At 39.4% G+C, this 72,089-nt stretch overlaps 2 protein-coding genes and 1 long non-coding RNA gene across 3 annotated transcripts; 1 reads left to right on the top strand and 2 right to left on the bottom strand.

The window, feature by feature from the left end:
- The first annotated feature begins 21,389 nt into the window (after positions 1-21,389).
- On the top strand, positions 21,390-47,624 carry LOC119745776 (rap1 GTPase-activating protein 1-like). The gene is made up of 20 exons (XM_038222378.1): positions 21,390-21,801; positions 22,864-22,939; positions 25,077-25,121; positions 25,423-25,470; positions 28,156-28,227; positions 28,468-28,659; positions 29,790-29,893; positions 30,639-30,717; positions 31,136-31,189; positions 31,692-31,876; positions 32,281-32,410; positions 32,846-33,001; positions 33,418-33,576; positions 34,163-34,444; positions 35,924-36,027; positions 36,765-36,884; positions 37,515-37,608; positions 43,977-44,076; positions 45,268-45,353; positions 46,081-47,624. Exons 1-20 carry the CDS (start codon positions 21,761-21,763, stop codon positions 46,225-46,227), a joined length of 2,274 nt encoding a protein of 757 aa, XP_038078306.1. The 5' UTR covers positions 21,390-21,760; the 3' UTR covers positions 46,228-47,624.
- Positions 38,832-41,495, bottom strand: LOC119745778. Its single transcript, XR_005273655.1, has 3 exons — positions 40,844-41,495; positions 39,998-40,080; positions 38,832-39,438 (listed from the first exon to the last, which is right to left on the bottom strand). It is a non-coding gene; the product is annotated as an uncharacterized LOC119745778 (long non-coding RNA).
- Positions 47,625-59,430: 11,806 nt separating the features above from the next.
- Positions 59,431-69,959, bottom strand: LOC119745483 (mucin-2-like). The gene is made up of 2 exons (XM_038221852.1): positions 68,970-69,959; positions 59,431-63,545 (listed from the first exon to the last, which is right to left on the bottom strand). Exons 1-2 carry the CDS (start codon positions 69,244-69,246, stop codon positions 60,961-60,963), a joined length of 2,862 nt encoding a protein of 953 aa, XP_038077780.1. The 5' UTR covers positions 69,247-69,959; the 3' UTR covers positions 59,431-60,960.
- Between the last annotated feature and the right edge of the window lie 2,130 nt (positions 69,960-72,089).

The raw sequence follows: 72,089 nt of genomic DNA, 5'->3' as shown, positions 1-72,089 counted from the left end.
GTCCTCCCTTTGTTGGATGTGGTAGGAACCTCACGCCCACGTTGTTTACTGTCTTCTTCTCCTCCCGAGCGGCTTGCGACCACGACCACGTTTCTGGTGGTTTCTTCAGCTTGTTTGGAAGTCTGCGGCACATGGCACAGTGGGAGGCTTCTCCTTTTCCCAGCGGAGCACTTTGCGGGAAAATTTGCACACCTATGGGATTGATGGAGCGATATGTCATGACAGAATCCGTTCAAAATAGTTCCATTAAGGCTCATGAGAGACTGTCCAATTACTTGTAATACTGATCAATGTCTAATCGGTCACACAGCCCAAATCTGTGCTAATGGAGTGCCTACAAAAAATATCTGTCATGTGATTCCTTTTTTTTAATTGAACTCGTCTGGTGAAGCGTGCTCCAGATAAGTATATCTGCTCCACTTTAAAAGGATATTTAGACAGTTGAGACGGATAGTACCTGCTTCCTCTTGGATTCAAATAGAAATTAGACTAATGGACAATTTTAAATGTTATCCGATGTCATCCAATCATCCCTTTGAAAGGCCAATCCCTCTTGAAAAAAACTGTTGGCTCGTAAAACAGTCTGAACTCTGAACTGCCTGAACCTTGGTGGCAAGTTTGAACAAATTGAGGCAAGGATTGACCAAAGGTGTAAACCAGCTCGGGCTCATTTTCATAGCTTGGTATCTGCGAGCGTCTCAGTTTGACCAACCCTTCCGTCAGTGGGTTTCTCAATCATCGGATGCCTCCTCAAGTCCTCATCGACTGATAATGAACTGTCTTGTGTGATTATAGACTGCTAACTGATGGGATGTTTTGGAACAATTGCCTTATTAAAGTTGACACCTCTGGCTGATGCAGTGATTGTTCCATGGATGGTATGAACTTGCTGTAAAATAAATTTGACAATTCTGCCGTGCGAACTCCGAATGCAAATATCGGCCGGGATACCAGTTTACCAGCGTCCCGGCTTGGGAGACCCGTGCCTGCTGGATAGTGAAGATCGATGATCTATTAAAGCGTTTACACTGTCTGTGCAAATTTGTGCCCTAAGTGGTCCGGCTTCTGTGCTTTCCGCATAGTAATATCCTGGTGTTTTAATGGATCCTCCACCATCGACGTGACTTGCGACGCGTGGCTTAGAGATTGTCCGGTTTGCATTAAGATTTGTCTCGAGGGTAAGAAGTCGGCTTTCCGAGGAAAAAGAAGAGGGAACCTCATTACTGGGATTTATCCCTTCTGGGAATTGTGCTTTTTTTGTGGAGCAATGTACCGTGGGCTGGAGTGTTTGCGTGATGTGGCTTTAATTTCCATCGATTTTGTGTGACTCGCCAACTCATCGCAGCATTGAAAAGAATATTTCCTTCTGTCGTTCTGCAATATTTATGAGGCAGCTTTACTACTTCACTCTTAGTCTGTATTTTAATCTTTGATCTAACTGAATCAAATTGAAGCTGTGGATTTCAAAAGTTTAAAATAACAAGCCTCGTTTCTGCAGGCAGTTGTTTAATGAAGCATCTGAACTTGTGCCCTCCGAAATAATATTTTGAATAATTTTCCATATGCTGCGCGGTCACCTTCAGACGATCCAAATAACTCGTGCAGTTTTGAATTCGTTGCCGTCTGCCCCCGATAGTTATTTGCCCACAGCTGTGAACATCTCGTTCTAGTCTAGCCTTGCTATCCCAAGACAACACGGTAGTGTTATGATACGAGACTGATCAATATCTGCAAATGAGGACCGTTTCCTGAAATCAATGCATGATGCAATGACTGGTCTCTATTACCGACGTACCTTAGGTTTTCTTTGAATGGTCGACACAGATCGGTTGGCTGAAGTGAGGGCAAATGCAAGAATACTGGACCCTGAATAATTCATGAACGGACTGGTCAAACTTCAAGCTCTGCAAGTGCCCATGTGCTGTCGCTACTCACGATTCAAGTTTGCTCATGAATTATTCATGAGGAGAGTGGACAACAGTTCAGTGCATCGAATCAAAAATCCAATATTCCTATTGGGCACTTTATGGTGCACTTGCTAGATTCTGTAGATAAGAACTCACTAGTCTGATCTTGGCTCACAATTTTGATTGCCAAGTGTAAGAAGTCAATTCAGCATCCAATCAGAGGGACAGATATAAGATGCATATGCATGAGTCAATTACTGGAGTAGCCTATCAGCATGATTGGTACTCGGTTACAAATGAGAGGTCACAGCTCATTGGATAGCCACACAGGTGCAACGCATCTGGGAGAAAGCATCCCATATTGAGGACATCTGTGCTTCATCTCAAGTGTACAGATAGGATATCACGCGGCTCTCTGCATTCGCAGACTCAGTTTGGCATCGGCACGCTCCCAAGTCAGCGGTTCATCAAACATTCTTAATGAGCCGGGATTTCGGTGAGTGCTTTTAGCAGCTGTGGGGGGTTGTGCACTGAGCTGTCGCTGTTTAGCTGGTTGTCTGGCTAGTCGGATACGTTTATATCTGATGTCCCGATGGTCTTTGGAAGACCAGAACGCTTGTGTGTACATCTGTTATATCAAATGGGAAGTCAGTACAGAAACCTCACTGCTATCTGGACTGTTGCGGGGTCTGCTTTGACCATTAACTAATGAATGGAATTTCTTCAAGTTGCTCTCTCAGGCTGCTGAAGATATTTCAAGAGCTGTAGATGTAATCAACAGACATTAAAAAAAGAAACTTGATCGAGTGAACAGATTGCTACGCACAGAGGCTCGAGGCGGCGTATTTGCTTTCGCCACAACACCTCTGATCTGTGACATCTTCAGTTCAAAAAAAAGTAATCACTGATTGAATCTGATGAGCAGATCATCAAACTGACCAGAACTGTGTGTCATCGTTGCCAGTCTGCAGTTGATGAAGTCACTGATGATGATGGTGATGGCAAAGAAAATCTGCTTCACAACTTATTAACATCGAGATTTGTCCGGGGTTGGTTGCAACCTTCTGAAAGTGTTGCTGCGAGTACAAAGTATGGGCAAGTATTAACTTGTGATCAACAAGATTCCAGTGTTACGGCAATTGACGCGCATCTGGCTTTTTGAGAGTTGACGGGCAGATGTACAGTTGATGCAGCTAGGGAGTGAAGGCATCCCAAGTGCCCCTCGGCCCGTTTTGGTAAATCTTTGACTTTGCGTTACCCACGATTCAGTCACGCTTTGATTGTTGTTTGGGAGGAGGATCTTCTGATCTTCATTTGACATTCACCCGGTCACATCTTCATAAATCGTTGCACCGCTTGCATGAACTGCCGGTGTTTGTGGCTCTGGCCGGCCAGTCATCTGTGTAGACTAAGAGGTTGTTCCGTCAGAGGTCTATCAGACCGTGTAGCTTGACGCGGATCGTTAGAGTATTAATCAGCCCGCGGTCAGAATGTTGCAACAGAGAATGCACTTTTAAATGTTTGCATTGATCGCCCATCCAGAGTATAGTACAAATGATGTTAAAGACATTCAAGTTCTGTGTGTTATGTGAAGTTGCACATACTTAACATCTGGAACTGAAATGACTGTTATCTGCGTCGTTCTGTGCTAAAAGTTGTTGAAGTATTTTACCACATTTGACTGCGTGAGATACATGTACCAGATGAGTAAGCTTCAGTACTGTGCATGTCATAAGTATCAGATGCATACTGTTTGACTGTGTGAGTGCTCGTCAGAGGACCTCTCTGAGAATTTTGTAGATCAACAGTCAAAACTTTTCAGATGACAAGATTCTTAAAATGGACAGTATTCCAGCTTGCTGCAATTGAATTTCTGGAGTCTTGCTGACAAATGTTAAAACTTGAACATTTAAAACATTTTGATCGTCAAAACATTTTCCAAAAAAAATAAGTCCAGCTCGCTCCAGTTTACCATCTAGTCATTTGTGGATTGGAATTGTGAGATCTTGAGTCATTTGGAATCTTGACCAAAGTTGAAACTCCTGTCGAAACATTTCTGACGTAAAAAAAAGAACTAAAGACTTTGCCATGGCACACATGAAGAGGTTCAGCCGGCGGTCGTTTAGGAGGTGCTCGGTGGCTTGCAACTCACCTCTGATGGAGCCGAAGACAGAGGCTCAGTTGCCAGTGATCCTTCCGTACCGCCCCAGGAAGAGAGCACTCAGTCTGCCGGACGCATTCAGCCCATGGAGGTGAAGTTTATATATTTTTTTCTCACTTTTGTGTTGTCTTGTTTAGTTTATAAAAAGGACTAAAAGTGTCAAATGGTCTGTATTTTGTGACAATATGCTCATTGTGTACAAAAATATCAATTGGCCATCAAGTGACATACTTTCCTGTCCTCCTTGCAGCATGTTTACAAGTTTCCACCCCACCCTGTATAATGTTGAGCTTCTGGAGCTTGGATTGCATTTTACGTCAACAGACATACTGAAATTTGTATCCTATTGCAGACATTTCTTTGTTCTCGTGTACTAAAGTTTTCGAGTTTGAAAGTACAGTTTCAAAATGCTTAAAATTAATTTCCTTGGTTGAAATTCAGACTTAGAATCCCTTTTCTAAAACTCTACCATTTGCGACAAATCAACATACCTTGGAAATTCCTAGTTTTTGAGTAAAATTCATATATCTATTTCGTGAAAACCTTGTGGAGACGTATTCATCTATAAAAATTGCTCTGTGGAGACGTATACAATCAATTTTGTTCCCTATTGTGTGCATGTCTCTAGAGGGCATGGTGTATCAGATCATCTTACTTGGGATGGGGGGGGGGGGGGGGCATATCAACAGATTTTGTAGTGGATTTTAGGATTTTGCTCCTGAAGAATGTAAATAATTTTTTTTTTCATTTTGGAATTACACAGTAGCGTGTGCTATGGTGTTTCTTATTTCTTCCATGTGCAGTGATAGCTTAAGTATTGACAGATGTAGTACACCCAACCTTACTAAAGGCATGTTTAAATGTATGGATTTGTAAAGTAAATTTAGTTTTGTGAGTAAAGAAACAAAAAAAGGGAATGAGCATTTTGAACTCCTAAATCCTTTGAACTTTTCTCCCGAGTAGTATTGGCTCCGGTGTTATGAGCTTGCAATAACTGATACAGCAACGGGGAGGGATTGATCTGCTAAACGAAAACAGAAGCGGAGAAAAAAAAAATCAATTGACGTCCTTTGACAAATCCATTAGTACTGATGGGGAAGGCAGTAACTGGACGTTAGATTGCTATTCCAGTTACATTCATTTTGGGGACAGTGTAGGGAAAAAACACAGCTGCAGAGTTTTTTTTTTTTCGCTGTTTGCAGACTCGTTGTGACGCCCTTGCTTGTCTTAGATCCCATTTTGTTAGAATTTTGGTTGGTTCACTCGCAGATCAAAAGGTAACTAGGTAGAGGTGGGGTGGGGGCAGAGCTGAAAGTGTTCGTATTGTAGACGACAGGTAACTAATTGTCGGCAACTCATTGTGAGTGAATTGAAAGCTATAAGAAAACCTTTGAGATGATGTTTCGAACAGTTTTATTCCTCAGAAACATTCCTGCCCATCGTTTTTACCTTGGAGATGGCCTGCAAAAAAAAATTGCCGGTAAATTTCCCCCTGTGACGTGGCCTCAAAGATTCAGTGCATTTTCAAAGAAATTATCACTGTTATTTCAAGTTTGCAGAGACATCCATTGTCCATTGAAAGTCAAAGATTAAAGGAAATCTGTGACCTCATCGCCCTGCTCAAAGTTTGAAGAAATTACAGAACCCTTGAAATGCCAAGGGCACGATGTATGTGCAGTGTGTGCTACAGGATTCAAATCTAATCGGAGAGCATTTCCATGGAGTCCGTCCTGTATCAAAACAAGAAGCGTATCAGTTGAAATTTGCTCGAATAATTATCCTTTTGTAATCTGCTGTCTTCCTTTTGAAGAAGGTTCTGTGTAAACAGTACTCGGGGATACGGAGCCGTATGACATTTAGAATTTGGCATTGGCGCTGTGGTTTTTTTGGTATTTTTTTGACAATTTGAAGAGGTCTTGGGTATCTGACATTTGGAGTGAATAGGCCCGTGCTGGAAATGATGATATTTTGCCTGTAAAGCAGATACTAATTCAAGCGGATTGTAATTTGAAGCCTTCGACAAACAGTACACTCCATTATTCTCCTGCTTTTTCCTTTCCTCTTTTGTTTCCTCGAAGTAGTGGGCGATGTTCATCCATTAAGACGAGAGTAAAGTCATCCAAATCAATGTCCCATCAGATTCATTTTACCGTGCATAAATCCATGCTAAATTCCCTTGCAGTATAAGGGCAAATATCTTAAGTCGGGGTATCGTGTGACTTTAGACTTGAGCTATCGCTCTCAAAACAGCACTTATCCCACTGAGGATACAGGATCTTTTGGCAAAACAACAACTTCTTGTCCAAAACTGTTTCGGTTTCCAAAAAAAACCCAACCAAGTGTTGTTGATGTCTCTGTCCAGGCCAGGTCATGGTGCATAATAAAAATATCCGATGTCTGTGAGATCTTTACTTGGACAACGCTATCTTCTTGGTGTCTGATTTTGCTCCCACTCAAACTTACAGGTATCAGCTGTGGAGAGAAGCTTTTAGGCAGATGAGTTGTAAGTTTAAAGGAAAGGGGGGGGGGGTGGTGCTTGGGGTTGGTGTAGTTTTCTCAATCGGAATAAGTGTTGATCTCCGGCAACTGACCGAGAGAAGTTGCAAAACAACTCCTCCCGTCCGTTTCAATTTGCGGGGAATCGCTACTAAAGCGAAGCGAGCCTAATTTGTTTTGCAGGAGCGTGCGTACTCTGAGATGGGTCGGGTCAACCACAAACAGGAAGATAGTTGTATAATGCATGTATTTGACCTGACTGGCTCGAAGCACCTTGTCTACTTGTTTCTGTTGCAGTCTCTTTGTTTCTGAAGTAATTGTGCTTGTTTGTTCAATCATTTTTTTCACAGGTTTTTTTTAACAGGTGTAAAGATAGATATTAAAGTGATTGTTTTTAGAGTAAGCCAAGTGAAAATGGCTATTCGCTAATCCCTGAGTTAGTTTACTAATTCCTATTGGTCCAGAGCCCGTCACGTGGTCGATATTAAACCACCGGTAAAACACCTCTGCGTTCTGCACTATACATCGCGAAGTACGCACCGTATTCTTAATTTCCATATAAGGAGATTTTTAGCATTACGCGTGCGAGGCACATACCATTGACATGGCCAGAGGGTGTTTTGACTTTTTGTCCAAAAGGTATTTATGAATGGGAATAAATATGTGCTTGGCTAGAATTAAACAAACACGTTTTAGGGGCCTGGATGGGGATAATGGCCCAAGCCGAATCCGAATCCAGGCCCCTAGCCAGTTTTAAACGTAATTGTCTAAAACCGGCCAAGCACACTTATTCCCATTTTAAAAGGTTACAGAAATTTTTTTTTTTTAAACTTAAGATAGAAATAAGTTGACTAAAAGTAATTTGTACCAAAAAAACGGAAAAATTGAAAAGAGAAAAAATTAAGAATTTTGTACAAGTTTTGTTTTAGTTCTTTCGCAACTGAGGTATCCAGCCTGATTTACATTTTCGTTGTACTGCACCTTCCTCTAAAATACTAAGGTGTATTCGCTTGAAAAAGATTGCAAACTGATGCAATTTTATCACATAATTGCTGTTTTGAATCGCCTTTCCACAATGTTTGTTTTGTAAGTTGTTTGTTCATACTTTTTATCACTGCTTCTGTATTTTAGTGTGGGGGTAATGAGTGGGTGATACACTGAGGATAGACAACTCAGAATTCTTCGGAGACTCGGAGATCCTGGATGTCTGTCCTGCATCGAATCCCGTGCCAGACACATCCAATCACTCGATTCTTTCATAATTTCCCTTAATCCATCTACCCAATGCTAAGCTTTCCTGTGAATATAGAAATGTTCCGTCGCAGACGTCCACCCACCTGTTCCACCTGTCTGCTTTTTGTACATGGGTCCCATCTTTTGATCCATCAGTTGGGTTTAATGTCCGTCATCGATCATAATTCTCTTTTATGTCTTACCCTTATCTGCCTGTTCCCATCTTGAAAAATTTCCTCTTACTCCCACTCCTTCCTCATCCTGTCTGTGTCCTGTCTTCTTTTTTTTCCAAAAAGTTGTTCACTGCTTTTTTTTCTTCATATTTCCAGTGGCCTCCCATCACTAATTTCCTTGCCGGCACTTGCAAGCGTTCTAGTGCTGCTTGATTTTTGTCAACTTTTTCCCTTGCACTACCTCTTTCTTGAACTTTCTAACCGAATCTACCGATACCTACATGTATAATCTTTCATAGGTCCTAAGATATTTGAACGGATGCTTCCTGTCATATAACTCTCTATGCTCATTCCTGTACTTTCTAGTTGGTAGACCCTCATCTTGAGTGGCTCTTGGCCTTGTGTTTGGATGAAACCTGTTACAAAGAATCTCCCTTTGGCTTGCTGTACAGCAGGGTTTTTTTCCCCGACGTCTTCCTCAATTTCGTCCCTTCTCAGCAAGTCTCATTGTTTTGTCCAGTGGATGGCCATGGTACTAGAGCTCTTTGCAGGTGCATGTGATCTGAAGAAGTCAGTTTTCACTTTCCAGCAGGCTGATAATATTCCTTGGCTTCGGAAAGGTGATTAGGATGTAGAGCCCTTGTTGTATCCAGATGCTCTACCAAAGCCACTGTAAATTAATTTCGGAAGCACTCACAAGTTTTGATAAATCTTCATTGATACTCGGGTAATAGAAAAATTAATCTAAAATTTAAATGCGAGTTGTTCCGAATAATCCAAGATGTATTACCACTGGATGTTTTGCTCTTCCGAATTTTTTGGCGGCTTGTTCTCAAACACAACTTAAGTTCAGGAACAATAACTTTGGTGATTTGTGATCTTTCCGTAAACCTTAAGCTCTGATATCCAAGACATATGGATCATTGGTTGATTACTAGCCGGCGTGAATGTTCCAAAGTCCGGTTGAAATGATAATTGCTTCTGCATCGTCAGGGTTTTACAAAGAATATTTGATTTGCCAGTGAAATGAATGAACTCTGGCTGTACCATGTGTTTTTCCAAGAATTACATCAACACAATAAAGAGGAAACCTAAAATCTCTGCCCAAACTTTCCAGAGATTAGTTGTTAGCCTTGGGTTTATACCACTACAGAATCAGCCTGACACCCCCCCCCCCCCCCCCCAACTTAGCAGAGAATATCAATTTTCTAAATTGAGTGTTTCACTGCAGCAGCTCAATGCAGAACTGAATTTATAGGAAACTTTGATGAATATTTTTCAGAAAAAGGGAGAACTCAGGTTCTCAAGTATTTTCTTAGATACAGATGCCTCATTGATGAGGGGCAATTCGCTTATAATTTGCGTCAGTATAAAATGTTTTCTTAGAAGGGTTTGCAGAGAAGGCCCTTTTGTTGGGTCAAAGAAAAAAATATGAGTCGATCCATATTTTGTAATTTGATGTAATAGCACCAAGACTTCAGAGGGAAAAATATAGATCTTTTATTTCTATCAAAATATTAAGATGATCCAAGTTATGTAAATTGTGTGGTGGGCTGAAATAACATCAGTTGATGGAGCTTTTGTGAAATACAATCAATGTGAAATTTTAATTTCAAACAGCTGGAATTCTTCCTTGTTTACATCATTGTAACTTTTCCCGTTTGCGTCTTTGCTTGAAAGTTCAATTCAAAAAATGGCAATTCACAAATAAAACCAACTCCCCCACATTAATGTTGTTGAACCTGTCTGCTTGTTTGCCTGTATATCCTATGACCTTTCTTGCTGTCCAGTTGGCTACAAACTCCCACGGTAGACTTACCATAAGAGTATATACTTGTTTTGCAAACCATGTTTGTTATTTTTTATATTGAAGGAACAAGAAGATTACCAATTGTTCGGCCGTGTTTCTGATCGGTATCACCGTTAACAATACATTGTCACGTATTCTGTAATGGATCTTTTTTCGATTGCTCTGAAAATTGACAAAATTGCTGTGATTCCCGTGGGTGTGTGTGTGGGAGGGGGGGGGGGTGGGGGAAACACGTCCACTCCTTCATTCCATCTGAAACAATCAGGATTATTGCAAGTGCTGTCCCAAATATGTCACATCTCGACTCCTGGCAAAAATGATGAGAGTGTTGACAGAGCAGGGACTGTAAAGTCCGAATCATATCCCCTCTTCTGCCGCTCACTGCACGTCTGCAAACACTGGGGAGTTGCCTCATCCTCATCGTTCAAGTCACCTTATGTCGTAAAATGGCCCGCAGATCTAAGCGACATAGATACGTGTCCCGGCTCACTATTGAACAATGCTATTTCGCCGATTTCTTCTTGATCAATTTGGGGCAGGTTTGCAAAAACACATTTGATGAAATCGTCTCGGATGGGATGAATCGGGAGTGACTTGCTCACTTGCTCTCTCCAGGCGATTTCTTATATTTCCCCGATTGTTTGAAGTGGGTATTTCTTTGTTGGTGGTTTTCTATGTGAGGGAATTATCAAAGTTGAAAGCTGCTCTTAGAGAGAGAATGCTCATTCTGATAATGGGTTTCAGTTGATAGATTCATGTTTAGCTATAGGTTAGCTTGACAGACTTAAGAGGACTCCAATGGGATTGGCTCTACAATTGATCTTGTGTGTGGTATTGTATAGTCTGAGTATCACTCGTTGTCAATGGAACCGTCTCTGTCTCTGGTCCAACGTCTGATATATCTAAGCATGTAAATTTATGCGACCTGTGCTAGCCAATCGGAATCGAGGTGACGTCATTTCATTAAAATATCACGCGTTGATTGGTCAATTACGGGCATTATTTAAAATATGATGTGATGATCAATCGGAGCCACAGGACATCCGCACATAGCGTAACATATCGTTACAGGCCGCGTGAAGCAACCTATTTTTGCTCAATTCACAAAACCCTGGTACTAAAAGCAGAATCATAAGATGTCGCATCTAGGGTTAATTTATAGATGTCTATGACAATAGGTAACCGAAGACCCGATGAATGGTCAGACGCCCACTGAGTGGTCAGAATCGTGAGGTCAAGACGCAGTCTTGTTTTGCATAATTAATCGCTGAATCTGCTCCCATATCTGTGCAAGGGGATATTCCATAGACCTGGTCTTGTGATGGTCTCGACTACATCACTGTCATTTCATTCATTCCCTGATGAATAAATAAACCATTGAGCGCTTGGGCAGTTTTGGCCAGTACAGGGAGCAATAGGACTAATAGGATGGATGGTAGGACTAATAATGTGTTAAAAAAAGTTCATAAATAAAGTTCATCCGTCTCAAATATGGTCCTGGCAGCTGTTCCTCCTAATTTCATTGCCGTGTGCTCATGTTCCTAATCTTGCTTAGTCTAGAAAACTACTTACTGTGGCTGAACCTTGGCTTATTTTATACCCTGACCTTGCAATTACTGCTTGCTTGGGCACTTAGCAGGGATCTATGGGCTCCGTGCGTGAACAAGAGAGGGCGCTCTGTAACCACTTTTGGAAACCCTGTCGACAGGACACACCGCATGCGCGTACCGTTTCGCGCTTATGGCGCGAAGTACGCACGGCTAATTTTATTTTGATTGTGCACAAAGCCATAGGGTATTACGTGAGCATGAGGCGTTGTCGGCAATGTGTTCGAATGTCTCTCCAAGTCTAAGTGGTCTCCCCCAACTCTCCCTTCCTTACCGTTGAGGGGGTACTTTCGCATGGAGCACTAAACGTTGAATATGTCAGCTGCACTTGTTTTTTTTTAATTAGTAATACTACTGTCTATATGAAGTCAAGAATGTAACAGCTATGGAATTAAACCATTTGTACCTGCACCTCAATATATAACATTGTATAACTGATGCTCGGACTGTTTCTGGGAGTAATGGGCAGGGCGGATTAGGATGGTACAGGGACATATGTTGTCCTGTATGTGGTCGAATAATTAAAGCCAGTCACACCAGTAGGTGGCCCCTCACAGCTGCGTGTACACGTATGTTATTATAATTTATGTTAATTTGGGGTTAAACCATTAACATCTGACAATCTACCTATCAGTCATTGTGACTGATGCGTTTGCAACACGATTACCAGCAATAATATTTTATAGCACCTTAAGCTTATAAACACAGCGATCATGGAAACATTAGCAATTGGGCGGTGAAAACAGACACTGATGCTTATATGTAAAGGCCATCATGCATGTTACTCTTTGTTTTTATTAGTTTGGGATTGTTAATTAAAAGCGGTCTTGATGAAATCTCCAGAGTACGGATGATGGATGGGTGACCAGAGGGTGACCGCACTCTGGATGGTCTTACTAATTTAAAAGGTAGCGTCCATCATTTGCAATTTGTGCATTATGTTCGTTTGAAGCAACAAAAGTGCTCAAAATCTAAAGAAGGGTGCCTGATGATCGAACGACTAACCTGATGAAGTTTCCGCTTAGTGAATGATGCATATTCCGAGAAAACAATATTCTAGAATCTCGATTTTGAATCAAAAGTTGCTGAGTCATGTTTTGAATTGGGCCTGAATTCAGTGTTCGAGACACGTTCTCACTGAGCTGATTGCAGCTACGCGATGTTGCACACTTAACCGATGAATTGAAGCAAACGCGTGTGCGTGTGCGTCGCGTCAACGCTTGTGCGCACTTTGCCGAGTTAAAAACAAACTTAACGGAAATTTCCAATGATGCATCTTTAGACGCATCGTTGGAAATGGCCTTTCTTCATTGATGTTTCAAAATGACAGCTTGCCAGAAAGAATAATTTCACAGGGAGTTTAGTCCCATTACTGTCTTTAAACCAAGTATGCTTTTCAACAATAATTACGTAAGTTACTTTTTGGATAGCGCTGCAAATGATGGACTGTAGCTTTAAGTTGATTAACCGCTACACTCTATGACATCACAGGTGTGGTACACAGGTGTGTTGATATGCTCTGTTTTACTATCACCTGATTCTGACATAGGCTTGTTGAATATGGTTCAGTGGTTAAGGTGTTTGACTCATGTACGATGGTGCGTGGGTTCGAATCCTGCTAAGAACATGGTGTTTGTGCCCTTTGGGCAAGACAGTTGCCTCTCTCCACCCAGGAGTATAAATGGGTACGTACCTGTGATGTTAGAGGCCGAATGTGCGCTGATATCGGCTGCCGCTTGGTCTCGTGGCCTGAACGGGGTAATAATTGTAAAAAGCACTTTAGGATTGTTGATGCGATGGAAATATACAAGCATATATAAGCATTACAATTATTATTTGTATTGTTAAGCTGTGGACTCGTGGAGTTAAAAACACAATGTACATGTACATTACTTGGCATTACTACAGGTTGAGGTATCGATATGCTGCTGGCTCACCATTTTTTATCAAGACCAGGGTATTTTTAACTTCTCAGGAGAAGGAGGAGGGGAACACACTGTGTCTCAATCCTGTTTCCAATTTCTTCAAACCCAGTTTAGATCAAGTCACGAATCATCAAATTTTTCATATCGATACAATACACAGAGAAAGTAAAGTTCTCCAAGGTATACACTATCCTGGTCCATGTCACATTATTGGTCTTCGCAACCTCTCAGCGATCTCTCAAGACATGGCTAGTAACCTTTGCTGGCATCCCCTCAAAGTCTTCAATCATAAAAGCGATTCATAATTGCCTGTCCACGATCCCCGCTTCCTAGATGAAAGGAGAGCATGGTTTACAACAGCTGAGTCAATACGTTTTGTGCACGCTTCGGCTTTTGAAAAGTAGCAATTAAATTACGTAGTGAGAGCTCCGATATGCCAGAACAAAGTTGCCGGACCGTTTTTTTTTAAGAGAAAATCTGGAAAGAAAAAGAACTGAACATTAATTACCGTTAATGGGGAAAGCAGTTGGCTTTGACAAGAGCGCATTACATTAATCTTTATGTCAGGAAGTTGTGGCAGAGTAGCATGGCTTGTTCAAATATGTCAAATCCCAAGCTGTGCGAAGAAAAATATGGGAGAAAAATATGGGGGAAAAACTGTTCAAAAAGCCATTAGGGCTTTGATTGATCACTGGTCAACTGTGGAAAGCCCTCCAGTAAGTTAGCTGCGGTTGGGTGGGGTATCAAAGTCTCCAGGAAATGTTTACCCCGAGAAACAATGCAACTGGATCATGCTTTGATTAGGTCTGAGCATCCGTGGAGGTTGGAGAAAGAAATTACCGCCATGGTGTTTGAAACTCAGACCTAGCTCCAAGACATTTTTACTTGTATTCTAACAATTCAGCTTTCCTGCTCGAAGTTATTTTTCTGTTGTTAAAAATCAGCTCATCCTTTTGATTGATGACTGGGTTTATATTCCTGGTAACGGACCGGAGCCATTGACAAATCTCCCTATTTGATTTCCAATGTGCAATTAATGTTTAACAGCCTGCAACATAAGTTGTGATTCGTTTGATAAGATGAGGTGACATAAAAAAAAAATGCTAAGACAAAGTTTTACAATTGGGAGCTCTAGTATAAATATGTTTTGACGACGATTAAACATCAAATGGAATTGAACAGAAATAAGTCAACAAGATATATTCTAAAAAAATCAACCCAAAGGGACCCGCATCTTTCTGAGTGCTATGAAAGACGACTATTCCACGTCCCTGGACAAAGTACTTTCACAGCAATTGTCATGCAAGTGAAGCCAATTGTGTTTCTCCGTTCGTGCTGAATGCAGGCACAAAGTTGTTATCTACGTTACGATTACGGTACAATTGTTCTGGGCTATATGGGCAGACAGCTGCGTGCATTTCTGCTGGTACGATTCACGTCACTACGGGTCAAGGTGGTTGAAAAGACGTCATTTGCGATATCACGGATAAACAAGGAGGAACAAACAACGCGGTTATTTACCTCCCTAGATTTCATCAACTCAATAAGCTGCGATGTGTTTTTGATACGTGTACAGGAAGTAAAATCTTGAATAAGAGTTGTTATCTTGACACTTGGCTGGGTCTGATGTTGCCGACTGATTCCTCTATTGTGACGAACATGCTGTAAGAATTTTATAACTTGCCTCGTGTTGTATATATGCACACCCCTCCCCAAATTTCACCTTGTTTTTTAAATGCGCTGTGTGGAGAAATAATTGTGAGGCGTTCTGGCAAAATGAGACAGAACTGGGCAGAGGTCAAAGAAAATGAGGATTTGTTGGTATTAGGAAAGAGAATAAAATTCTCCTTACAATACTGTTTGTTGCACTTCATTCACGCATTCCATTGACAAGATATGGCTGTTTAAAGTTTGTATTTATCGGCATGTCAAAAAAGTAAAATACTGAAAAGTCTTAAAATTTTCGAGATTTGTATTTGTGAAAATGAAAGATGCCATTTGTTTTTTCTTTAAAAGCACCTTTATTCCATGATTTTTACACTATTTCTTTAAACCATGTGTAGTAAACATATCAAAGATTACAAATATTAATAAATCTGACAATCAAAAAAAAATTACCTCCATTTGTTTTTTTTTTCATTTTTCTCTGCTATGGCCTATGCCCAGTTCCGTCTCATTTTAGCACAAGCCTCACAATTTTTACTCAGGAGAATGGCGTACTTCAGCTAAAACATCACCTAATATCATAACTTTCAGTTTAAGTCTTGGAAAAGAAGGTCACTTCCTCTATAGTAATATGGGGCTGGATAGCTCAATAGACGGACAGCCCTAGAAAAAGAGGAATGAGATGCAGTAAGATTTGTTTTCAATTTTCTTTGCACAGCCAAGATTTAATTAAACAAAACAAGTTTGGTTTAAGGAGTCTAGGTATATAGTCATCCGAGTCAAATGTGTGATTTAAGGTGGGCTTAAGCTAGTCTTATTCACAATTGACAGTCGGGGAGTCAGTCGGTCAGGTAGTCAGTCAGTCAGCAGTGAGGTAGTCAGAACAGAAAGGACTGTAGGCTGGCCCTCTGGGACCAGCAAAATCACAAAGTATTTTTCTTCGCAATAAATCCGGAGAATGATGACAACAATGGTGTTTTCAAATGAATTCACACGTCACTGACACTGTTATTCAGCCATCCACAAATAAAGAGACTGTGATTGTCCGAGAGGAACTCGTTCATTAACTCATGATGGTCATCCTACATTATCACGAGCTACTAATAACCCCTGACAAAGGGCCACTCATCAATCATTCACGTGAATTATGACGTCACCTCCAAGAGGACTGTCTCTCTACCCTTGTATTACTTCCTGGATTTCTGTGTTTCCTTCCGCCATCCCTCTGTTGCTGGTGTAATGTCCGAGAGAGGAAGTGCCAGTGAATGTGGGAAGATTACTGGGAAAGCTGCTCCTATTGTGGTCGGATACCAGATCAGGGCTTGTTGGGTCGCGTGATCCGTCGTGTTCTAGATTTTTTTAAAGCAGGAACAGATCAAAGGATTGGCCGGTAGGGCGAGCCTGTTTCCTTGTCTGTTAAGATAAACAGATGTAGAAATTCAAAAAAAGTTGAATGCCACTTCCCTTCCCCAGTTACTCCCTATAAGTCTGACTTGTTTTAAGCCAAGATTCTTTCAGCTGTCTCATGCCAAAACAACCATAATTTTACATTTGGCAGATTTTGTTTTGAAACAAAAGAACTTTTCTAGTTGATGATCCTCATCAATTTTGTATATTTTTGCCTCATTAGTGTTTGCTTCTTAACTATTAAGAAAGGCAAATAAAGATATATTCTAAACAAGAAAAGTTATATTTAAAGTTTTTAACACAAGAACTTGTTGAAGAGGAGTATTTTGTGCCAAAAGCAATATTCTCAAAAACTGATCACACCTTGAACTTTGAAATTTCATAGAACTAATAATTTGATATCTTACAAATATAAGATAGGATTGATACTGTCTCGATATCCAGCTTGCTTCCCCTCCCCCTCATTCCTGACCCTTGGAAACCATAAACAAGTTTCAAGGGTCTGACTTAAACATGTAAGCATACCCTAAGACGTGACTGTAGCAGTCAGTACTGAGTTTGTTTTCCCTCAATTCTGTAAAAATAAATGAAGAAATAGCTGCGAGTCCTGCCAATACGTGCTATACGACTCAAGTGCAGCAATCAGTGTGCTATATCACATTGATCAAGTTTGTGATTGCTTGTTGAACCTGCCTCAACAAAACCCATAGAGGACAAGATTAATCACTACTGCAGTGAGGTGTAGGCCTATCATTCGACACTTTTCATCAAGTTGAAGCCTGAGTTATAGACGTTAACAAAAAATCAACTTACAAAAAAACTGAGGGAATCACAAATGACATTCATATACATTTCATGTTGATTCAGAGTACTGATTAAGAGAAAAGTGAATCATTAATACATCTTGTAAATAAAAGGAAAGTCAGAAATATCCCATCAATAATTCAAAATCTTCATTAAAAGCTGTGTAATTGACGTCGTCAGAGAACACTTTTTTTTCTTCAAATTTTATCGAGAAAAGTAAATCTTAATCAGGGATATGTAAAAGTGAGACATTGGGACTGTCATACAAGGCCTAACTTGCCTAGCTTTGAAACTATTAAATTCTGCAAAAACCTGTCAAAAATTACATAACTGATCCTAAGTGCCAAATAATATTCATTCATTTTTTCAAGGGAAGGTTTCTCATTTGTAGACACGGCATGTAAGGCCTTTAAGCTGCCGCTTGGTGTCATTATCTCGAAATGCTTTTCAAATTAAACACTCCAATTTAAATGTAAATTCCTAACTGTGAAAACAAATCAAATATTAATTGATTGTAAAGTGCTTGACAAGGTTATGATTTGGTGATAATTAAGATGAATCCTGTGACATCTGTGACGTATCAATATGATCAATCTATTGCTCTTCATCCCTGTAATATCATCTTTAATGAGTTTATTTACATTCAAGATCTTACATTGCACATTGAATTATTCTTTCAAAGCAATTTATGCAACATTTTCGGATTAATTTTGTTTCTTTCTTGAAGAGAAGGGCATAGGAAAGAGTCCTCATATTGGATTTAAAGGCATCATTTTTATATATCCCAAAAGTAAAACCTACCAAATTATCATCAAAAAACTTACTTGGATTAAAAGATCATACTGTTACTAAATATCCCATGAAAATGTAACATCTGGCTTGCTGTCAGAAGAAATCAAGAAATGTAGGTGATTTCCAACGATCAGTCAATCGGCTGATTAAAAGGTTGTGCATGGTTTTTGAATGTTTTTCTCGAAAAGTGTAATGCACTGAGCTGAAATTTCAACAGGTTAGGTTTTTAACATTATTAGGGGGGAATTTGAGTGGTGTTATTATTGGAATTGAAAAAAAAAATGCATCAAAAGCAAATGATTTTTCATGTATATGCCTTAAATTAGAACGATTTAGATTTTGGCATGTTTTCAAATCAACCATGTTTATCATCCTAGTCTGTGCTTGATTTCATTTCATTTCTGAGAACTAGAAATGATAGCGACAGTGTGAACATCTCCTTTTCCTGTTGTTTTTGGCCGTGGTTGAGTGACCCGTGACATAGTGTCACATCTGCGGATGCACATAAGCAAGTAGTACAGTGGGACGTCGCTATGCTGAACACCGCTATACAGAACATTGTGCTTGGCTCCCGATATTTGTGTACAGAACGTGCCAAACATTGTTGTTGGAAAATACACAGAAGAGCGACAAGTAACTATTATTTCTCCAAAGAAAAGCAGGGAAAAACCAGCTTAAAATCACTATAATATACCAAAAGATCGCTATTACAAACAATTTCTGTGGATCCCACGATGTTCGTTATAGCGGCGTGTAGTGGCATGCAAATATTGATCTTTCTGCCTGTCACTGCATCACACAGGCCACTAGAGGGAGCTACAGAACAAAATAAACCCAGTAAAACCTAGTAAAATCAGATTTGCATTTCAGTCTTTAATTTATGGGCGCAACCATACTCTGCTCCTGAATGACATCATAATGACATCATAACTCCAGCATGCAGTCAAAATTGACTCACAGAATTTCCAACAAATTTCCTTTCAATGCAAAAGTTTCAATTGACTCATACACACAGAGAAAAAAAAGATATGCTCATATATAGGAGTTGACTATACAAATCCCGCTGACTGTAGTTCAAAGGATTAACAGTGGTCATATTCACTTTCATATCCAGCAGAGCGTAGTTATATGTATTATGATTGTCCGGTGAGCCTTGTAGATTTTCAATCGAAAGTTTCCCCGCTGTTATCAAGTTGTCTCTGATGATGACTTCATATTTGCTATTTATTGCTCGGGTGTTGGACAAAAACCAAGGAACTTGACACTCCATTGACGTCAATTGTCTAGTATCAGTCATGGCCATTGGGGCTTGGGTAGGGATACATATGTACTGGATCTGAAACTGTTTGTGATAATGACTTGTCATATTGTGGTTTTGTTGGTTCGTGTTTTGAAAGATCTTATTTTGGGTGCGCCCTGCGGGTGACTAATGCCCCTGCCATGAGATGAAAAGCTTTGCGGTTGATTGTGTATTTGCTTTGCAGATTGTTTAAGTAATTGATGTTTTGAATTGTGTTGTTGATACTGTTATATTGACACTTTTTCTTCACATGCTGTTGGCTGGATCAAAAGTTTCTGAATCAGTCAGCTTTCAATGATGTTCATGAACAGAAGCGGATCCATGGGGGTACACCCCCCTCTCTGTCAATTTTTAATTTTTTTTTCATAGAAATTCATTAAAAATAATGTGAAACACCACCCCCCCCCCTCCTGCTCTGACACCTAAAAAAAATATACTGGTAATAATATCTGCATGTGCACAAAATACGGACAGAGCCAGCTTGGTTAGGGGGTATTTGTACACTATTCTGTAACATAGTGTTAATAGTTGTTGGATTTGATCAGCGCACTCATTGAAAGTATGATATGAGCAACCCCCCCCCCCCCCATTTCCCCCCCCCCACCTACCTATAGATTGTATGTAGGCGAAGTTTCTGGACAAAAAATACTGTCTACCTTTCAGCAATTATTTGCTGATCCCCCCCCCCCCTGCAAAAATTCCTGAATCTGCCCCTGATGATTGTTCTTTGTCGAGAAAATATAGCAAAAATAACCATGAGAGAGGCATGTCAAAGAGGTTTTGAATTAATCAATTATATTAATTTCAGCTAGGCCTATACTTCCGTCTTCCCAACTTTGTCATTGGAATGATATTCTTTGTGTGAAGTGCACAGGTGAAGGTTTCCAGGAGTGTAATAAAATGTTAATCCCTCTTTGCAACAAGGCTGTTTATTTAATCAGCACTTCACTTCCTGTTTACTTTTGTTATTTAGAAGTTTACCTAACAGCTCATCAGCAATTAAATAAACTAGCCTTGGTTTACAGCTGGTGACAAGTACAAGCCTTGACAACAAATCTGGTTGGACAATGTTTGGCCAAAGGATATACAACAGTCCCTCATGGTCAGTTATATTCTAATCTCTCCACTGCCCTCACAAATAAAAGATAAGCTAGAAGTTCTGTTGTAGTTACACTGACAACCAGTTTTATTCCTATAAATAAGCCAATGGAGATAAAAAGTTATGTTTTAGGTAGCAACTTGAGTATCAATCGCAGTCTACTTTAGTTGTGTGGGTTTTTTTGTGAAGGGCCAATATTCAAACAGTGAATTCAAAGTATTCTTTTGAACTTCAAAAGCCCAAAATGATTTTGGATCAGTCTTCTCTGTCTTGTCTGCTTATTTTTTTTTTACCTGTGGAATCACATCTTTCCCCCAGCCTCCTTGGCAGTGAACTTGGTTCTGTGAACTTCTGGCCTTGGAATTTATAACATTGCTGCCAACTTGAGCAAAGATGTTGGGCCCCAAACAAAAGTCAAATGCGAACTGTGGTGTAGAAAAGGCAGTTCAGAGATTTCTGGCACAAGTTCTGTTGCTGGCAAATTCTTTGTGAAACTGTGAACAGTCTTATGATAACCTTGAATTGATGATAACATAATTATATTCAAACAGTTGTGAAAAAGTTGGTTGTTGAACAGTAGAATGGTAGTCAATTACATTCTGGATTATACCCAACAGGCTTTCTGGCACTTTTGCTTGAAAAACAACCATCAATTATAATTTCACACTTTCCATAACTTTGGTGACTTCTAAAGGTACACTTACAGAACAAATAAACAAAAAAGCCCGCATCCCCACAACCTGCAACCCCACAAACTAGGAAGCAGCCCAGCGCAAACAAACAATAAAAAAAAGTCACAAAAAAGTAACATAAACACTGACCGACCAGAAAATGATGTCTCTTCAAACTTCTTTTTCTTCCTGTGTGGCCTTATCACTTTGATTGGCTTATTGTCAGACCTTTATTATGTCATAAGCGAGATAACAGGATTAAGCTTCTAGGACTGCTGACTGTTCCTGAGGTTGATGGGCGCATGGGCTTACCCCATGACTCATCCTGTGTGTGTGATTGTTGTTGCTCTGGTCGTGTGACTGACAAGTCTATGGACCGCCACACTGAATGGCAGGATTGTGGTTTTGAGGACGTCCACATAAAAGGTGACCTATTGAGTGCTTCCATTCAGAACACTGCGCAGCCCAGGAACCATTTAGTCACATCCGTGGAGTACTCATTTTTCTTTTTCACAGTAACCCGGCACTGAAACCGACGGCATCACATGTCATAATTATTTATGAGTCTAAACAAGTGCAGGTCTGGAATGTACGTGCATTCTAAAACCATTAGGAGTAGAGGTCTTTGATTTTGGTGGACGATAAGCTCGGAAAGTGGACTATTGTGATTTGTGTTGGATTGGAATATAGAGCAGAGACTTGTAAGCTCTATGCTTGGAATAATGAAGTTGAAACATGGCCATAAATCAAAGTAAGTCTTCTGTTTTGAATTTAAATTGAAATAACCCATAACTTTTTTTGCTTCCTTTCCATTTTGAACCCTGTTTGTTTTCCCTCTTCATTTTTGAAAAACTGACTATCAATTTTTTCAGTCTTGTCTCACTTTCTTGTTAGTCATTGTTGTTTGTCGTCAATAATCACTTGACTAATTTTTTCCCTACATTTGTCTTCACACCTGTCATTAGACACTGTGGTTGGCAGTATATCAAACAGATTTGTAAACATTTCGCTCATCCAAGTTTATGTTCTTTTCTCTGCTTCTATCCTATTCCTCTTCTGTTCATCAACAGGTAATTTGCCAACCACAAAACACTGATTTTTTAAAGCCACTCTTATCAAGTTTATATTTCTTGAGGTGTCTTGGCTAAAGTCTTCAATTTTATTTCTCTAGCAGAGCTGTTGTAATTAAGTAACTTTTGTACGTACCAACCCAGTCTGCTGTCTTTGCCAAATAGGCCTACATCCTAAGTATTTTTTTATTCTCGCCAGTCATCAACCTTTCAAGACTTAACTCCCTGTCTCACCCCTCTCAGTCTTCGATCTCGAGTTACATATCATGTCTTCTACATGTACCTTTTACGTGCACGTTTGAAAACATCTTGGATTCTCCCCTCCAGGAGCAAGTTCAGGAGCAGAACGTTAAACCTGATATGTACAGAGAAGCTGTTCCGTGTCAGGTTTTGACAAGTTCATGTTGAATGCTCTTGACAGTTTTACCCTGACGCCCAGACTTGCTATATATCTTTGAGCTCCCAATATTCAGCCAGGACAAGTCCGTTGGATTTGGGATGGGATTGAATCCAAAACCTCTTGCTTAAAAACGGCCAAACGTTGTCTTAATATTTTTCTTGATGTTGAACAACAAATTATTCCTTTTCAGGATTGTTACATCTGGATGCGCTGTATCACTGAGCACAGTGTACTCTACAGGGATACGTCTGTTGGATTTGAGCTGGGATTGAACCGAGACCCCCTGATTACAAGTGCCGATCACTGTCTTAATCAAGGATTATTTTGTGTCTTGTCTTTACAGGAGACGGGAGATGGATGGACAGTTATTCTGTGAGGATCATGCTCCCAAAGACAAAGGCAAGGCCGTCAATGGGGAGGTAAGATGAGACTCTTGTTTGCTTTCCTTAGAGGGCTTTCTCAATATTTGTAAATATGACTGGTCATTATTTGCACAGTTCGTCACTTGCGACAATTCTTTAATAAGGGAATAGATATGTGTTTGGCTGGTTTTAAACAAGATGTTTAAGACCGCTTTTGGAGTCTGGACTCTGATAATGACCCGGGCCGAAGGAATGGGTAAACTCCTTTTGGTGTTTATGAATACATTTTATACTCTAATTCAAACAAATGAACTCATTCACAAAATTTGTACTTATTTCATTTCCCTTTTTTGATAATTGTTCTCATTCAGAAACAGAGTAAGAATCAAAGGGTTACCCCTACTATTATTAAGAAGTGTTTCAGTACGTCAAACACATGTTCAAGAAAAAAACACTTTTTAATGGTCAAATCTATTATTTGCATTTCTTTTGTTTTATTTCACATATGCATATATGAACTTCTAAAAATATTCTCATATTAGTTTTAGCAACTCAATTTTTTTTTAAAGTATACTTATAATACTAAATGCAGAACTCAACAAATATATGACTTACTGTACTGTGCATTAAAATTTGGGCAAGATTACCATATGCGAAGTTCACTAATTTTCCTCTGTATTGACTAACAAGCCCCCAGATAGCAATTTCATGTCATCAAAGTCAATTTGAGCAGTGAGAAAATACAAGCATGTTCTTGGAAAACACTTAGAATTTTTCAGTCCACTCTCATAGGGTTTGTACACAGAGTGTTGAGTGAACTTCTTATATGGAAATCTTTCCAAAATTTGTACTCATAATAGTGCTACAATGCTTTTGTTTTACCACACATGTTGTTCATAATTTACCTCAGTTTTTGCTGTCAGAAGTTTGATTACTTAGTTGATTAGGTATACATTTACAGAAGGGAAACATTGTGAAAGGCAAAACCAGATGAGAAACAAAATGGTTGTGCCTAATTTTCATAATTCTCAAAGGGGTTGCGGCGTCCCTTGGAACAGACCAAATATGATGTCACAAACCAAAGCCCGTCACAAACCAAAGCCCATGGGAGTCACTAACCTAATAATGGAGCAATAGGAAATGTGTGGTCTTTATTTGGGGGAAAACGTCAGTGGGGCATCGGGATTTAGCAGCAGTTATAGATAATGCCTTTACTCTCGATTTCTTCAGCCGCACTCAGGATTCACTGGTATAGCTTTATGATAAGGCCAAAAAAAAAGAAAGTCTCCGGTTTCTGGTATGGAGCTTGTCCAAAAAGTGGTGCGGCGACGCTGCTTTTTTTTTTTTTTTACCTGACTTTTTTGCTTCAAATGTCGGCTGATGACTGCAAATGGTGCCCGTCTAAACTTAGTGAAAATATATGGGAGTCCAGAGAGGCCACATAAAGCTTATTCTCGATCATAACCCCATCTAAAAACACGTTAAAATTGTGCAGCAGCAGGATTCCAGTCAAACCAGTGAGTTTGGCGGTTTTGAGACATCTTCTTTCATTGAAAAAAACACTTTTTCATTTTGCCGACGCGCATGGCTACGGCGACACGCGCGCATACCAGAAACCGGAGACTTTTTTTTTTGGGCCTAATACAAGGTGCGCTGGCTTCCTGTAATGTTTGATATCAATCCAAATCTGTTCCAAAGTAGATTTAGTCACAGTCATTGTTGCATACTGTTGGGTTGTCATGTACTCACCCATGACAACACCTTAACTGGCAAAATATCTCTGGATTAAAAAAATAAAAGTGCCACAAATGAATCATCAATTTATATGAGGTTTCTGTCCCTGCAGCCAGTCCCATTTTTAGGGATAGGATGTACGCACAAAGTGCCAAGCCCAATTATCGTGATGCGCTATATAAACATGACAACTAGGACACTTGTCGTCATTTCAGAAATCATTTCTGGTACTGTTGGAACAGTTGCTTTCCTTTTCCAATCGACAATGCGGCACTTGTTGGCTTGCTATCCTATTCATAGGTCCAAGGTAACTGGTTTTTTCTTTTTATTAATTATTGAACTTAGTTTTGTGGATAAATTTCTTCGCCAGAATGGTGCGTTTACTTTGGTAGAGTCGTAAACTGAAGCAAAGATCATTATTTGTTGATGGTTGCTACTTTTATTTGTTCTTGTTTAACAGAGCTCACAAGACCTTGACTTCTTTGAGCTGCTTCAGAAAATACAGGTAGGACGATTGTTTTTAAGGTCAAGTCTGCCTATACCGGTATTTCTTTGTGATCAGAATGTCGATATTTATCTGCTTATTAAGCATGAGAGGCTGTGATAATGTTGTTGTTGTAAGTTGTGGATTGAGAATGCGCGAATCCTGGAAAAAGACAAGATCATCAATAGTTTTGGGTTAAAGTTTGTCTTGCCTGTGGAGAAACAACGTAACAAATCAACGAAGTGTGGATGAAAATATATTGCTTTTTTAAATGGTTTGTGGAAAAAGTTTATGCAATTTCTCTTCTTTTTTTTTTTAACAGAGTGATCGCTTAGATGAGCAAAGATGTTCACTTCCATTGGTACTACAGGTAAGACACTAATTATATTTTACGTGTAATTTTTTATTGTGTAATTTTGTAAAGCATTTTTTGCTGTAAACTGGTCCCAGTACCTTATCGCTTTGTGGGGTTTGAACCAAGGTTGTGACATTGCATGTAATTTTGTAAATGCTTTGCAAATATTTTAAGAACTGTTTAAACTTTAAACGCTTTAGCCATTTCAAAGGCTGACGCTTGCCCATTATGTCTGCAGATAGCCTTGATTGACGTGATAAATCAACAATGATTGACACATTAAGTAGCAGGCAGTCATTGAAAAAGTAAAAACTTCACTACGTGTACCCTGAATGTAATCAAGCACTGCAGTGCTCCTAAGGTTTTGTAAATTATTTAATAGGTTTGAAACCGTCATTTGTGCTACCGGTAGGTATATGTTTGACTCCAAGAAAGATCACGTGAAAGAAGTTCCCTTTTTTATAATTTTGGTTTCATTTAAAAGTTTTAGAAAATTTGTAAATGGATGTAGCATTTTTTTTTGTTTAAATGTTGAAATGTGTAGATGTCACATCCTTAGTTTGAACTCTACGTACTGTAAAATGTCCAAAGGCTCAACGCCAGAATTCAATGGAGCTACTCATTAGCAAAAAAAAAAAAATTCTGAGCAATAACAGGTTTTCAGCCAATACATTGTATATTGCTTGTGGCAGGTTCTCTACTAATTTTTCTTTAAACCACACACAATCGTAACGAGAGGAAAAAGGTAATCACTCAATGCGAGGTGTAATTTCTTGTCATTAAAAACAATGGAGAGCCTCATTTAGTCGTAAGCTGGGGCGGCATGCGGTCGTGATAATTAGATCATGGCTGGAAATAGTCTTTAAGTCTGTATTATCCTGTCTGACAACGAGGATGAGAAAGGATTTGTAAGGGAGTGTGTGGACACTCCCTGCTTCATTTACTGCTTCATTTACCTCTTGCATAGAGAGGAAGAGAGTTTAAAAAGAATTTAAAAAAATAGGAAATGTTGTTACACCTTTTCCTTAAATTTTGACATGAAGAACTTGTAGGATGTGTATGGGGACACTCCCTTCTTGAATTGCTGCTTTTATGCATGAGAGTAACAGAGGAAACAGGTGGGGAAAAAAACATTGTCAGGCCTTTCTTTAAGACCTTTTCACACTAGAGCCTCTCAACCCGGGTTGAACTCAACCCTGGGTGAACCCAGGGCCGCCCCGGGTTGATTTTTTATTTTTCAATCCTGCATTCGACCCCGCCTTGTTTCACACTGGTTCCGTGCCAACCGAGCTTATTCCGCTCAGTTACTACTGTTTTGAACCCCGGCAAGAGTTTATCTCAACCTTGGTTTGGAGCAGGGTTGAGTTCAGCCGGGGGCGAAATCAATCTCAGGGTTGACGCAGGGTTGTCGCAGGGTTGAAATTCTTCAAGTGTGAAACGATGCATGTATTCCACCCTGCATCAAACCCCGCATCAACCTTGAGATTTGTCTAGAGTGGTACAGAATTTTGATGACCAGAAATAAAGTGTAGAAACAAAGTGTAGAAATGAATAAGAAAGCAAGATTCATAGCCCTAAAGACAATTGAAGGGTAACAGAACATTTTTAATCAATAGACTGAAGAAATATGCCTATTTCGTTGTGATTTTAAGAACAGATACATTTTTTATGTTAGTTTGGTTTGACAAATATGTTTTACAAATGTGACCAAAAGGTCTTCTTGTTTAAATCCATCTAATGCATTGTTCAATTCCACATCACTTTTTGCTGTACGTTAGGTTGTAAAAATCCATGTTGATTTTTTTGATATTGAGTTTTGTTTTTGCCATTACAGTGAAATCTCGATATTAAGTCAAACTCTGATATTCTCAAAAGGACTGTTAAGTCAAACAAAGAATCCATTGCCTTCAGTAGTATAACAATGATATACAACCCTGCTTAACTCAGAACCTCTGCTTAGGACAAATTTTGAACCTATTCCCTTGAGGTTGGACTTACCGAGATTTCTGATGTAATTTTATTGATTTGTTTTTTAATCTGGCGCTATCTTTACCTAACATGACCAAATAAGGACATGTTTTTGCAAGAAGGCCTGATTTCTATAAATAAGTCCACACATTTTCTCCCAGTAGAGGGGAATCGATGTATCGCGCTGTTTTTGCCTTGATTGGCAGAGCAGCTGCAGCAACAGGAAACAACTAACAAGAAATAATGCTGTAAAAAGGGTTCTTGGCTGTAAGGATTCACTCACCCTGGGAGCTCTGTACCCTTGTATCTTGTAAATTTCCACCTGCTGAGCTTTTTTTTTGAGTGATTGAATGATCCATAAACCAGACTGCTGTTTCATGTATTAAAATTAAACTAATTAGTTGAGATCTGAGATTTGCTGAGATTTTTTTGAGTTATTGAGTGATCCATAAACCATACCGCTGTTTCATGAATCAAAAATAAACAAATTTGTTAATTTTTTGAGGTCTGAGATCTGCTGAGCTTTTTTTGAGTGATCCATAAATCAGACGGCTTTTACATGAATCAAAAATAAACAAATTTGTTAATTTGTTGAGATCTGAGATGACACTTTGTGTACCTTAACTCTTTAAGAGACTCACAACCACTCCCTGACCCTGCCCTCTGTAAATTTTTTTATAACAGTTAAGAAATTAAATTGTGACCAGATAATTTAAAATATTTTTACCTCAGAGTACTGGCTCCCCAGCGGCTGCCAAAGAAAGACTCAAGACGAGGAGCTCCAACACCTACAGAATAAAAGAGGTAGGAAGATGAGATTGTAAGAATCATTGAGAAAAACGATGTCACACTTAAATGCCATCTAAGGGCTAGAACATGGAAATTTACTGTAAATAGATTCAAACCTACATGTAGGACCTCCTGAACACCATACCAGTGCCTGACCAACTGAGCTATCCAGCCCTGTGGTTTGCAGTCCACCCCTTTAGACCATTATGCTTAGGATTAAGTTTAAATGAATTTCTTGCTACTCATCTTCCACAGCTCCTCAAGAAGAACGGCTCGCATCCCGCCATCCTCCAGCCCCACAATGGCGGCTTCTGGATCGACGGTCTGGACCTTGACCCCTCGGCCGTCGACAATGTCACCTCTGACCTTTGTCCCTTTGCCTCGGACCGGCTGGTGCTGGAATACGACGACACCAGTGAAATGTACAGGAAGCACTTCTTTGGAAAGGTGAGTAGGATTTCAATCATTAAAGGGAATATACATCATTTGCTTTTGCTGTAATTTTCAGAAATGGATGGAATTGGGGGGTTGGAAATATATAGCAAATATAGTTTCACTGACTTTTTTGAGGTTTTGGGTTCGAAAATGCTATAAAAACCAAGAAAAACAATCATTTTCCTGTAGTCTGGTTCCCTGACTCCATTTAAGAAGAAACACAGCAGTTTACATATATTGGGGAATTGTAAGGTCAGGGAACCAGTCTAGCTGGCTTGTACCCGTTCATAGGTGTGTACTCGCTTGCAAACAAGTGCGATGGTCAACTGGGGCCAGTATTTGAAAAAAAGCCAGTTTTATTCAACGCTGATCGGCCGATCAGCGTTGGAAATTGATACAAAAATACCACTTTTCTTGAAAATGACAGCATACCAGGTGCCATGAATTTTTGCAGTATGCTTTACACTGTCATTCACTAACACTCCAGCAAGGTATTTCAAAATGATTTGATAGTTTTATTTTTTGATGTTTGCAAATGTTGTATCCTTTTAAGACCAGAAACACATATTGATCTCAAGATGGGGTCCATCATTTGACTTGTTTTTGTAGTCGATCTCAAGTGGAGGGCCGGGGAGGGGGGGGGGGGGCACAGGGCAAGATGAGCAAAGGAGTGCTCTCCGTACATTCCATGCCACTTAAGTACAAGTTGCTCACTAGTTTGGCAGAGGTGATGTATAATGCAGAAATTTGGACCATTTCAATTTTTTTTTTACAAAACCCTCTAGAGGCAATTAAGCCATCTTCCCGTTGGAATGAATTTGATATCAATGAGGAAAATAAATCTGAATGCATAGTTGGTGGAAAGTGCCGTACCACAAAACTTCAGTGCCCTCAATAAGATGCTGTAGACAGAAGGGGATAGTTTCCAGAGTAAATAATAATCATGTTTAGGTGTTCAATAATCATTTATTATGACAGTGTTGGCATTGATGGTTTGTGATGAAGGAAAGCCTTGTCAATCATCAGTGAAAATTTTGCGAAAGAATCAAAGAAAATAGAAAGACGACAGTAACACAGATGGCAAGAATTAGCATGGTGATAAAAAATAGAGCACAACTTATAGCTTTTTTTTGTCTTTGTAGGAGCATATTAACTACATAGCCATGGATGAAACCATGGGACCAATAGTACTATCCATCAAACAGGAGACGACAAGCGCTGAAGAGCAGATCAGAATATTACTAAGGTAAGAGAAGTCACAAAAACCTGCAAAAGCACCCATGCTCTGCGACTCAGCCATAAGAGTCGTGCCATTTTGCATCAAGAACAAAAGAATATGTGATTTTCTTAGCCTTGCTTTCATTACACCTGAGCGAGTAATGAGTCATGACTATGGTAAAAAAAAGTGTGACAATCCCTGTAGTCTGCGATAAGGTTTTAGATATAATCTCGTGGATAATATGACAGAGAGGTATTACATAACCAGTCAGTAAATTATGTGTTGTGGTGGTCCAGATGTGTTGACACAGGATTTGAAGTAATAGGAATCATACATTCGGAGGTGATAAGGATTTGCATTATCTATCAAGTAACAAAATCTTACTTCTTATGACTCATCAATCTTTAATATTTTTTTTGCAATTGCATCGGAAGAGATAGTTTGTTTATACTGGAGAGCCATTTAACCTATTCATTCCTGTACTGCCCGAAACCGTCCTGCCAACTTCTCCTTGTACCGCCCTAAACTGCCCCAGCACTTTTTTTTGCAGTCATCAGTGAATACATAAAGTTCATGACAAGAACATGTTTATCAGTATTAAATAAGTTATGCTTTCTGACAGACGTCTCCTCCGACCCAAGTTACTGTGTGACTTTGTGGCAAAAGTTGGTTGCATAGGTTCAAAGGTCTTAGATCCAAATTGTACTTCTGTCAAATTTTTCATTGCTTGGTGAGGCTTTTGATGAATGATTTTTATGATATTTATTGTCAGATGTCGGAGTGGTACCACCCACGATCTGCTGCCGTTGTCTACCTTCGGAAACTCTCTTGTGCCGTCCAAACTTGCCAAAGTAAGGATATTACCTCCCAGTTTAGGAATTCTTTATTTATTGATGACCCATGACCCCAATCGAACACCCCCCCCCCCATGACACCCATATATCCCATGTCTATCTGTCTGGACTCATGTTCATAGTCATATTATATGCCTCCCTGTTGTTTCGGCTTATGTTCCTAACACTTAATAATAAAGTGCTTCAGCCAACATAGTAAATCACAAAAGCTTGAGTGACAAGTTTAGATCTAAAGGCTGTGGCCATGCCTGCAACTGAAATAACCATGATAACACTACATTTGGAAGGAAAGACAGATGAAAATTGAACAATACAAAGAATGAAATAGTTGATTGGTTCGTTTCATCTAATTGAAGTGTTGTAAGTTTCTGTCCACATTTGCCAATGGGTGTTTACTTGTTCCTTCTTGTTTCAGGTACTAGATGAAGCTATTACCACAGAAAGATTTCAACCTGTCCTTTTTCCCAAGGTAAAATGACTATAAATCGTTATTATTACATTACTTCGTTATTAAGACATTTACCCATTCCTATTGATCAGGAGTCTGTCACATGGGTGGTTTTAAACGGTTGATAAAATACCAACTGGTTTTTAACATTTTGTTTTTGTGGCACCGCTGCATTCTGCGCCACATCGTGCAGTACGCACCACGCGCACGCCAAATTATAGGAGACTCGATCAGGCCATTATCAGCATCCAGGCCCCAAGCCATTTTTAACGTATTTCTTTAAAACTGGCCAAGCACATATTTATTCCCTTATTTATTTTTGATAATGATGGTACTCATTCAAATTTGTAGGGTATATTTACTTGTCTTTATGTTATCTTCAGAGAATCCAATCCAATACTATCCTGTTCACATTCAACTCATTAAAAAAAAATCAAAATGAAATTCTTGATTACGCCCCCCCAAAACCCCCCAAAAAACGAGTTTATGAAAAATTATTGACAGTTTTTACCTCTTTTTATAGGCCTCAGACCTCATCGTGACCTACGATGAACACATGTGTGTGAAGAACTTCAAATTTGGAGTCATCTACGAGAGATACGGACAGACAACGGAGGAGGAACTCTTTGGAAACGTCAACACTAGCGATGCCTTCAATGAGTTCCTAGAGGTGATAGGCGATAAAATCGAGCTGAAAAACTTCACAGGGTAAGAGCACATTGATGTAATGAAACTCGGCTCAAATAGACAAGACTTGCATAGTCAAGCTTGACCAAAAGTGTCAGTTTAGGAAATTATGTATAAGTGGGGGAGTGGGTTTGCAGGTACACCATGGACAAATCTCTTTTGTGAGGGAATGTTGGCTCTGAAGAGAGCTGGTAGTGAGAGTAAGCTTCAAACAACGCTTAAATTATTTACACTCAGTGACTCGTAAAGTCAAGTCATTAAAAGTTGTTCAGACAAATTGTATGTAATGCTGGAATCTATTTATCTCGTGAATCTTATTGAAATCAAAGTAACAAAGTATGTGACTTCTGTTGACTTGTATTATGCTGCATGATAATTTGAGATTAGAAAATTTAGAGAGGAATATCATTTTCTGACTTGGTTAGATTTCGGGGAGGTCTTGATGTGCAACACGGACAGACTGGTACACATTCCATCTTCACTGAACACCTTGGCAGGGACGTCATGTTTCATGTATCCACGCTACTACCGCACACAGAGGGCGACAAACAACAGGTAAATAAAGACGAGGTGCTGGCTTACTTCTCTCTACAGGAAATCATGAATCTACTGGTTAGGAAGATTGTGCATTGCTCACTGATTTGATGTAGTTTTTTTTACTCTGAAGTGGTCAACTTTTAGGGATTTGGACGTGTGTGTTTCACTTGTAATAAAAATATGAGTTATTCAAACAGTTCATTGTAACAATGGATGACAATTTGTAGAGCGCATCAAAGAAACCTCATTTTTTTTAAAAACAGTTTTAATGTTTAATTGAGATCCGTTTACTAGAAGTGCAATCAAAATAGAATTACTCATTGTTGAATTGCTAGAGTTAGGAATATTTCTATATGATGCAGTATTTTGAGAACTGTCACCCCCTCTAATTACCTACTAATGAGACAATTGGTGATTTTCCATTTCTGATGATGCTCACTTTTCTTGAAACAGTTGCAGCGGAAAAGACACATAGGAAACGACATCGTAGCCATCGTATTCCAGGAGGAGAACACGCCATTTGTCCCTGACATGATCGCTTCCAACTTCCTTCATTCCTTCATCGTGGTGCAAGCTATCGAGCCAAATACTGAGAACACGAGATACAAGGTGGGTGGACTCACGAGTCACTGACCGTGTCTCAGCTTCTCTGACTTTCAGATTAAAGATATGCAAATTCAAATGCCATAATTCCGTGCTATGAGTGGCCTTAATATTGTGAAACAAACGGAAGGGCCGCATTTACTACAGCATGCTATTGGAGTGTTGTCTTATTGAAGGAGAGAACCATACATTTTTTTTAAAAATGTGAAAGATGCAACAAGTAACTTCTAGTGTATGCACTTCAGTTAACTTGAAATTACAAGGTTCTACATTTGAGCATGTCCTTGCATAAGTAAGATTTATATTAATATCAATCTCATATCACTACATATAGAAGAGACAATAATTCAAGTAATTTGGAGACATTAACATATATTTATTCCAAATATGACAGCGTTAATAGTGAGTGTTTGTTTCTCCAGGTTGCGGTGACGGCAAGGGATGATGTTCCATTCTACGGTCCGGCCCTCCCCAGTCCGTCCGTCTTCAAGAAGGGTCCAGAATTCAGAGAGTTCATACTGACTAAACTTCTCAACGGAGAGAACGCCTGCTACAAGGCTGACAAATTCAGCACCATACAGGTGGGAAAAAGTCTTTGATTCTATTTTCTATTACCTTGCATGTCGACAGGCGTAATGAACATTTGCCAATTTCAGATGCTTAACAGTCAGCAGAAAAGTTGGGATAACGGTATCGGAACTATTTTGATAACCTCAAGAGTATTCACACAGTAGACTAGTATAAGGCTTGTTCGAGTTAAAGATGTCTTTCGTTGCATCACGTTTCTTGACTAAGCAACTTTTGCCTTTGAAAACAGCATGCTCTTTGCTGTAGTTAACACTTGCTCTCTTTGTAAAATTGACATTGGCTCTCTTCGGGGAGGGCAGAAATTGTGTGCTTAGCAGCACAACGAAAATAGGCTCTGGCATGTTCAAACTCACCAATTCAAAGCGAGCACATTTCACAGATTAGATGTGCTCATGCTTGCAGTCACATGGAGATCCCTCTTGTTGTCTCAATATTGATGAAGCAACTTTTCTGTAATAACTACTTATAGTCTTTGTAAAAATGGTGTGCTTAGTAGCACTGTGAACCTCAACCCTAGTATCTTTTGAAAGATACAAAACTTTGGATTGGAGGTGAATTTCAGATTTTTTTTCTGTCCAGGAGAGGACAAGAGCTGCCCTGCTGGACTCCCTCTACTCGGAGCTCAACACCAAGAACGAGGAGATCTTCTGCTCCATCACCTGCCTGGATTCCTCCACTAGTCTCAGCATCTTAGCCAAGGGAGACGGCAGCCCCGGAGGCCTCTGGCCTTCCTTCAAGAAGGCCTTCAGAGGACGCAGCCAGTCTGTCGACACCAGCACCAGCCCCATGCATAATAAGCCCAACGGGAACATGACGTTTGCCGCTGATATACCGGAGGAGGGGGAGGCGACTAGTCCAGTAGTAAGTGCAGAACCTTTTATTTGTCTGTAATACAGTCGCTGTTCCTAACAGGTGCCTTCCAATCAAGTGCTCTGCATTCGTTTGCTGTGTTTACTTGTGAGGCTTTCTGGCAAAATGAGACGGAACTGGGCATAGGCCGTAGTGGAGATGATTTTTTTTTGATTTTCAGATTTATTTATTTTCGCAATCTTTAATATGTCTACTATATATAGTAAAAAATATGTGGAATAGAAGAGTTTTAAGGAAAAACAATTGCCGTCTTTTTTTTCCAGGAATACAAAATTTAAAACTTTATTGGTCTTTTTCTCAGTATTTTTCTTTTTTTGACATGTCGATAAATGCAAAGTTTAAACAGCCATAAACTTGTCAACGGAATATCCAATTGAAGAACAACAAACAGTATTGTAAGGAGGATTCTATTCTCTTTCCTAATACCCGCAAACCCTCATTTCTACCGCTGCCCAGTTCTTTCTCATTTGCCAGAACGCCTCAACACTTGACCACTGACCTCTTGATGTTCGATAATGGAGATAATGCAGCCACTCAAATCGGCTGATAATTTCATGTGGGTGCCGAGCACAACCCCAACACATGTTGACCCACAGGTTGCAAGTGTTTTAGCTATCCTTAAAGAAAACTCACTCTGTAAATTATGGGTACTTGAAGAATGGGAGAAGTCTTAAGGGCAATTCCACGGTTACTCACGTTACATTTTCGTAACGTGAGTAACCAATTTTGTGCAGCTTGTTTATCATACATAACTCATTTTTCTGGATGTCATCTTTGGTGCTTAGGTTGGTCTAGGTCTACTCTATCTACCATGGGGATAACAGTTATTAAAACTTTTCAGTAAGGTAATTACAGCCCAAGGAAACTCAAAAGTACATCAAAAATGTAACATGAGTAACCGCGGAATTGCCCTTAAGACAGGAATTACTTGCACCCCAAAAGAGGGTAGAATTCCAGAGTTTGAAGTGGTAGAAATGCAATCTGGGCTATTATTTGTGGCTGGTGATTCTCCCTTGCCAGCCCCTTGCCAACGCCCTACTTTATACACGTACTCCCTTGGGCTAAGACCCCTTTTACAACTCTTAGTGACAAATGGAGTCCAGCCACACGAGGTATCATCCGCTTAGACTTTTTCTCTCCAGGATTCAGGCATTAATAGGGTGGAGTTCCCAGCGGAGACATTTCCTGTCTTCAAGATGGTCTTAAGACAAGCTTATCACCTGCATTACACCACCCAGAGGAATTCAGTGCCGTTGTTTGGGCATATTTACGGCGACAGATGGAGAAGCTCTTGTTTTTACTCTTTCTCTGAAACGCATTAACCTCAAAAAACATTTACAGCACTCGCATAGGAATTGAATCGCATTTCCATTCCCAAAACAAAATAACCACAGAAGGAGTGATGTTCGAAATCCTATTTGCTGTACTTTTTTTTTTGGTTAATCTTTAAAGCCTGTTTTTCTCCTGCAGCAACCGAAGGGAAACAGAAGCCTGAGGCTTAGCACAAGAAGCACGAGTAGTACCCAGAGTTACGGGAGCAGTGTCGGAGACAAGAAAGAGCCGAAGAGAAAAAGGTAGCGATCATCCCTTGATGATGTCACACTCGAGTTCCACTTTAGGAGCACTTGAAACTTTGGTTTCAAGTATCGAGAGAAAAGTAACAAGTTAGTCTAGTTGTGGATCAATTTTGGTTAGGACTTGTTGAGAGACTCTGTTTGATTGGTCTCTTGGTTATTGGTTGGTTCCTAGAGATAACCTGATTGGTTAAATTTAAACATTGATTACATTATGCCATTATAATGGACAAAGTTCGTAACATTTGTGATATGATCAAGCCACATGAGTCGTTTGTCAGGAATTTTCATTTGGAGGTACATGCCAAAATAGGACCACCTCATCACATCACTTCATCACATCTCTTGGTGTTCCGACTTCCATAACTAAAGATGGTACCAGCATGCGGTTTTCACAGCAGTAATGCTGAGATTGTGCTCTTTTCAAATCTGTAATAAAAAAAATTGACTGGGGTCGACAAACGACTCATTTGGCTTGATCGCATCACATTTGTGATATACAGCCAAGGAAGGAATATAAACAAGATATTATTTGGCCAAATCACCATCCAATCACAAGTTGGCTCACAAGTAACAGGATAAACAATTGAAAAAAAAACCTTTGTCGTCACTTTTCAAAGCTTTTGACTTTTGATAACTTGTGATTGATTCAATATCTTCGACTTGAATGTGATTTCTTACTCTCCGAATTGATTGATTTATTTTGAATGAATCTTTTTCTCTGATAACCTCTACAGAGACAGCATGCTCAGTAGGTCCTCTCATTCCTCCGAGAGCATCAATGGCAGTCAAGAATCCCACAAGTCCTCCTCCAATTCCCTCAACAGCTCGCCCGATGTTGCCAACTCGAGAACGAGGTATGCCCCAGCTTGTCTGTTGCCCGTGCAAGAAGTGTCGGTCATTGTTAGTTGGTCACATCCTACATTGGACATTAAACGTTTAAGCATGTGGTTGTATGGATTCAGCACAGAATAAATACAATGTTATACAATGTAATACAATGTAGTACAATGTTTATACAATGTAATACAATGTAGTACAATGTAGTACAGGTGCGATGTGTTACCGTTCAGCACTCCAGACTCAAGAACCATTGAGTTTCAAGAACATTGGTCTGGGAGCCAGATCAGCCAATGTAAAAAATTCCTGGATGTCCGCGCCGAAGTTATATAGGATTTGACTAAAACAAATGCTCTTTCAACTCTATTCAAGAGTGTTTGAAATGAGGTTTACTTTTTTATGCGAAGGTTTGAATGAAATGTGCGGATCCGAAGTTTAAGGATTGTTTCTCTTCTGCAACTGGTTAAGAGATAACACAACAAAGCTTGATGAAACACAGGTCGAACAAAACCTTCCCGAATTTACCAACTTTGTTTTGTCTGAAGACTGAGTGCTGATGGAAGTTGTGCTGTATCCTCAATGCTCACCTCTGAATGTTAGCAGTTTAGTCAACCCTGCCATCCTTATAACTTTTCCTCCCTCTGCAGAATTTACACGTGTCGAGTGTCGCCCAGTAACTCCCTGGACAGCTTCAACAGCGATGATGAGCCTCATGAACATGAAGACTCAGACACTGGAATGGTAAGCCTTGAACTGATATTAAGTACTCTTCTCAAGGAATGTTTAAAACTGTCTGAGAACAATTTTAACATGAAACGTGTTTTGCTGTACATGTTCTCAAAACATTCCCAGCTAACACATTTACGTTGTGACAACGTTGCCAGAAGGTCAGGTTTTCGTCGCTGCAACGTGAGGAAAATGACGTTGCGGCAACGTAAAAATGTCGACTCGCGTGCGCGTTGCTACAACGTTATCACGCAACGTTACAATGACGTTTCCACAACGTAAACGCAACATACATCACAACTTTTTTTGGTCGTGATTGCACATGATTACCACCTTGACGCCACGTTATTTGCGACCAAATTGACACATAACAGCAACTTCTACGCACGTTTCTACAACCTTTTGGCGACATGATTACCACTTGATTAGCACGTTACTGCAACCTAATTGAGGACGTCACTGCAACTTACTGGACACGTTAATGCAACTTATTGTACACGTTAAAGCAACGTATTGGACACGTTTAAGCAACTTTATGGGCACGTTACTGCAACTTAATGGGCACGTTACTGCAACTTTATGAGGACATTGCTGCAACTTTGTGGGCACGTTATTGCAGCTAAATGGGACGTTTCTGCAACTTTAAAGGCACGTTGCTGCAACATGGTGGCCACCTTACTGCAACCTACTGGGCATTTATGGGGAAATGTTTCTGAAAACGATAACAAAACAATTAAACATACATGTAATTCATGTTTCTCTAATTTTATTACAAAGAGTGTTCAGAAACAAGAGCATGTAAAAAAATTACTAAAATGCAATCACTAAAACGGTAAGTGTAATTAATACTCACTGCGATTATTTGGACACATCAATATGCACATATTACTACAGTGTCCATTTCGTGAATGGTATAAAATTAAAGTCTTTTACTTGAATCCACATTACGGAATTCACGCCTTAGTGACTGGGCTGAGCTCTAACGATCGGTTCATACTTCAAGTGAAAGCAAATTTTTAAATGTTGACATCGAAACCATTTGACTCAAAATTGCCCAGAGTTAAATGTGGTTCACTCTTTTTCCCCCAAATTTTTAGCGCTGGCGTTAATGATTGCCGTAACTTCACAAAGTGAATTGCCGTAACTTCACAGAGTATGAACCGACCTTTTAACAAGACAATAACGTTGTTACTGAGCAATTAGAAGATGAAGGGTCTGGTCGCCAATAATTTAGCCAGAGCCGGAATGCAAGGGCTATTATCGGCGACCTAGCCACTCACCGGTTTTACACAGTGCTATACGTAACGTACATTCCAGCAAAAGTATGGTTTCAAATAGTATTTGAACATTAGTATTTTCAACTGTCCGTGATGAGAAATATAGTATAGGAAGGCGACTTTCACATCGAACAAATAAAATAGATCCGACAACTTTTAATCTACTGAATCACATGCTTTTTAAATCTGTCCTCTATCTAGATCCTTCATTTTCTTTCTCTCCCATGGAAGATCTTCAAAAGAAAACTCAAAGGAATTGTTTTGGTTTTTTTGTAGCTACAGAGTCTATGAAAAAGAATAACACTTGAAAGGGACACTTGAATAACGTTTGTTCGTGAAGATATATTTGTATACAGGGAACTCGCAAAAAACCTGCATTTTAAAATATTGACATTTCAACATGATTTTCTTTGAATACCTCCATGCAGATTGACTAATTGCCCAATCTATGTTTTAGAGTAACATTCATTTAATGGAACCTTTAACAGAAGATTATCCAGATGTAGAAAAAAAGTGGATTCCTTGTTCAGCAAGGTTGTCAATATGGCACTTCTCCAAAGACACGAATCTGACAAGAAAATAAGGAAAACAAAAAACAATGTATCAATTCTTTAAACATTATGAACTTTTTAATGCTTGCTGCCTTAGGTTTAAAACACTCACTGCGTGTCACGCTGGCTCACCAGATGTGAAATTTAAAAGTACATGTATATCCAGATAATGTCTGTCTTCTCAATACATGTACTTCAAGCAGAGCTGTGCCTGTGTTTCTACATGTACAATCTTTAACCCACGAGAGACAGGGATAAAATAAATGAGCCTCTTGTTTCAAGTTGACCCTGAAGTCCAGGATATTTCTCAAATTTAAAGGGTAACCAAAAACCCTGGTTGAGAGTTAAAGCGCCAGCCTGTTTTACGCATTTTTATGTAATCTAAACAACTTCATGTTCAAATGTATGTACGTAACGATCAAAATGTTGGTTCTTCCGCAAGTTTATGGTCTTGGTAGTCGGCATTGCATTAGGTCTATGGTGCTCGTTTCAGAAGTGTATTTAAGGTGTTTGTCGCTGATACCTTTTGACCAATCAATTTAGTGACTGCGATGGTTAGTTTCTTAATACACGTACCTTGAATCTTGGCCCTTCTGGATAACCAAGCACAATCGGCTGCCATTTCTAAAAGTTCATGCGAAGTCATGTCATGCAGGCACCTGAATATAATACAGAAAATATTTGATTACCAAAGAGCTCAAGCTTTTTTTAAGTAATTCAAATTTCACACGAAACAATTTCATTAAATGTTAAGAAGAACCGTCCAGTAGCAGTTTTGATATGCGCATAATTATTTTATGCGAATACACACCGGGTACACAGTGTTTATACGTCTGTGAAGGGCAAAACCTAATTTGATTCATAATTATTTTGATTAAAGATCCGTTGCCTACGCTACTTTCGAGTTTCACCCCGAAAGTTTATTTACTTTTTTTCAACTGCTATTTTCCTGCGAAATACAAGTTATTCATTTTTGAAAGACATCTAACGATAAAAATTATAAACTTCATTGCATTTTTTCACAACATTGAAGTTAATACCTGCTAGAAAATTAATCAGCTCTCGCCAGGGAGGTTCACGCAAAATGTGTGGGTTTTTTTTGGTTATTTTTAGAGAGCATTGGGCACGCATCTTTTCTGGCGCATGACTCGACAAGAATGACTTTGTTAAGGCGGACGTGGTAGTATGAAATTTTGAGTTGGAAGGATTTGGATATGCATGCATTGGGTTCACGTTCTTGAATTTTATAGTATAGATAAATTTCATGAATACATAAATTTAATTAATATAGGTGTCTGGTGAACGTCAGGTAATCACTTAACAAATTTCGACCAAGGTGTATTTTCAACACATTTTAAAAGTTAATTTCACCATCTTACAGAGATACATGTATAGAAGGTCAGTGTATGTTGAATTACTTACAGCAACAACCTTGAAGAGATGTATGGGGTGGTTTTCAAAATAATTAGAAACTTCCTCCCTCGAAGACTGCTGAAGTTAAAAGTTTAAACATGCCATATTCTGCAGCCAGTGCACTCACGTATAGCATACCTGTATACTGCCTACCTGGAGAAAGAAACGATGTTTTTAAGGTTGAGAAATATATAAAACTAATCAAGTTTGAACACAGTGTAAATATGATGTCCCCGTGCTCTTCAACCCACATAATGTCTTATTTTCACGAAAAAAATAGTCTACAAATGACCCTTTTTAGAAAAGGCTTTTATAGTTCGCGTATTTTTCATTGATCTTGTAACAGTGCTGACCTGGCCCTGAACCCTACTCCGCACACTTTGGTCAAACTCCCATAAATCACGCCAAACCCTGGGAGCTATACGGCCCGAAAGCCCGGATTGAAACTGTATACACTTGTTATGTACAAGCCAACGAAAGCCAGATGACCGTTTATACGTGTACGGTCGTGGTACGTGAACTTTAGGCCTGACCCTTGAGACTGAAATGCTAATGCGCGTTGCTATTACAACCGTACACTGTGTCTTTGAGCGGGAATTTTATAACGGACTGTTTATGCTCAAATTTGCGCTAGTTTTAGTTGAGAGAAAATCAACTCAGATCTATACATTAAGAGATACCCCAGGTAACAATTTCACGGTTGTTGGCTCGGGTATCATCTCAATACAATATTGTTACATTTTGATTAATTCATCAATTTGAAGAAAAAAAATACAAACATAGGCATATACTATAGTACACAAAACAAAAGTCTTCTCGATATAATGTATACACTTTTGCCATTTTGGCCATTTGCTAAAACAATATCTGTTTTATGTAAAATTATAACTATCGAACAAATAACTTTCCAACCTAAAATGTTGTTAAAAAGGTCTAACATGTCGCACATGAATTCGAGTAAATCTGATCCACATGTATATTATTTCCTTGGAATATTACCAAGATTTTATTATTAAATTGAAAACCAGATGACTTGAACGTTTCTTTCAGTGTATGATCCTCCAAAACTGTTCGCATTGACGAGCCTCCAATCTCAATTGAGGCACATATTTTCACTCTTAATTAATCTACATTTATTCTGATCGAGTCTGAAGAACATTTTCAACATTTATTAAAACTTGAAAACAAAGATGATAGGCATAGGAAAATCTTCATTTTTTTGACAGCGACTTTGTTCGAAAAGTTGTTTTACTTTAATTTGATCCTTTCATCAGATTTTTAGACATTGTGTTCGACACAAGAATGAAGTCAAAATACAGAAAATTTCATTCCTACCTTCTAAGAAATGCTGTAGTGAAAATAACTTGTTTGGCGACCATACTTCACATCAACTGGACGGCGAGTCGGCGACCGTTATAGTGAGCTGCTGCTGCTCGATTGCTGACTCGACTGAGCAGAGCAATTCAAATGAGCTATCACGCGGTCTGGACGTGGAATTTCTGCTGATGCGCATGCGCCATGGTAATATTTTCTTTGAGAACGGGAATCATATTTCTAGTAACGTTGGTGTGTGCAATAAAGTTCATGTATACATTGAGTATTCAACAATGAATATGAGCGGGAAACAGTCGCGCTATGACCACGATCTCATCCATCTTAGACCATTAGAAAAATATCTGGAAACATTATATTCCTACTACGACAAAACAAACATGATGATGTTCGAAATTTCATGAGTTACATTATTAATGCAAGGCGGCACCCAATTGATAATTATTATCAAATAAAACATCATTAATTAAAACATATTATATGTTCACTTCACATTCAGTAGGCTAAATCGTAATCACAATGTTTTTGTCAACACCACAACAGCATGGATCGTAACGCACAGCATAATTGCAACTTAAATTCAGTGTCAAAACACTTTTATAAAACGTTACAGCAACGTGAGCTCTCAACATAGCAGCCATGCTGTGAAAATACCAAACTGCAATGTCACGACAACATGATATTTACAACTTAACAACAACATTATGATGAGACTTTAATGCAACGTCATCATAACGTCATGAACACAGCAACGTGGTGTAAATTGTTATCTACAACGTCATGACAACGTGAGAATAACAACATACCAACAACGTTGTGAAAGTACCCACGTACAATGTTACAACAACGTCATGATTTTTACATCACCGCAACGTTTTGAAATACCAAACTACAACGTCGTGACAATGTGATTTTCACAACTGAAAAAAACGTTATAAAATAACGTAGATGGAACGTTAACTCAACGTCATGATTATAACCTCACAGCAACGTTGTAAACATTCTAAATTACAACGTTCTGACAACGTAACATTGACAACTTAAAAACAACGTCATGAAAACACCTACATTTAACGTAACCACAACGTTATATTTACTACTTTATTACAACGATTGTGAAACGACCACCATACAACGTCAATACAATGTCATATGATGACTTTCGTACAACGTTGTACAAATTACCAATATACAACATTTTTACAACCAACAATTATACAGTCAAACGTTGTGTCAACGTTGCTTGAATGTCATCGTGACACGTTACCAAATGACAACATTTTCACAACTTTGCACAACGTTGTGGCAACGTGATGTGTTAGCTGGGTTACCTTCAAAGCGAGATTGTTATTAAATTTTTGTCTTCCGGACATTCTGATTAAAAAAATTTGAGCTATAGATAGAATTTTTTGTTTGTTTTTTGGAAGCTGCCCCTGATGACAAAGTAAAAAGGCAATCAGGTGTAGAAGCCAAAGGAAGCCAAAAAAAATTGCGAACGAAAAAAGACAAAGGTGGTGTCATCACCATGCCCCACTTCTTTGAGAAACTACGTCTATTTTTACATTCATATGCTACTATGGATCACTTCCAAAATTGTGTACCATTTTTTTTCCAGGAAAAACAAATCACACAAGTACAACCACCTTTAAAATAACCGCTGTGTTTGTGGGAGCACCTGTTGAGAAATGGGTGTCAGATACGTGCCCGTGATAGGAGTCACTGACACCACCGACCTCTGTAATCAACTGGAATGTAACTCTCTAGACATTCGCATTTCTGATATCATTTTTCTGGATCTTTCTCGACCCAGGGGAGTATGTCATCAGGTTGTATATCTAGCAGTAAAGCAAGCCCTCTCAATCCTTGCCTGTGCCCGGAGGGGAAATGCACGACAGCATTGGAAATCGAAAGTGAGTGCTTCGTAGTTGTTCTCAAAATGCTTCCCGTTGGCAACATTCAATTGATCTTTTTGCCATTTCACAATCCTGATTGTATCAACAGTGGCTGAATGGAATCTGAACACACAATCTGAACAAATTTGAGAAAATACTGAAAACATTATAGTAACAGAGAAATACCATAGCTCAAGATTGCGGGTACGTCGTGTAAAGTGCAGCATTGTGGATTTGCAAACTGCTGTCAATTTGAACTGTCCCCGATGCAAAGCCTGTAAAGACAGTTATATAATTATAACAACATTAAGCTTCCCTAGTCAAACTATTTGTAAGGCATTCTGGCAAAATGAGACGGAATTGGGCACAGGCAATAGTGGAGAAAAATGCCAAAATATGAACGGGAGTGATTGTTTTCAATTTTCAGATTTATTGATATTTATAAGGCCAAAAAAAAAAGTCTCCGGTTTCTGGTATGCGCGCGCGTCGCCGTAGCCATGCACGTCGGCAAAATGAAAAAGTTTTTTTTTTAATGAAAGATGATGTCTCAAAACCGCCAAACTCACTGGTTTTACTGGAATCCTGCTGCTGCACAATTTTAACGTGTTTTTAGATTGGGTTATGGTCGAGAATAAGCTTTATGTGGCCTCTCTGGACTCCCATATATTTGCACTGAGTTTAGTCGGGCACCATTGGCAGTCATCAGCCGACATTTGAAGCAAAAAAATCAGGTAAAAAAAAAAAAAAGCCGCGTCGCCGCACCACTTTTTGGGCAAGCTCCATACCAGAAACTGGAGACTTTTTTTTTTGGCCTAACCTTTGATATGTCTAACACACTTTAAAGAAACCGTATAAAAATCATGGAATAAAAGTGTTTCTAAGGAAAACCATTTGCCATATTTCATTTGGACGACTACAATACTTGAAACTTTAAAGGCCTTTTTCTCATTATTTTATTTTTTGACATGTTGTTAAGTGCAAACTTTAACAAATTTATTCTTATTTGTAGTATCCGCAAACCCTCATTTCGACCTCTGCCCACTTGTGTCTCATTTTGACAGAATGCCTCACATTTATTCTCATTAACTCAGACAGTAAGTGACTCAAGGAGTCAGAGTGCAACACGCTGGCCCTGTGGGTGTGACAAAAAGACTTACTTCTTCTTTTGAACTTCGAAATTTTAAGGAATCTTTTTTTTTTGTCCTGCAGCAAATTTGTCTCAGCAGTTGGAAATGATGAGGTCAGAGATCAACAAATTAAAAGCGGAGAAACTTGATCTTATCAGAACAAATGTGGTAAGTACAGGCGTGAGATTTTTCAGACTTATCTGAAATCTAACCTTCTGAATCTGACAGAAAGACCTTATCAGAAAGAAAAAAAAAACACCTTTTGCCCAATTTTAGACCTCTTTAAAAAATTGACAGCGATGATGTCATCCCTATAAGTACTTGTGTACGTATTTTCCACACAAAAGTAAGTTTTTGACATTCTTCTTGTGAGGTTAAACAGGGCAATTTCTATTTCAAATTTGTGAGAATGTCGCTGTCATTATTACTTATTGCTGTCAATCAAAAGAAGATTGATGGCATCTCAGAGCTTGTCTAGATAAGGAGCTTCAAAGTTACCTTTCACCAGTATAAATGTAAATTTGTACAACTGGTCGAAAAGGTGTTTTGTTTTATTTATTTATTTATTTAATTCTTATTTTAATGGGAAGCCCATTCAGTGGCATCCACTGGTCTCCCATGGGGCCCAGTAAAGAGAAGACAATGTGAAGAAATTACCATTTTAGCTGTGGGAGGAAAACCCCAGAAGAATATTCTGAGGAAAACCCACGGAATCAGGTAGGGACTGAAAACCCAATCCACCTAATACCCAGGCAGGATTCGAACCTGGGTCACAGCGGTGGAAGGCGAGGAAAGTGCCGCTACCTCAACCTGACTCCCCTTGTGGAAAATGGGTGTTGTCACTGGATGAAATCACTTGAGACATCTTCCCAATATTCCTCCTGTGCCTGTACAGAGCTGGCAGCACGACATCAAGAAGCTCAAGGAGAAGGAGATCCGCCACATGCAGGATCTCTCAGCCGCACAGAGGGAAATCAGTAAGCTTCGGGAGGTCAAAGACATCCAGCAGACTGGATACATCGAAGCCTTGTCCAGCGTCTAAAGCCAACCGGTGCCAATTGTAACGGGGCCTGCTGGAACAGAAATCGGCTAAGCAAAAGATGTGTGGGTGATCACCAGACTCTGACTCGTTTTCGTCTGAATCGTGCTCTGCACATTAATTTGTGAAGCAATGGTTTTGGCTTAGCAAGTCCAGCCGACGACCGCGTAAATCACTTGGAATGAGTTTCAAGAAGCTTGGAAAGTCGTCAGGCACAGAAATGACTAAGCTTCAAATAATTACCAGCCATAATCTCATGCAATGTACAATGTATTGCTTCTTGGCACATAACCTTGCTTGGTGTTCCGTTTAGCTGTGCCATGATATTGAGCCCTGCTTGGAACACCGGGTGCACCACACTGATCATCTGCGTCAAATTCCACCTGCGCACACGCACTTGTTCTGTAATTCTGGGGACCACACCTGACGAGCGATAGTTATTGTGGGGACCAGAGACGCTTTAGGGACTGCAGATAGTCCCCACAACACGGTCCTAAGTTCCTGAACAGTAAGAATCTTCCCCACAATTAATGCAGTCACGGCTGGAACAGCTGTGCCAGTACTGTCCCTGGATTTTTTCCTGAGATTTGTACCTGGGATTCCCGGCAGACGTTGGGACCTCACGCTTCCACAAGATCCTGTTTCATCATGAACAGTTACCGATTAGTCAACCGATGGAGCTGAACTAGCGTGGTTCTCTAAGAGCTGAATTGCGTTTACAGAAATGTTGGGGTTAGCGGACTGGAACTTGAAACTACTTGCCAAAACCTTTATGGGTGTAAAACTGTTTGACAATCAGAGTACTGACAAAGAGAAGATGTTATTTAAGAATTAACTAAGAAAATAATGAAGTCCCTGTGAGTGTGATTAAATATAAAGTGGGTTATTGCTTAAACAATGATCAATGCAATGCAAGCACAATTCTATTGTTTTGTACATCCACAAGGAAACACTTGGAAACTTGATTGTGCAACCGGTAACCATAATTTGTTGAAAATAGCGTTGCTTGTATGATGAATGCTTGTCAGTACATTTAAGTAATGTAGGTCTAAATGTTAAAACAAAGAACAGACTGTGGTCACTGGAGCACCTATTTTGTTTGCTTTTGATGATGTGTTGATGTGAACTATTCTATACTAAGCTAAACTGCGAAGGTATAACTTACCTGGGTTCCAAACCTTAGCTATGTCTTGGGCTTCATCTTCAGAATATTTTGGGTCCCTTTCTTGGAGAAATTCGGCTCAATGCAGGGTTATTTTCTTCTTCAAAAACAACACGTCTTGTAAAATCAGGCTGAACTTTACCATTTGCCCATTCTAACTGGATAAATGAAGGCCTCAAACAAATTCTGGAACCAGAGATACAGCCGAAGCTAATTTTGTCAACCCCCCCCCCCTCGCCCCCCCCCCTCGGCCTGTATGTACCCTACCTCTTGGAAGAGGACAGAATTGTATTGAGTTCACATCACAGGGAGAGGAGGCCATCATTTTCTGAAGGGGGACATTAAATGGATTTTTTTTACGATAATATGCTCATTTTTGGCTTCCCCCAATTTTTTTTTTTGGGGGGGGGGGAGCACATTGCCCCTCCCCTTCCTTAGAGAGGGGAACAAGGGTCATGACCTGCAGTCTGATCATAACCAGCATTCTTTTGCAACAGTTAACACACTCAATGATAGTAGGTTTTAAGCATCTAACCAATCCATAACAAGAAAGAGGGAAAAAATGGGCAAATATTCCCTGGTGGTTATCACCTTTGTGGTCAGAAAGTCAAATACAGGGTGACGTGCACCAAACACTGCAAGTCGAACCAACCCGATGAGTGATATATTTTGATGATCTCATCACTACATGTGTGTGTTTACCACTTCTTGAAAGGCCAAAACTATACTGTCACTTTTATTTCTTCTGTTGATGTAAATTATATCCATACTCTTCCCGTTGTGTAAATAAGTCTGACTCTGCCAGGCCTGTATAAAAGAAAGAATTAGCAGCAGTGATACAATCATGCGCTCAAAGTTTGTATAAAATACCTGTATTTATTGTGATAAAGATTTCTGTAAAATAGATCAGAGTACTAGTTTTAGTTTTAAGTTATTGACTAAAATTGTTTTTTAAGTTGCTGAAGAGCTCCCTACCTATCTATCTCTGTGGCGTTAAACAGAAAGAAGAAATTGGAAGCATGCGCTCAACACTAAAATGATTGGTGATCAATTACACAAGGTTTAGCAAGAGAACATGTAAAGTTGTGGCTTAGCAGGAAAAATCGTGTTTAGCCCATTGATGAGCTAAGCAAAAAGACAGCGGGAACCAGTCACAGGCACTGTACACAGCATGACAATTGGCTGGTATCCCTTTTCTGCTAAGTCAATACTTTCTGTGATCTGCAAATTTCTGTGTTTAGCCTCTCCATGGGGACCATGATTTCTGCTCACCAACAGTTTCCGCTTAGCATTATTGGGTACTTACTGCTAGGCTAGTCCCTGAAAACACAACAGGAATTGTTTTTTTTTAAAGACTGAAATAGTTCTGTGTCCTTGTTCATTTCAAACCCAAGACATCTAATGTGGACTGCTTCACACAAGTGCAAAAAATTGTGAAAATAATGGCTGTTTAAATTCATGTAAAAGCATACACCCCGAGTTTACAACTAATTACTGTACATTTTTTATGATGATTATGATATATTTTATTTGGAAATTCTCTGACTACCTTGTAATGCTGGACAACTCCGTTCTGTCTTCTGTGAAGCTTTCTTTTAGAAGGTGGTGAGTGTTTATAACCAGGCTTTAAAACTTGAAATTATGGTGGAATGACTGTTAATACTGTGTTGTATTTAAGAACTTGTCCGCTTGAAGAAAGTCAAATGTACTAAAATGGGAATCATGACAATGGTAACCATCACTGTTAAAGATGATGTTTGGTTTTCACCTCAATTCAGAGTAAAAATGCAGTCTTGAATTTAGCATGTTGTTCTTGACTAGGAAGATGACTTAATGACCCGTCATTTTCCAAAGTTGATATCGAGTCGGTCGCAAGAAGAGGGGGATCATTGACAAAGACAAGGGACAATAATGTCTCGTGTCATAGGTCATCTCAGTCGAACACCTTTATAACAAGGTCCTTTGGTCTTGACAAATCACCTTTTATAACAGGTACCTTGTAATATATCAGTAATGGAAAACAAAGAAAACAAAGACTTGGGACCTAACATTTTCCTTGCTATTAGGATGTTGTATTAACAGTGCTCTTCTTATCAGGGTTCGACTGCATACCCCTTGCCCGGCGAGGGCAGTTTGTTATTTAAATTCGATGACATTGACATTGCAAGTTGTCCACTCATACCAATCACAAAGAAGCAATGACCTTCCCTTGGATGTGACATCGATGCAAAAAGTCTGTTGATTTCAAGAGGTCACATTTTTTTCGAGACTTATTGACTTCTGAGTAACATGATCATACACAGCTTGGTCGTTATGTGACATCGTGCCAGCACATTGTAAATTCACCAAGTCGTTCAATAGCCCATAATTTTAATCAAGATTCCATCATTAAGAGAAGTGAATATAAGACAAGAGTTTAAAATCAAAATGTAGATTTGTCCTGAAACAGTATTTAAAGTACATAATGCTACAATGCAAAATGTGAATGCATAAGTACGTAGAGTAAATTAAAATTTGCATGCGTAAATTGGTACGCAAGTCTTGAAGTACGTTTGATATATTACTGTAAACCAGGGTTTATTAATTGTATTTAATTTTCTTTTTCAGAAACGAAATTGGATTGTAAATATTTCTTGAAAATATCAAAAGGTGGTGAGATGTGTGTGTAAATACAAATTGTACAAAATAAGTTGCTTGAAGGGATTGTTGTTATAGAATATACCGCAAATTTATCTTTTTAATGAATGAAGTTTTCTGGGGGAATGAATTAAACAAAATAGCAGGGACTATCTACTCTCCAGTTAAAAAAAAAATCTCTCGCAGTGTAAAAAGCCTCCTCAAATTTGTTAACGCCATAGGATTGCTTAGCATGAATTGGTTGAGCTGAGAAGTGATCTTAGCAAATACTGAATAATTTATCAGCAGAGTTAATTGTAGCGAAGTCTGCTACAAGTCAATCACAAGCAAAGAGGACGAGTAAAGGGGAGGATTACACTGGAATGCCTTGAGTTCATTTAATCAGTTGTTCACTTGACTTTGTGATTGATTTGTGACGTACTTGTGAGGAATTTGACTCCGTTTAACAGGTAGATTGTTTTGCAGTGTTCGTTGCTTCTGGTCGGTTCACTGTGCAGTACTTGTAATGGACCGATTCATATCGGTCCCTTAATCATTACTCTAGGAAATTGTCAATTATTGAAATTGCGTCATATGGCACAGACATCACATTACTTTGGCTTTTACTGAGCGACATTGGAAACTATCCCATTTGTCCAAATATCACAGTAAAAAAGAAAAATCGGATATGGATGAAATTGCTCTGAAATTCGGTTGAACAGTAGCCTTGTGTGATATTAATGTGACGTGTACTGTAAATGAGGCATGATCTGTAGTGCAAAGAGGCACTTACTGGGAACACCGCAATAATGCAATGGAGCTCCTGCATTTACATGAATTTTTTTTATCTTGACTACATTGTAATTTAATCTTGACCGGTTTTTAGGTTACACCCCTTTCGATATCTCCTCTGAGTTATAATCCTATTTTTTTAATTATCGATTAATTTGTTAGTGGGTTTTTTTATCCTTTCATAGACCGATTTGTCTTGCCTTGGGGTGGTTTGGTTTATTTTCATGCCATTTTATGATTTCTGGTAATTTTAATTTCTATTTTAAAACAGTTTTCGAATTGCTGTCTCTTGTTAAGGTATTGGTTTTTTTTTCTAAATGAAAAATTTAAAATAATGCTTATTATAAATCCTTGCTTAATACGGTGAACTGAGGCTAAGCTGCATTGCTGGTGATGATCAATAAATAAATGATGCGAAAATAAAAATGGTGTTTAAGACTTATTTTTTTAGCGACATTTTGTCTGTAATAAATGCATTATTTTTTTTTTATTGTTGGTAAAACTTCAATGATTTTTGCGAAAACCTTCAAAATTATGGGTTTTGAGTATTGATTGATGCTCCTCTTGCATCCAAAGGAATTTGTGCGCTATTTGGAGATGAGTGATTTTTGGCCGAATTTGAGTAAAAATGCAATGCTAACCTCTTGCAATTTTATCAATTTTGGCAAAAAAAAATAAAAATCCTGAAATCATGCAGGAATGATGCCTAAAGGGCCCTAAAACACATTCCGACTCGATTTGGGGACAGATGTGTCATCAAAAGAAAACTTGCGCAAAAAATATGGGAAAATTTCAGTCAAAAAAACCAACTTTTTCTCTCAATAAATCGATGATTTTTGCAAAAACTTCCAAATTATGGGTTTTGAGTATTGATTGATGCTCCTCTTGCATCCGTTGGAATTTGTGCGCTATTTGGAGAAAAGTGTTTTTTTGGCCGAATTTGAGTAAAAATGCAAGGCTAACCCCTTGCAATTTTATCAATTTTGTCCAAAAAATGAAAATCCTTAAAACATGCAGTGATGATGCCTAAAGGGCCCTACAACACATTCCGAATCGATTTTGGGGCAGATGTGACATCAAAAGAAATCTTGCGAAAAAAATATGGGAAAATTTCAGTCCAAAAAATGAATTTTTTTGGTCAATAAATCGATGATTTTGGAGAAAATCGTCAGAATTATGGGTTTTTGAGTAGTGATTGATGCTCCTCTTGCATCCGTTGGAATTTGTGCGCTATTTGGAGAAAAGTGTTTTTTTGGCCGAATTTGAGTAAAAATGCAAGGCTAACCCCTTGCAATTTTATCAATTTTGGCCAAAAAATGAAAATCCTTAAAACATGCAGGGATGATGCCTAAAGGGCCCTACAACACATTCCAACTCGATTTGGGGACAGATGTGCCATCAAAATAAATCTTGCGCAAAAAAAATATGGGAAAATTTCATTCAAAAATATGATTTTTTTTCTCAATAAATCGATGATTTTGGCGAAAATCGTCGAAAGTATGGGTTTTTGAGTAGTGATTGACGATCCCCTTGCATCCAAAGGAATTTGTGCGCTATTTGGAGAAAAGTCAATTTTTAGCCGAATTTGAGTAAAAATGCAAAGCTAACCCCTTGCAATGTTATCAATTTTGGCCAAAAAATGAAAATCCTTTGAACATTTTTTGCGAAAATCGTCGAAATTATGGGTTTTTGAGTAGTGATTGATGATCCCCTTGCATCCGAAGGAATTTGTGCGCTATTTGGAGAAAAGTCAATTTTTGGCCGAATTTGAGTAAAAATGCAAGGCTAACCCCTTGCAATTTTATCAATTTTGACCAAAAAATGAAAATCCTTAAAACATGCGGGGATGATGCCTAAAGGGCCCTACAACACATTCCGATTCGATTTGGGGACAGATTTGCCATCAAAAGAAATCTTGCGCAAAAAATATGGGAAAATTTTAGTCAAAAATATGATTTTTTTTCTCAATAAATAGATGATTTTGGCGAAAATCGTCAAAATTATGGGTTTTTGAGTAGTGATTGATGCTCCTCTTGCATCCGTTGGAATTTGTGCGCTATTTGGAGAAAAGTCAATTTTTGGCCGAATTTGAGTAAAGATGCAAGGCTAACCCCTTGCAATTAAATCAATTTTGACCAAAAAATGAAAATCCTGAAATCATGCAGGAATGATGCCTAAAGGGCCCTAGAGCACGTTCCGACTCGATTTGGGGACAGATGTGTCATCAAAAGAAAACTTGCGCAAAAAATATGGGAAAATTTCAGTCAAAAAATACGACTTTTTCTCTCTCAATAAATCCATGATTTTTGCGAAAACTTCCAAATTATGGGTTTTGAGTATTGATTGATGCTCCTCTTGCATCCGTTGGAATTTGTGCGCTATTTGGAGACAAGTCAATTTTTGGCGGAATTTTAGTAAAAATGCAAGGCTAACCCCTTGCAATGTTATCAATTTTGGCCAAAAAATGAAAATCCTTTGAACATTTTTTGCGAAAATCGTCGAAATTATGGGTTTTTGAGTTGTGATTGATGCTCCACTTGCATCCAAAGGAATTTGTGCGCTATTTGGAGAAAAGTCAATTTTTGGCCGAATTTGAGTAAAAATGTAATGCTAACCTCTTGCAATTTTATCAATTTTGGCAAAAAAAAATAAAAATCCTGAAATCATGCAGGAATGATGCCTAAAGGGCCCTAAAACACATTCCGACTCGATTTGGGGACAGATGTGTCATCAAAAGAAAACTTGCGCAAAAAATATGGGAAAATTTCAGTCAAAAAAACCAACTTTTTCTCTCAATAAATCGATGATTTTTGCAAAAACTTCCAAATTATGGGTTTTGAGTATTGATTGATGCTCCTCTTGCATCCGTTGGAATTTGTGCGCTATTTGGAGAAAAGTGTTTTTTTGGCCGAATTTTAGTAAAAATGCAAGGCTATACCCCTTGCAATTTTATCAATTTTGGCCAAAAAATGAAAATCCTTAAAACATGCAGGGATGATGCCTAAAGGGCCCTAAAACACATTCCAACTCGATTTGGGGACAGATGTGCCATCAAAATAAATCTTGCGCAAAAAAATATGGGAAAATTTCATTCAAAAATATGATTTTTTTTCTCAATAAATCGATGATTTTGGCGAAAATCGTCGAAAGTATGGGTTTTTGAGTAGTGATTGACGATCCCCTTGCATCCAAAGGAATTTGTGCGCTATTTGGAGAAAAGTCAATTTTTAGCCGAATTTGAGTAAAAATGCAAAGCTAACCCCTTGCAATGTTATCAATTTTGGCCAAAAAATGAAAATCCTTTGAACATTTTTTGCGAAAATCGTCGAAATTATGGGTTTTTGAGTAGTGATTGATGATCCCCTTGCATCCGAAGGAATTTGTGCGCTATTTGGAGAAAAGTCAATTTTTGGCCGAATTTGAGTAAAAATGCAAGGCTAACCCCTTGCAATTTTATCAATTTTGACCAAAAAATGAAAATCCTTAAAACATGCGGGGATGATGCCTAAAGGGCCCTACAACACATTCCGATTCGATTTGGGGACAGATTTGCCATCAAAAGAAATCTTGCGCAAAAAATATGGGAAAATTTCAGTCAAAAATATGATTTTTTTTCTCAATAAATAGATGATTTTGGCGAAAATCGTCAAAATTATGGGTTTTTGAGTAGTGATTGATGCTCCTCTTGCATCCAAAGGAATTTGTGCGTTATTTGGAGAAAAGTAAATTTTTGGCCGAATTTGAGTAAAAATGCAAGGCTAACCCCTTGCAATTAAATCAATTTTGACCAAAAAATGAAAATCCTGAAATCATGCAGGAATGATGCCTAAAGGGCCCTTAAACACATTCCGACTCGATTTGGGGACAGATGTGTCATCAAAAGAAAACTTGCGCAAAAAATATGGGAAAATTTCAGTCAAAAAATACGACTTTTTCTCTCTCAATAAATCGATGATTTTTGCGAAAACTTCCAAATTATGGGTTTTGAGTATTGATTGATGCTCCTCTTGCATCCGTTGGAATTTGTGCGCTATTTGGAGAAAAGTGTTTTTTTGGCCGAATTTGAGTAAAAATGCAAGGCTAACCCCTTGCAATTTGATCAATTTTGGCCAAAAAATGAAAATCCTTTGAACATTTTTTGCGAAAATCGTCGAAATTATGGGTTTTTGAGTAGTGATTGATGATCCCCTTGCATCCGTTGGAATTTGTGCGCTATTTGGAGAAAAGTCAATTTTTGGCCGAATTTGAGTAAAAATGCAAGGCTAACCCCTTGCAATGTTATCAATTTTGGCCAAAAAATGAAAATCCTTTGAACATTTTTTGCGAAAATCGTCGAAATTATGGGTTTTTGAGTAGTGATTGATGATCCCCTTGCATCCGTTGGAATTTGTGCGCTATTTGGAGAAAAGTCAATTTTTGGCCGAATTTGAGTAAAAATGCAAGGCAAACCCCTTGCAATTTTATCAATTTTGACCAAAAAATGAAAATCCTTAAAACATGCGGGGATGATGCCTAAAGGGCCCTACAACACATTCCGATTCGATTTGGGGACAGATTTGCCATCAAAATAAATCTTGCGCAAAAAATATGGGAAAATTTCAGTCAAAAATATGATTTTTTTTCTCAATAAATAGATGATTTTGGCGAAAATCGTCAAAATTATGGGTTTTTGAGTAGTGATTGATGATCCCCTTGCATCCGAAGGAATTTGTGCGCTATTTGGAGAAAAGTCAATTTTTAGCCGAATTTGAGTAAAAATGCAAGGCTAACCCCTTGCAATGTTATCAATTTTGGCCAAAAAATGAAAATCCTTTGAACATTTTTTGCGAAAATCGTCGAAATTATGGGTTTTTGAGTAGTGATTGATGCTCCTCTTGCATCCAAAGGAATTTGTGCGCTATTTGGAGAAAAGTCAATTTTTGGCCGAATTTGAGTAAAAATGCAAGGCTAGCCTCTTGCAATTTTATCAATTTTGGTAAAAAAAATGAAAATCCTTAAAACATGCAGGGATGAGCCCTAAAGGGCCGTACAACACATTCCGAATCGATTTTGGGGCAGATGTGTCATCAAAAGAAAACTTGCGAAAAAAAATATGGGAAAATTTGTGCGCTATTTGGAGAAAATTGAATTTTTTGCTCGAAAATGAGTAAAATTGCAAGGCTAACCTCTTGCAATGTTATATATTTTGGCAAAAAAAGGAAAATTCTTGAAAAGTGCAGGGAAGACGCCCAAAGGGCCCTAAAACACATTCCCAATCTAGCAATTTGATTTAATTTTTTTCTCGCTAACAGACGCAGAAATTTGTTTATTCATTATGTATATGTAAAATCGGAGAAAAATCAGCACAAAATAACAAAACAAACAATTGTAAGGGGTTAACCTTGCAATTTGATTTAAAATTTGGGTCTTTTTTGTGTTTTCTCCAAATAACTCAGAAATTCGTTTCCAAGTAAGTCAGTAACTTTAATTCCGATTCTGCGATATTCACACATTTGTGTTATAAATCGGAGAAAAATCAGCAAAACATAGCAACAACAAAAATTGTGAGTGATTAACCTTGCCTTGTTATTTTATAATTATTTTTTTTTTCTCCAAAAAAGAAATTTGTCTCAAAGTAATTAATGCAGTAACTTTTCCAGATTTTGCGATATTCATATAGGTCTATGTGTGTCACTGTATGTGACACTCCTTTATGTTTTTTAAGCATTTGCATTTTTAAAGACGTCACGATGCCGTAACATATTCTTTTTCCAAATTTTGTGCGTATGTATATGACCTATCAAACCTATAACAAAAAAATACGAATTTAGCATTTTTTTGTTTGGAAAGAATAAAAAAAATTATTATCACTCACCCCCAAGATGGCCGCAGTGCAAACGATCTGAATGACTCCGGTGTGAACTGTCAATAGGACTCTTAGGAGGAATTTGAACACGAAGGAGTTGAGTTTAGGCCGAAAAAAATTATTCGGTCTCTGGTCCAAAGACCAAAGTTCCGGAATTGACGCGGCCACGCGGCTTTTTTTTTTTTCTTCAAGCTTGGATTGTACAGACAAGGTGGGGTACTACTTTGCTTTTTTGGTGTCCTCATGTACATTGGTGTCCTCCATAATTTGCCTTGGTGCTTTCGATCATTTGCCTTGGTGCAATTTCCCATTCCTTGGTGCTCTTTGGTAAAAAAAAATTGAGGAGGTGCAGAAATAGAGGGCGCTGTTGGAGCTAACGCGGAACATTTTGGAAAAAAAAGATCGACGCGCATGATTAAAATCGACGCGCGCGCTGACCAGAGACCGACTTATTTTTTTTTTGGCCTTACCTTGCATTTTAATTACAATTCGGTCAAACTCCAAAATAAAATACAATCTCACTTGTTTATATAATCACATGCTTGTCATCTGTATTTGGTGTGAAAACTTCATCCCAATTATCTTCACCTCGGCTTAATTAAGACTTGTGATCTCTGCTCATATCAATCACTAGCACAACATTCTTCAAGATTACAAACATCTCAAGTCTTGTTTACAAAATATTGCATTTTTAAAATGCCTAACGGGCTATTCATAGCTAACATTCAATGGAAAATTGAACAGCTTAAAGTGTGTACATTGAGCCAACAACTTCAATAATTGTGTTTTTTAAGTCACTTGACCTTTTTTTGTTGGGGTGGAGGTGGAGTGGGGGGGGGGAGGTTGCCACCAACAGGATATCAGAATTACCGTGAATTGTACTTCGTGTCCATGGCAACATTACAGAGGGATGATGGGTTGCATATAAGGTTTGCATATTAGGGGACACCTTGAACAACTCACGAATAAGGCTGCTATATTTCGTGAAGTTAAACTTGGTATGACGGTATTAAAAAATATGTCATGCTCGTATATTGAATTATGAAACACGGACACATTTCGTGTTTACAGCATTTCGACTTTCGATGGACACTTTGGTTAAATAAAATCTACAGTTTGAAAAAAAAAAAACAGTTTGGAAAAAAAGTCCTGACAACTAAAATCAGCATGATTATTTCTTCAGATCTGAAAGCTAGATTTGAAAAGAAAATTGATTTCGCAATTATTATTAGAGTGACAAGGTTTTATACGCCAATTAGATTTCATGCCTGACGAGCACCCATCACATTTTCTCATGCTTTACCATAGCTTGTCTTGTTATAATATCACCAGTCCACCCCTGGAGAGAGAATGGAGTTCCCCTTTTTCCCCCCACTCATAATAAATCTGTCAATGCCAAGGCTACGATTACACCTTTAACGCGACGACAGCCCGCATCGCGGCAGTAATAATACGGGTACCTCTTAACAAGATGACCCAAGGACCGACGCGGGACAGACCGGGGTTTTCCCCTGTAAGAACCCCGGTGATAACAAAAATAATCCAAACCACTCTCGTTGACAGCAAGAACAGGTTGATTCTTATGGAAGGTCAAAGCTACCAAGAAAAATAAGACATAAATACATCTCCCACCAGCTGCGCAAAGTACAACTTCATCAATGTTTCATAATTTTCTGCAGAGTTGATGTACAGTACTTATTTTTTTCTCAGTTCACACTCTACGAACATTACAATTATTTGGATTTTTTTTAGTATTTCGGGTAAAAACTCTCTAAACTTTTCCCACCCCATAAACAAATTCCTGAATTATAGTAATTTTTACACGAGTACTTTTAATTACCAAAAGTGGTACCTTAGGAGGCAGTCTCATAGGTTGTGCACATAAATGTTCATATCACCTAAGCTCCATTTTATCCTACCCATGGGCGTCGCCAGGATTTTTTCTAGAGGGGGGCAACATTTTCTTTTGCCAAAAAGTGCTTGTATTTCTCAACACATTCTCGATTTATCAGTTTTAGAGGGGGGCAGGGACATTTTGCCCCCCCCCCCCCAACTCATTAAATTTACACCACTTTGTCTTCGCGCCTCTTTTTTTTTTTTTTTTTTTCTTCCTTTTTCTTCCTTTTTTTTTTTCTTCTTTTTTTGCTTTTCCAGGGGGGGGGGGGGCAAGTGCCCCCCCTTGCCCCCCCCCTCGCGACGCCCATGATCCTACCCCACAAATGTTGGTACATTTATGATCTGTAACACGGTACCCTCTGGAGACATGTGCACAATAGGGAACAAAAGATTGTATCCGTATCCACAGGGCAATTTCCTGTAGATCAATACGTCTCCACAAGGTCATCACGAAAAAGATATATGGATTTAACTCAAAAACTTGGAATTTCCAAGGTTTGTTGATCCGTCGCAAATTGAAGTATTTTATGTAAGGGATATTAAGCCCAAATTTCAGCCCAGGAAATCCATTCTGCTGAAAATATGAGCATTTTGAAAGTTCCCTTTCAAACTCAAAAACTTTAGTGCATGAGAACAAAGAAATGACTCCACGAGGATACACATTTCAGTACGGGTGTTTTGGACCACGATCTAGCCTATTTGCGACTGTAATTGTGCCACTAAATATGAGTTGTATCATAGGGAGACGTCTCCTTAAAATGTCTCCTTAATCTATCTTGTTTCCCTAAGGTATTATGTCTCCTTAAGGGTATATTTAAAGGAAACTACATGTAATGCTTATTACAATAGACACATGGACCAAAAAGCAAAACAAAACAATGAGAGAAATCAAAGATTCAAGATGATCCTTTTCATAATATGATTATTAAAAACAACTTCAGTTTTGCGTGTATGCTAATTGACACGGAGTGAGAAGTTACAACGCATTTTAACTGTGTACATTTTAAAACATCCCCTAATTACCATTTAACAGTGTGTATAAGTTTACATATCAAGATACACATTGCGAAAAAGAACTGAAAATCAAACATGAAAGTCTTCATAACATTCAATGCAATTATGCAACACTATTTTAAGACGTAGCACTTCACGTTAAATAGGCAGAAATAGTTTTCAATGTACAATCGTCAACCTTTCCCCGTATAAACGAGCATTTAAAACAAAACCCAAAATAGCAGAAAAATATATACAAAACCAAATAAAACAAAAGATGTCTAGGTCTATTTAGAATGATCGATTTCTAAATGAATAAAGGTTTTGCTGGAGAATACATGTACAAGATTCAATTGAGGAACATCTTAAACTGTCAGTAAAAACAGAGTTTTGAGAAAGTCGTTAAAGTTTAACGATCTAATATTTCAACATTTACAATTTATTCATTAAAATTTATAGCCTGCAGATAGTGAGTGAAAATTGTACATCAGTGTATTCATCAAGTTGGTGATGTATTCAGGTGAAAATATCAACAACAAAATTTGGTATACGCATTCATTTTTTATAAGCAGGCAACTAACTTTCTAAACTAATATAAATATCACTGAGTCTGAGTGAAAAGAAACATCCTGTGTTAAAATTGTCTAATGTCATTATCCCTTTAATTTCGAAGAAAGGTGAAAAGTTTTGATTGAAACACCTTGAGAAAAGAATCATTTCGGAGGAAACCCAGATAAATACTCGATCCATTCGATCCAAATAGTCTTCTACTCGAACACAGCGAATTTGAAGTCTTTGGAAATAAAAAAATAATTACTTCCAATTTTATATTTTGTAGGGAAAACGGGTACAAGTGCATGCATGTCAAACCGTAAAACTCAACCACATGTACACATCAAAAATGATTCTTTATGGCAAAAACTTAGAAATCTGGCAACTTAGTTATATACATTGAGAAATACATAAACCGATGGACGGATTCAATAAATACAATTTTACACAGGTTTCGAATAAGTCATCATAACAGTACACAATCATAATTTGTACAATATTTTCGTTAATGGCCGAGTACAATACAGTGAATAAAATACAAAAGTCACTTATGCATTCCTCTTAGTGCAAGATTCGTTTAGCCAAAGAAGTTTCGCTTAGTATAGCGTGCACTTGATCTAAAAATGTATTAAAAATATTCAAGGAAACAACTAAACAACTTGGCCTATGTTCCATTTCACCTATGTGCTATCTTGGCAACGTCTTAAGTTTTGCTTATGTGATATTAAACAGGGAACACATGCATTCTATGCAAAAATAACATCTGAAGCAAAAGCCAACGACTAAATTTGTTTTTGCTGGTTAGGATTTTTCCCCCCAAGTTATTCTTTTTTATGTGGTTTCAAAATTCCTTACTAAAAGCAGCTCAATGGCTTCCTGTCTAAACAGGGCTTAACGGTATTTCGTAGAAACCACCGTTCACAATGCCGTTCTTCATCTGACCCCTTTGCCTTTCATGCTGTTCCCTGGTCGGCAAGGCGTCCGTTCCCAGAGTCCAGTTGAATCTGCTCATGTGCCACATCTTCAAGCACATCAAGACAATGATGACAACGGAAAGGATTAGTAAAGCAGCGACCACGATAAAAGCGATCAGCCAGTAAAGTGGAGGTTGCTGGTCACCCTCCATTGGGTCAGGCGGCATATGATCGAGAGTGGTGAAGGCAGGTTTGTGGCTGCTCTTCGGGCGAGGACTTTCAGTCTTGCTTGGGATGTACTTGCCAGTCGTGGAAGACCGATGTGTTCTTGGGTTGATGGCAGTGGGGATGGGGTCTTGGCTTGACAATTCAGGGGTCACGGTGGTGGCACTTGACAAGGATGTCAGTGGAGAGGTGATTGGGTCAGAGCTCTGAGAAGTTGGGCTAGTTTCAGTTGGCAATGGTAACTGAGTTGGTGGTGCATTATTCGTAGAGACCTCACCCTTCTCTGTGCTCGACTGGATTGTGCTAGCTTCTAGGAAAACGGTACTGTGGTCGGAGGACACAGTCGTGTGGTCGGGAAAAGTTGATGGGGAGTCGGATGGCGATGTGGTGGGGTTAGTTTTGGGTTCAGTCAGGAAAGTTCCAGTTGTGGAGGGGAGAGCAGTTGGTGTGCTCTCAACGGTGGTAGAGCTGTCCGGGTCAGTAGTCGAGAGACTTGGCATGGTCGAGAGGAGTTCTGTAGTCGGATCTGAAATTTGGCTAGTAGGGTTGGTCAAAGTAGCAATAGTGGTAATCAGTTTTCCAGTCACTAACAGGGTGGTTTGCTGAAATATGGGCTCTGTGGAGGGGGTGTCCGAAAATAAAGAAGATGTAGTCGGACTTACCACGGATGTGGAACCATCTGGAGTGAAAGTCGAGAGACCAGACATTACAGAAGGCGTTTGGGACATTGGGATAGTAGGTTTGGTCGTCGTGCTGTCACTTGTTGAAGCACTATCGGTCAACGTGGCTGAATTAGTGACAGCAGGGGTAAGACAGCTTTCAGTTACCGGTTTAGCAGTTTGCTGAAAAGTGGGCTCTGTCGAGGGGGTGTTTGAAGAAACTGAAGTTGTAGTCGGACTTACCGCGGTTGTTGAAACCTCTGGGGTGGCAGTTGAGAGATCAGACATTGCAGACATTGTTTGGGACATTTGGTCAGTAGGTTTGGTCGTCGTGCTGTCACTCATTGAAGCACTATCGGTCAACGAGGCTGAATTAGTGACAGCAGGGGTAAGAGAGTTTTCAGTTACTCGTTGAGTAGTTAGCTGAAAAGTGGGCTCTGTCGAGTGGGTGTTTGAAGAAACTGAAGTTGTAGTCGGACTTACTGCGGTTGTTGAAACCTCTGGGGTGGCAGTTGAGAGATCAGACATTGAAGAAGTTGTTTGAGACATTATTGGGTCAGTAGGTTTGGTCGTCGTGCTGTCACTCGTTGAAGCACTATCGGTCAATGTGGCTGAAGTGACAGCAGGGGTAAAAGAGTTTTCAGTTACTGGTTGAGAAGTTTGCTGAAATGTGGGCTCTGTGGAGGGGGTGTTTGAAGATACGGAAGTTGTAGTCAGACTTACTGCGGTTGTTGAAACCTCAGACATTGCAGAAGTTGTTTGGGACATCGGGTCAGTAGGTTTGATCGTCGTGCTGTCTCTCGTTGAAGCACCATCGGTCAACATGGCCGACGTGCTAGCAGGGATTATTGGGTTTTCAGTCACTGGCGGAGAAGTTTGCTGATGTGTGGGCTCTGTGGAAGGTGTGTCCGAAGATGCAGAAGATGCAGTCTGGCTTGTCTCTGATGGTGTGGTTGGAATGGCATTGATGTAGGTGGACATTGTCTGTGTTGAGGAATCCAGAGGAGCAGTTTGCGTCGAAAGCGGTTCGGCTGTGTCAGTCTGGCCCGGGGAGGAGAACAGAATTGTATAACCACTGGTATCTGGAAGCGGCTGGGCAGTGCTTACATCGGCAGCAGAGGATCTAACTCTGGTCAGTTCACTTGTTGCTGTGGTCTCAGACACGGTTGGGGTATGAGAGAAAGTTGGTTGCGGTGTGGTCGGCTGGGGACGCTGCTCGACACGGATGGGGCCGATAGTACAATTCCGCCGCTCGTCTGGATACCGGGGGCTGGTGATTTTACAGATGAAAACAAAGTCGGCGTGAGGTGCGTTGATCACCAAGTCCTTACTCTTTGTGATCGTGTCTTCAGACTCAGTGGTATTCCACGCAACATCAGATGGAGCAGAGTCTAGGGTGAAGATGGTCAGGTTTACGGGAGGGTTACCTCTACGCGATGCACAAGTCAGTGCCGTGCTGTCGCCGATGTACACGGCCAGTGGACCGCTCGGCGTGCATGCTGGATTACCATCGCCCGGGAAGGAAAACACAGTCAATGTTGCCTCTTCGGCGTGCGTCAAAGGGTTTTCTGCGTTCTGTTGCCGTACTTCACAAACGTATCGTCCAGTGTCCCGTGTGCTGACGTGGGAAATAGTCAGTGTGAGTGCCTCATCAGTAGAAGAATCGCCTCGGTTTACCTGTGTGATCACAATCCGACCGCCAGTCGTTAGGACCTGAAAGTTGAGCCGCCAGGTGATGGTGTCTCCCTGCGCTAAACCTCTCACTTCACACCTCAGCGTAATGTTATCTCCTTCCTCAGCTTCCACGACACCCGGTCCAACTTCTGTGCCGTTCACCACAACAATCTGTGCTTTAAGAATCCCAAAGGCCCCGTAGAAGCAGAGAGTTAAAACACAGAAGACCAGTTCAAACGATCGCAGTGTCACAGACTCCATTTTGGTATGATGTACACCAACTCAAGAAAAGGGAGTCGCGTCGAAAAGCAAAATCTCTACTCGGGAAGAAAACGAAGACAGTCCTTTTTATACCGCTCCCAATCTTCCAATAATCCAATAATCACGCCAGGATGTTAATACAAAGACATTGGAGTGGGACGGTTCGTCGTATTAAAACTAAAATTAAATGATGACAGAGGGTTTTCGACGGGTGAATCCCGCTATAATATTCCCCAAATCGATTGCGCAAACACTGCATACTTCTGTACTAAACTGTATCCCACAGATTCGTGCAGGGGGGTCACATGTTGACCCACTCGTTTATACTACGCTGCATCGGGAGTCCTGTTTATGTCGTCACGATTTACTATGTTTTGTTTGCTGCCCTCAACGACGACTTTTACACAAATTGCACGTTCGGGTCGAAACAGGACCTGAAAAACAGCTCTCATAAGTACCTTTTGTACTCATTTCATGACAGACACAATTGTCGTTTTTATTTCATCACACCTAAGGCTACATTTACCCGAAAAATGACGGAAATGTCTTCGAGCATTCCACAACCTCTTTAAGTTAGACGTACAAACGTATACTACGTAAACTTTAAAGGTTTTTTTTTTCAGGTATTGTTGTATGACCCAAAGGAAATTACTAGGATAGGCTCGAAACTGAGTGCATTATTAAACTTGATTAAAAGCCACTTGACAATTTCCAGAAAGATGACTCGGATCCCGGTTAGTGTTTTGTTCTGAGAGCTCAGCGATCGAGTGTTTTCAAGAGACACAACTTGTTGATTTTCATTCGTGGACGTCGGGCCTAAATGCCTCACTGATAACAAATATTTGTCCAGGGTAAATAGATATGACAATGAACCTCGTTCGTCGAACTCCTGCTATTGTGTCGCGGTCATTCAGCCTCTGTGTTTCGCTGTTATCTTATCTTTCACAGAAGGAATTCAAAATATTAATTCCCAATAACAAGCCTTTAATGTGGTCCATTTTTCGAAAGTAAATAGTTTATATTCAGATCACAATTCTGTTTGTGTGGAAATCGTCAACAAAATGGGGGTTTCCCACCAATAGAGGGCGTCATGACACCTCTCCAACCTGATTCGTCTTCATTTACTGTTTCCTTCTTTGAGAAGCAACCGTGATGTAACGTCTTCAGAAAACGAAACTGACGACATTCTTAAAACCATGGATTGCGTAAGAGATGGGGAATCGGGAAATGATGTAAGAAGAAATGTCGAAACGTTTTGTATAAAAACCCACGTTTTTCACTTAAAAGAGCATTGTGTGTACACGCCAAGTTTGAACATTCTCAAAATAAAACCCCATTTTGTGAAAGCCGAATCAGGATGTGATAAATAATTAAACGAATGTTTGGAAGTTCATATATTATTTTATTGTTAGTCAACCTATTGCATTCTTTTATGCAAGTTGGGTGAGACACTATCGGAAAATATTATTTGCCCAACATTCGGAATAAAACTACCTCAATTGTTAGTTCGTTCGGGTGACACTTGACCAACTTTTGGGAAGAATTTGCCCACGAGTTGGTACCTTGACCAACACAAGGCAAAATATCAATCCATTTACCAGACTGTTGTGAGTTTCGTAAGGTGTCCACATATTGTAAGACCCAAAGACCAAAAAAGGAAAACAAAACAATGAGAGAAATCAAAGACGCAAGATGATCCTTTTCAACATGATTATTAAGAACAAATTCCTTTTGCATGCATGGTTGACAAGGGGTGAGATTTAACAAAGCCTTTTCACTGTGTACATTTAAAACAATCCCCTTACAAACATTTAAGGGTGTGCATAATTTTACATAACAAGGTACATAACATAATCCGTTTCTGTTCAGTATTAATTCAATATTGCGAAAGAGAACTGAACATGCAAGTTTCAGGGGCGGATCTAGGATTTCTTTTCAGGTGGGGGGGGGGGGGGTTCATCAGCAAATAAATGCTGAAATGTAGACAAGTTTTTTTCTCCGGACAATTGGCCTCCTTAGAATCCCCCCAACTCTGGATCCGCACCCGAGTTTTCATAACATTCAATGCAACACTATGCTAAGAATAACGAGCACGTCAAGCACTCCACGATAAATAGGCAGAAATCATTTTCAATATACAATCGTCAACCTTTCACCGTATAAACGAGTATTTAAAACAAAACCCAAAATACCTGAAACATATATACAAAACCAAAAACAAAAAAAAGATGTCTATATATACGAATGGTCGATTTATGAATATATAAATAAATAAACTATATGCTGGATAATACAAGAGTGAATTGAGGAATAACTTGAACTGGAAGTAAAAATACGTTTTGGGGACAGTCATCATAGTTTAACGATCCACTATTTTAAAATTTATAATACATTCGTCAATTTAAGTAGCCTGCATAATCAGTGAATTTCGTAGATCCGTGTATTCCTCAAGTTGGTTATGTATTCAGGTGAAAATATCAACAACATGAATTTTAGTGTACACATCTTTTTATTTTAGCAGGCAACTAACCTTATAAGCTAAAATAAATATCACTGAGTGAAAAGAAACAACCTGCGTTAAAATTGTCTGATGTTGTTGTCCCTTTAATTTCGAAAAAAAAAACACAGGTGGAAACGTTTTGATTGAAACACCTTGAGAAAAGAATAGTTTGGGAGAAAACCCAGATGAAAACTCGATCCATTCGATCCTAAATAGTCTTCTACTCGAACACAGCGAATTTGAAGTCTTTGGAAATAAAAGTTCTTTCCAATTATGTATTTTGTTGGGAAAACGGGTACAAGTGCATGCATGTCAAACCGTAAAACTCAACCACATGTACACATCACAAATAATTCTTTCTGGCAAAAAACTGAGAAATCGGGAAACTTAGTTATATACCAGGAGGAATACATAAACTTCGGATGGACGGATTAAATAAATACAAAAACGGGTTTCGAATAAGTCATCATAACAGTACACAATCATAATTTGCAATATTTTCGTTAACGACCGAGTACATTACAGCGAATAACATTATTATTAAGTCACTATTATTACATTCCTAATGCAACATTTGTTTAGCGACAGAATATATTAGCATGGAACGTTGGTACGTTGGTGAAGGGCCAAACACAGGGTTAACATTTCATCTACTCAGCGCCAAAACTGTCTATCATTATACAATTATCTTGACTACCTCCCAATACAAATATACAAAATGGATTATGATCAGCTTTCACATCAACGATGTTCCACTAAAAACCATACTTTATAAAACTTCTAAACTAAATACCGGCGTAAAAAATACAGCCGGACAAACTCCTTGTTTTCTTCTCAATTAGATGTGAAGTTCTAAATCTCATTCCAAATTTATCAGTTCGCTGCTTTTTCTTGCTTTCTGTGTTGCACTTAAAAAAAGAACCTCGATTTACTTTGACGGATTTAATCCCGCCAGTGGTGTTCATATGATTTTATGAATATAATCAAATACATATTAAGCAAAATATCAGACAGGAGCCGTTTCACTTGAAAAGGATGACATTTTTGCTGGTAAGGAATTTTCCCCCCAACTTATTATTTTTTTTATGTGGTTTCAAAAGTCCTTACTTAAAGCGGTTAATGGCTTCCTGTCTAAACAGGGCTTAACGGTATTTCGTAAAAACCACCGTTCACAATGCCGTTCTTCATCTGACCCTTTGCCTTTCATGCTGTTCCCTGGTCGGCAAGCCGTCCGTTCCCAGAGTCCAGTTGAATCTTCTCATGTACCACATCTTCAAGCACATCAAGACAATGATGACAACGGAAAGGATTAGTAAAGCAGCGACCACGATAAAAGCGATCAGCCAGTAAAGTGGAGGTAGCTGGTCACCCTCCATTGGGTCAGGCGGCATATGATCCAGAGTGGTGAAGGCAGGTTTGTGGCTGCTCTTCGGGCGAGGACTTTCAGTCTTGCTTGGGATGTCCTTGCCAGTCGTGGAAGACCGATGTGTTCTTGGGTCGATGGCAGTGGGGACGGGGTCTTGGCTTGACAATTCAGGGGTCACAGTGGTGGCACTTGACAGGGATGTCAGTGGAGAGGTGATTGGGTCAGAGCTCAGAGAAGTTGGGCTAGTTTCAGTTGGTAATGGTAACTGAGTTTGAAGCGCCTCACTCGTAGAGTCTTCGACCCTCTCTGTGGTCGACCGGATTGTTCTAGCGTCGGCGATATCGGTACTGAGGTCGGAGGACATTGTCGTGTGATCGGGAAAAGTTGTTGGGGAGTTGGACATGGTTGACATGAGATCTGTAGTCGGGTCTGGAATTTGGCTGGTAGGCCTACTAGGGTTGGTCAAAGTAGCAATAGTGGTAATCAGTTTTTCAGTGACTGGCATGTCGGTTTGCTGAAATATGGTCTCTGTGGAGGGAGTGTCCGAAGAAACAGAAGATGTAGTCGGACTTACCACGGTTGTTGAAACCTCTGGAGTGGCAGTTGGGAGATCAGACATTGCAGAAGGCGTTTGGGACGTTATGTCCGTAGGCTTGATCGTCGTAGTTTGGCCCAGGGAGGACAACAGAATTGTATAACCACTGGTATCTGGCAGCGGCTGGGCAGTGCTTACATCGGCAGCAGAGGATCTACCTGTGGTCAGTTCACTTGTTGCTGTGGTCTCAGACGCGGTTGGGGATTGCGAGAAAGTTGGTTGCGGTGTGGTCGGCTGGGGACGCTGCTCGACGCGGATGGGGCCGATTGTACAATTCCGCCGCTCGTCTGGATACCGGGGGCTGGTGATTTCACAGATGAAAACAAAGTCAGCGTGAGGTGCCTTTATCACCAAGTCCGAACTCTTTGTGATCGTGCCTCCAGTTTCATTGGTTCTCCACGTAACACGTGGAGCAATGGCTGGGGTGAAGATGGACATGTTTACGGGAGGGTTACCTGTACGAGACGCACAAGTCAGTGCCGTGCTGTCGCCGATATACACGGTCAGCGGTCCGCTCGGCGTGCATGCTGGATTACCATCACCCGGGAAGGAAAACACCGTCAATATTGCCTCTTCCGTGTGCTTCACAGGGTTCTCTGCGTCTTGTTGCCGTACTTCACAAACGTATCGTCCAGTGTCCTGTGTGCTGACGTGGGAAATAGTCAGTGTGAGTGCCTCATCAGTAGAAGAATCGCCCCGGCCATCGAGCGGTCCTTGTGTGATCACAATCCGACCGTCAGTCGTTAGGACCTGAAAGTTGAGCCGCCAGGTGATGGTATCTCCCTGCGCTAAACCTCGCACTTCACACCTCAGCGTAATGTTATCCCCTTCCTCAGCGTCCACGACACCCGGTCCTACTTCTGTGCCGTTCACCACAACAATCTGTGCTTCAAGAACCCCAAAGGCCCCGTAGAAACAGAGAGTTAAAACACAGAAGATCAGTCCAAACGATCGCAGTGTCACAAACTCCATGTTGTACACCAACTCAAGAATAGTGTGTCGTGTCGAAAAGCAAAATCTCTAATCTGGAAGGAAACGAAGACAGTGCTTTTTATACCACTCCCAATCTTCCAATAATCACTCCCGGATGTAAATACAACGACCTTGGAGTGGAGTGGGAAGATTCGTCGTAAACTAAAATTAAATGATGACGGAGGTTTTTCGACTCGGGGATTATCCCGCTATACTTTTCTCAAAAACAATTGCGTAAACACTGCATACTTCTACACTGTATCACACAGACGCGTGCAAGGGGGTCACGTGTTGACCCATTCGCTCGGCACGTAGACGTACATGTACAAACGTATGGCAATCCGCATACTTTAAAGGGGTTATATACATATGTCTGACGAAACACTATTTCCAGAAAGGTGACTCGGATCACCGTTAGTGTTTTGTTCAGAGAGTTCAGCGATCGAGTGTTTTCAAGAGACACAACTTGTTGATTTTCATTCGTGGACGTCGGGCCTAAATGCCTCACTGATAACAAATATTTGTCCAGGGTAAATAAATATGACAATGAACCTCGTTCGTCGAACTCCTGTTATTGTGTCGCGGTCATTCAGCCTTCGTGTTTCGCTGTTATCTTATCTTTCACGGAAGGAATGCAAAATATTAATTCCCAATAACAAGTCTTCAATGTGGTCCATTATTCGAAAAGTAAATAGTTTATTCAGACCACAATTCTGTTTGTGTGGAAGACGTCAATAAATGGGAGTTTCCCACCAATAGAGGGCGCCATGATACCTCTACGACCAGATTCGTCTTCACAAATGTTTCCTTCTTCAAGTCTGAGAGGCAACTGTGATGTAACGTCTTCAGAAAACGAAACTGACGACATTCTTAAAACCATGGATTGCGTACGAGATGGGGTATCGGGAAATGATGTCAGAAGCCAAGTCGAAATGTTCTGTTTAAAAACTTTTTTTTTTAAGTTAAAGAAGCAATAGGCCTACGTTTGTACGCCAAGTTCGACTTTTCTCAAATTATAACCCCCTTCCACATTTTGTAATAGCTGGATCAGGATGTGATAAATAATTTTACGAATAAAGTGTTTGGAAGTTCATTATGTTATACAAGTTGGGTAAGACACTATTGGGCAATGTTAGTTGCTCTACATTTAGAATGAAACTACTTCAATTGTTAGTTCATCCGGGTAACACTTGCCCAATTTTTGGGAGGAATTTGCCCAAGAGTTGGTACCTTGGCCAACTCACTGGCAAAATATCAACCCATATTTACCAGACTCTTTTGAGTTTCGTGAGGTGTCCACACGTATTTCGTAATATCTGTTTTACCTCTTTCGAGGGATGATTGTGATTGCCGTGCGTGTTACGTTCTCTCCGCCCGCAAAATAGAAACGAGAATAGAAAAAAACAACCAATAATCAAATCACGTGACCTGCAAGCTAACATCTGACGTAGGGCCTATGTTGCTTTCCCGGATCGTGTTGGGAGATTATCATGAGTGCATTTTTTTATTTCCAAGAAATTACGCATTACTTGCCGCGAACCATGGGCGTCGCCAGGATTTTTTTCTAGAGGGGGGCAAGGCACATATTCCCCCCCCCTCCAAAAAAAACCCTCTATATTTTCCAGCATTTTCCCGATTGATCTTTTTTCGAGGGTGGGCAGGGACATTTGCCCCCCCCCCGCCCATTAAATTAACAACAATATGATTTCAGGAGTAAACTTTTTCTGTGAAACCGGAGCTTCAAAATCCCACAGCCAGATTAAATTAAACAGAGTACACGAGTTATACAAAGTCAACAGTCTGAGGTGGAATTATGAACAATCTCAGTTTTGATAAAGTTAACCAACTTTGGTTAACATTCATTAAAAAATTTGGGAAGGTAAAATGTGTCTTTTTTTTTTTAGTGTTATCATTACCACTGAGTGCACCCCCAGTTCCCCCCTGTTCTCCCAGGTCCCCGGCCCCCTTGAAGTCCCAGCCCTGCAAGTCCCCATCCAAAAGTCATCCCCTCCCTAAAAAAGAAAACCCCCAAAAAACATGAGTATGAAACAACAAGTTCGTTCTTGTTTCTTCCCAACAACAACATAAAAGGATCACCATGCAGATACATGGGAGTCATTCGACGAACGAGGTTTCATGATAATGATCGTCTGTTCCGTTGTGTCAACATTATCGAGAAATGATAACAATTGCCGAGTACAGGGGACCGCATGTGCTCAACAGGCTTCCACGAACTAAAATTACACATAAAAGGTATATGAGGTGTACACCTCGTCATTTTCAGATTATATAGCTTAAAATTATCTTTGGCGCCTAACATTTTGAAATGTTGCTGAACAGGTTATACTTCACCGTAGAGCGCGAACGTTGTATTTTTAATGAATGACTGCATGCATTTACATAAACAATAGGCCGCTAAATGTATTTTTTACCCTCCATGGTATACTGAAAACAATCGTCATGATAATGAAAGGTTTGCCGGGAAACACCATGTGCGAATAATTTCTCAACTAAGAGAATGGTTCTGAAAAGAACCAGAGGTATAAACTCGACGTTCCGGTCAGTATGCTCTGACCGTCTTCAGGAGAGGTTAGAGCATACTAACCGGAACGTCGAGTTTATACCTCTGGTTCTTTTCAGAACCATTCTCTTAGTTGAGAAATTATTCGCACATGGTGTTTCCGCAAACCTTTCATTATTTAGTATCTCCACCATGCAAAGCCTCAAATCTTACTTAATCGTCATATGATCTTGTATTCGGGACTATACCTTCACTCAAAATCACCCACACATCTGTTATACCAATCCTTGCTCATTCTTAACTTGGGATTTCTCTGATGCGG

The sequence above is a fragment of the Patiria miniata genome, unplaced genomic scaffold (genome assembly GCF_015706575.1).
Source record: "Patiria miniata isolate m_02_andy unplaced genomic scaffold, ASM1570657v1 HiC_scaffold_7, whole genome shotgun sequence".
NCBI lineage: Eukaryota > Metazoa > Echinodermata > Asteroidea > Valvatida > Asterinidae > Patiria > Patiria miniata.
Note: the sequence above shows the minus strand (reverse complement) of the source record. Positions and strands in the feature narration are given on the sequence as shown.

Bases quoted from the DNA above. Each gene is read 5' to 3' on its own strand.
- LOC119745483 (XM_038221852.1), bottom strand. From the start codon at position 69,246: ATGGAGTTTGTGACACTGCGATCGTTTGGACTGATCTTCTGTGTTTTA. The intron at 63,546-68,969 runs GCGATTCTTCTA...AGGTAAACCGAG, and splicing joins AGGACCGCTCGATGGCCGGG to GCGATTCTTCTACTGATGAG.
- LOC119745776 (XM_038222378.1), top strand. From the start codon at position 21,761: ATGCTTGGAATAATGAAGTTGAAACATGGCCATAAATCAAA. The intron at 21,802-22,863 runs GTAAGTCTTCTG...TTGTCTTTACAG, and splicing joins AAACATGGCCATAAATCAAA to GAGACGGGAGATGGATGGAC. The intron at 25,471-28,155 runs GTAAGACACTAA...TTTTTACCTCAG, and splicing joins CACTTCCATTGGTACTACAG to AGTACTGGCTCCCCAGCGGC.